Genomic DNA, 70,391 nt, shown 5'->3' with positions numbered 1-70,391 from the left:
TCTTCATTGGGGCACTTTAGGTTTAGGTACTATGTGTTCTTGCTGATATTAGAACACTACTGCGGGTTGCTTCCAGCAGGCCACTCACTGCTTGTGGAAATAGAGCTGGATTTAAAAGTCACACAACAGCAAAACAACGTGTGCGATCTTACAGCGGATCATTGCAACGTCTGCTTCGGGCTTCTCCGTGAGCCGAAATCTCCTCGAGGGGAACGAGCGGCGGTGGAGAAGCCGGGCCGTGCTCCCTGTCGCTGTGCACCAGTGGATCTGCAGTGGCCACTACAGGCTGTGGACAGATTAAACACAACAGGACAGTAGAAAGTAGGCCAGGCCCCGGAAAAGATAGCACAAAGAGGCCCTAGACCCCAGCACACACACACACGTGTACATTTATGGGGTAGGTGTTGTGTATCCTAGTGCCAAAATGATTGCACAAAAGTTAAACTTACACAAGTTACCCTTCATGCATGCACACACACACACACGCACCAAAGTATTCAAACCTGCTTTTCCTCCCTTTTGTGCCCCGTACATGGAAGCCATTAGTCCATTACCCTTTTGGCTACTGAAGATTGGGGGCCATTTTATTCTCCCTGCGCTAATCAGGATGTCAGCTGGGAGTGTCACATGTAATTTATCCACAAAACCACAGCAACTCCACAGCAACTGGTGAGCACAGTCATAATGACATAATATTGCACTGGTGGAGAGTTTCGAAGGGGGGGGCGGTGACAGATGATGTTGATTTTCCTCCCCCCCTTTTACCTCCCCCCCTATTTCCCTCCAGACCGTTCTGAAAGGAGACCTGTTGCGACTTTCACCTCTACACCATGGGCCCCATTGGCTGAGGTTGGGTGTGTGTGTGTGTGTGTGTGTGTGTGTGTGTGTGTGTGTGTGTGTGTGTGTGTGTGTGTGTGTGTGTTTTTTTTTACCACCAGAGTCTGGCTCGTGATTGCGAAGCAGTTCGAGAAGCTTCATCACAGGATTTTGTCAGAATTTTGACAACGAGCAATTCTTCAATTCGGACTCCTCGGAGCGTCTCTCTGGTTTTTAGGTGCGCGCCCCCCCCCCCGGGGGCCAAAGCGATATTCCAGATAACGCTGAGCTGCGCCCACTTGAAATTTTTTTCTTTTCCAAGCGTTATATATTTCCTCGGTTTTTTTTTTTTTTTTTTTTGGCCTCCGCTGTCGCCAAGGCAATTTAGCGAGAGTAAAACTGCAGCCTCAGCAAAGTTGTTCCACTCGGAGGCCGAGTCAGGGGTGGAGGAGGGAGGGGAGGGGGGGGGGGGGGGGGATGTTGAAAGGCCTCGCCTGCTTTCAGACTATCAAAATACTGTAACTCCCTTCCCTCGCCTCACCTCCACTTCATCACCCTCTTGCGGTTGATCTTCGCTGAGATGAATTACGCCGGCTGCTTTTGGAGGCAACAACAAACAGAAAGTAGAATAAATACACCATGTGCATTTGATACGTCGTTGCCTCCATTTTTTCTTTCTGCCCGTTGTTGACTTGCTGTGGTGATCTGCGTGTGTAATTGAGCGCTCCGTTAAGGTTTGTGTATCCAGTGTTCAATTTGTTTGCGGTAAAGTGGCCCAAAAAACTTAAAGCCACCTTATCAGAGCACATCAGTAAAAAAAAAAAAAAAAAGAAACCCGTAGATATTGTGTTTTTTTTTTTTTTTTTGCGAAATACTTTGAACAGCCGTTCATGTGGTATTGTAATATTCTGTAAACTACCCCCCCCCCCCCCCCCCCCCCGCCCAACCGTAATTACCTGCCTGGGTTTTAACGAATCGAAAGCACTCGCACACAGAGTGCAGTGAGTGCACAGCTCGGCCACGATCCTCCCTCCACGGGCTGCAGGAGTTGGGTTACTTATGAGCCCATAAACATGTGCTGGCGGCGCTCCAAGGCCCTGCACTGTAATTACCCGCGCTAGAAACAATATATAAAGGACCCTTCCCCGAGAAAGGCCGTATCCCGGGCTGCAATTAGCGTCCTTGTACAGAATTATCACCCTTCAGCAGCAGCAGCAGCAGTAGCAGCCGCCGCCACGCTGGGGGGGGGGGGGGCTGGAGAGGGGGGGGGGGGGAGGCCTTTAATTGGCAGTGTCCTCTTCGCTCTGCCAGAGGACGACCCCTCGCGTCTCTGCGCTTCGTTTCTCGCAGTGTTTTCAATAACGAAAACTGAACCCCCCCCCCCACGCCGCCGCCGTTTTCCCCCCCCCATCGTCGGCGCTGGCGGGCGAGGGCAAGGCCGCGGTGTGTGTGTGTGTTGGGTAAGCGCGCGGCAGCGAGAGGGTGCCGGGGTGGGGGGGGGGGGGGGGGCGGGGCGTGTTACACGTTTCCACTAATGAGTTTCCCCGGCCAGGCGATGCCGCGGGGCGAGAGCTCATCAGCACACACGGGGGGGGGGGGGGGGCTCCCTCCGTTCTCTGCTTCATTGTTTTCGCCTCCTCCTGCCGCTCTTTGTAACGCTGAACATGGTCTCTCTCCCTTCCACGGTGTCCGTCTCCCTCCCTCTTATCTCGCTCCCTCCCTCCCCCAGGCAGGCGGCGAGACAATTTGGCCCACAGGTGAAATCAGACGGGCCGGCGATCGCAGCGGCACTGTAAGTACTTTAATCCACTTTGAATCCAATATGTCAATATGTCATTACGTATTGTAATGCCGCTGTAATGTCTTGGGTTTTATTTTATGAGATGCATAAATTTAATTTGTTATATACGTGACACGAGCCGCTCCCTCCCAATCTTTTCTCCCTCTTCCTAAGACTTAATATAATGTGAGCTTGCATTGGCTTAAATCATAATGCCTGTTATTGTGCCGTCATCCCATTTGAAGTGGCCCCAATGGCTTGTCAGCGGATTGGATTAAAAAAAAAAAAAGAATCCCTAACAAAAGCAAAGCTAATCTTCAGTGCACAGAAATCACTCGGGGTGGAGTCTTAATTGTCCACTAGGCGCCGGGGCCTGGATCTGTTAGAAAATGGCTTCCAGCTCTCAGCTCCCCGCCGCCATTTTGTGTTGTTCTGCCAATGTAGTCATGTAGCGGGATGTGAGAGGCAAGTGTGTGTGTGTGAGTGTGGAGGGGGGAAATGAGGGGGGGGTTGGGGGGGGGGGGGGGGGGGGGCAACTGGACGCTTAGTGGATGAACAAGTAAAATAATCAGAGCGGAGGGGTAGGAATTGGAGAAAAGTGGTGCTCCAATGTACAACGATAGAGCGCTCACGATGTCTTCCTGCGATGGAGGATTCTACTTTTCATTTTTTTTTTATTGACGACTGGCCCCCCCCTCCGTTCCTCTTCTCAAATATGTGACCTTATGCGTACGCCATAAATGCTTCTTCCCTATTGATGCGAATGTGCTGGCAGGGCCCCACATCTGTGTGATCAGCCTCTCCTCTCCTCCACAACACCCAGGTCCTCAGCCCCCCCCCCCCCCCCACACTTTCAGCAGCGTCGAGTGCTTTAGCAGAGGTCAGTCCGGCCCGGGCCTCTTTGGACGCGTCACAGACACACGGACGGACAGTCAGCGGCTTCGCTAACATCTCAGAATGTCCTCTGTCCCCCTTTGACTCCCCAGTCCTTAATCCGCCCATGCGTTTGCATATGGGACAGCGTGGCCTCCATATTGTGTTTGTGGAATGAATTATGAATGCTATTGCGTAACCGCGGTCTGTTTCTAGGGCATATTTCTACAGCATCTACCCAGAGACCAAAGCATGAATAGATGTACTCGGCCTACGCCTCTTGGAAGACGATACTGCAAAGCTGGCCCTGTCTGCGTTTGTTTATGGTCATACAGAGCAGATGGCCACGCAGCATGCTCACGCATTGCACACCGGCTGCCGCGCTGGCACTGCCGCATGCATCGTATGCAGAAATGTAAGCATCACGCATCTTCATCGTAAGCGCGCTCGCCGTGTGTGTTCTCCCTCATTTTTTGGGGGGGGAGCTGTCCTTGAACTAAAGGCACCGGCTGCCAAATCAAGCATTTCGATGCTAGCTGTGGTTTACAGCCTCAGCTTTTAGCTACAACTTCTGACCACTGCAGTGAGGCGGACTGCCGCCAGCTGTAGCGCGGGGGTAACGAGTTCTTCAAGGTTACTGCCCACTGTCTGTCAGCTGAAGTTCATATCCAGGGAGAAAGGTATTTGTCCCACCCTCTAAATATAGCCGGCGACAGATGCAGCGCAGTGGGGCACTACCCAACTGAGAGGGGCCCTGCAGGCAGGCCGGAGCAGGGCCGGGGTATGCAGACGTGTCAGGACTTCAGACCTCTCCTAATACACGAGGGGGGGTGGGTGAGTTGGGGGGGCCCCGACGGGCAGCCGCGCGCGGCCAATGCACGTCTCACCAGCCTCCATTAGCGCGGAGACACAAAGGCCGAAGCCTGCTTTGTGTGAAAGTACAACAATCTGGGTGCTGTTTGCACACGAGGCTGCAGGCGTGTGTGTGTGTGTGTGTGTGTGTGTGTGTGTGTTTACGCACATGCGACTGTATACCGCGTGTGAGCGATGAGAAGCAGCTGGCGAGGTTGGAATCAGCGACCCCCCGCTGCGTGCCTTGTCATTACAATGATCATGGGTTGGGCTTTCTTTTCTTCTTCTTTTTTACCTCTAAGGACCCGGTGAGGGGGGGGGGGACCATTTGGTCTCACATCCGGACATGCAAACCGTGCACGTAGGCGTGAGAACATACACACTCACATTTCACACGAGTGTACATGTTGATCCGCACACACACACACACACACACCAACGCATACATTATTCATGCACCGATGCTTGTAGCTCCGCACACACACACACACACACACACACACACACACCCATGGGCACGTACACTCAGACATCTTCACAAACCCCTTCGTTCCTCCTCACTCCGTATCGGCCTCATGCAGAGGTGACAGGGAGGTCAGCCTGTCTGACTTTGAGCTGAATGCCCCCCCCCCCCATGGCATGTGTAACAGGACCTGCCCATGCGACCTCTCGTCTCCTCCCGCGGCATCCACCCCCTCCGGCCCTAGTATAAATAGATGGGTCATGCCTGCTGTGCAAACCAGAGGGGGCTGCAGGGCAAAGAGTGTGGAGGGGGGGGGGGGGGGGGGGGGGGGGCAGAAGTCATGCTTCTCCTTTTTTATAAATGATCCATCTTGCCTATCTGGATTCCTCCCAGCTGCTCCCTGACTCCATCACAAGAGAGAAATACATTCCCACCAGCGTCTCTAAGCGTCTCCGAGCACCTCCCCGACAGAAAGGAAGCCACACATTTAAAAACACGCAGAGATCACTTCGACTCAACCATACCAGCACTCGTGGCATCATGTGGTGCTAAACGGCCTCCACCAAGGCCTGAGCAGGGCGCGGGGGGGGGGTCAATGTGAGCAAGAGCCTAATGAAGAGGGCTGTTTAGTTGTGCTTGAATAAAGATGCAGAGGGAGCTATAGTGAGGAGAGCACCAGATGTCAATATAAAACCCTGGGTTTTGTTACTTGTAACTTCGAGTACCTTCGGGAATATTACACAAAGCGGCCCAATGATAATACATCTAATAACGTTATTCAGTTTATCCTTTCTGTCACCAGCACTATCTTCTGGTCTGTTGTGGTATAAATGTTGTTCACTCCATTAAAGGTCAAGAGTCTAAAACATGGGACTGGGAGTACACAAATTCAATATCAAAGGTGGATGAGTTGAAATTGATATAAAGAAGGGAAGATTTAAGATGCATATTGTCTCCAACTTCATTTTCTAAATCACTCGCCGCACTGACTAACCACAAAAACCGCCAGAGCCCCAAAAGATCAGTTTACAAGCCTCCACCTCTCCATCTTCCTCGAAACTCGGCTTCGGTATTGATCGCTGGCCCCTGTAGCACTTAGACCCAAGTGGGATTGAATTAAAGTGGCTTTCCCACCAGTGTGTGCCTGTTGCTCCGAGCGCTGTGTGAAAATGTGCTAAATGAATATCATGTTTGGCCCAAAGGGAATTTTGCCATGTTTGTGTGTGTGTGTGTGTGTGCGCGCGCGTTCCCCCCGGCGCCGGTACGTGCGTTAGGAGGCGCGTCGAGGTGCAGAAGGCTCGACTTTGAACCGCGGGCCGATGGCGGCGTCACCGAGTTTGCACACAGCTCAGTTTTCAGCTCGTCTTGAAAGGACTCGTTTTTAGATTGTATGCATTCGTAGACAAGCTCACACAAGAATGTGTGTGTGTGTGTGTGTGTGTGTGTGTGCGTGCATACTTGCATCGTGTATTGGTCCCCTAGGGTGCGCGGCGGGCGTGTGTGTGTGTGTGTGTGTGTGTGCAGGTGTAAATATCTCCCTGTCACTGGATGATGGCGACTGGCTCCACTTGAAAGGCAGCAGACGTGCGCTCTGTTGGTCGGCTTCCCGGAGCCGTCTACTCGCCGTGAGATTGAAGTACGTCCAGTCAGCAGACCGCGCGCCTTGACCCTTACCTTATGAAGCGCGGGCCTTTCTGCAGAGCGGCACAATTGCAACGGACTGTGAGAGGAGCATTGAGCCACAGGGCCACAGTTCGGTTTCAAGCACTTGAAACCTAAACATCGCTCGGTTGGAATATGAATGTAAAAGTAGCTGAAAGTAGCTTTAAATGAAACACCTGTTGCATGCTCACCATTTGGCTCCTTTATTTGCTTTTTGAGGTACGTGCGTGTGCGCATGTGTCTGCACACATCCTGTATTTCTCCTCGCCGGGAGGGCGTGTGCTTGCACATACTTACAGTCCACCCATCCACTGCTGTGATGTAAGTACAGCGGCGTTAAATAATGCAAAGAGCCTCCGACTCGCCCCCCCCCCCCCTCCCCATGAGCCGACACAATGGAGCCTCTCCGCTCAAGACCTTCTGTAATACGCTTGGCTCTACTATTTGTGCCATCGCAGTGAGAACGGCAACCGCTTTGTGCTTCTGCGGCTCGTTTGGGAACTAGTTTTCTACACAGGTCTCTGTCATCTCAGTTATTGTGTTGACGCGCTTTCTCCCTTTCACAGATTTCACAGGCTACGGCGACCTGACGCAGGGAGCCGCGTGTTTCAGAGGAGGTGAGCACATGTGAGGAGGATGTTTTCCCCTACTGGTGACTACTGTTAAACACCCTTCTCTCCAGCGCCCAACAATCTGCACATATTATGTTTTTGCTTTGTTTTGCATGCGGTGGGTGTCTGCCGATGAGGCTGCTAAAACGCCGGGTTGACGAAGCCGGTGAATCGGAGATCGGGCGGAGGTGGCCGGGGTGGAGGGATGCGAAGCGGCAGAAGGTTGAGAGAGAAGCGATGCCACCATTTGGTCTGGCTGAGTCATTTCAATGATTTCCTGATTTTTTTTTAAAAAAACAGCCAAGGTTAGAGAGAAGAATGTCGTCTTAAAATAGATTCTCCCTCACTAATCGGTACTTGACCTCTTTTGACAAGCGATGCTGGAGAGTGTTAACAGGAATTAGTCACCATCTTTTTGTTTGTATTGGAAGCCTATTGACTCCCGACCAGAAAACAGGACCTTTACAGGGAGTTTAATGAACGCAATATTTAAATATATGAAACAAAAATAGAAATAAAAAACATACTGCGGGCACATTTGAATATGGAAATATTGTTGGATCCTTTGAACCCTTCCTCTCCCCCCCCCCCCCCCCGGGAGGTAAAGGCATGAACCCGCTGACCCGATCGCCGTGTTGTGTTGTGCACACAGACACCGGTCCACACCGGTTAGCTGTCCCCCAGGAGAGGGGTGTGTCCCTGTGTGTGTGCGTGTGTGTGTTTTGTGTTTCAGTGAATAGCCGGCTGTTCTTTATGCATCGGGGGTTCGTCCCAGCGGATCAGCGCCCTGGAATCCCTCTGTTTTGTGGAGGAGAAACACTGTCCTTTGGGGTGAGGTAGTAGGTTGTATAGTTTTAGGGTCACACCCTTCCTGTCAGATAACTATACAACTTACTGTCTTTCCTGAAGTGGCTGTAATATCGTCGGACGGGTCGACACTGGGGACGTGTTCTCAGGACATAACTCATTTACAGCTTGTTTTGGATTGTAAGTTGCATAACGTTGTTTTTTCAGAACTGTCAAGGTTGCACTTTAAGTAAAATGCTTTTTTTATGCTTTAAATGCAGGTGTTATGTTTCCTACAACTTTTACTTTCACAAAACTGTCTTTTTTTTAAATTCCCATTTATGTTTTTTTAATCACAGCTCAACTCAGTCACTTACGTCATTTTCCGTATGCTCTGATTCTTAAAAATATGAATGTGTGTTTATTTTAGAAGTGTAAAAGTTCAGCCAGCCCGTACGACCGGTCCAGAACCGTGATGTTCGAACAGGGTGAGGTAGTAGGTTGTGTGGTTTCAGGGTAGTGATTTTGCCCGCTCAGAAGATAACTATACAACATACTGCCTTCCCTGAAGGGCAGCAATACTTCACCGTACAGACCACAGGGGACACCCCCCCAAAACCTAGAACTCCCTACCTGGAAATGACCACGGCCAATCACAGCCTCAGAAGTGACCAGCAGGTAAACCCGGTTCACTGTCATTTGTTTATTCTCCTCCAAATATGAAATAAAAAATAAGATCAAGAATCAGTTTGTCCTTGGCATTTTTTTTTTATATACAGTATGTTCTGTCCTTTTTAAGTGTCCATTTAGATGTTTTAGACTATTTGCAGTTGTATGACAGCGTTGGTGTACAAATGTTTCCAAAGCATTCCGATCCCCTTTCTACATGCACAATACAGTTAAGTATCGCAAGCTCTCTTCTAAAAAAATGTTCAACTAATCCCAACCAGTTCACCAGCAATTATCAAACTTAAGTCGCCACCCGTTGAAACGTTTGGGAACGTCTCTGATAAAAGGCCAAAGAACGACTTGACCACCATGGTCCTTCCTGGGATCGGCCCTAAGTAGAGCAGATGGCAGGAAGAGCCGCGTCCCAATCTCACCTCCCGCACTGCAGCATGATTCATATGGCAACAGATGATGGTTACAGTACCTCTCTGGCCCACACACACACACACACAAACACACACACACTGATGACGAGGTGAATGCCAGCTCGGGCCTCAGACGAGCCTCACTGTCTGCGGCTGCTGCTCCGTATCTCGTATCAAGGTCACCCACAGGGAGACCCCCCCCCCCCCCCATCCCTCCCTACCGGTAACCAACTGTGTGTCGCAGGGAACGTCTTATCATGCATTTGACATCAAAATAAACATTAACTACGTTTCCACTGTGTGCGGCTTGCCTCTCACACATTTCAGTCACACCAGACACGCTGAACCGGTGATTGTATCACAGAACATCAGTGGAGCAGCTGATCGTTGCAGTGTGGGCGGGTACCCACACACACACACACACACCTCTGCCAGCCACCATACTGAACTTGGTTTGAGCCTTGGCCCTGGTGGTAGAGCTGAATACCCAAGGCGGGTGGCCTCTGGGTGCATCCTGTCTCTCTGGGGGGGGGGGGGTTTGCACCTCCGCAGCCCGAGCACCAGCCTTCCATCTCCCGACCACCATCTGCCACATTCTTCTGCCGTGAGGAAAGGAACTGATGAAAAGATCTCGAGTGTCCACCTGAGACATCGCGGTCCAGAATTGAACAAGATTCTATCGTTGTGTCCGTAGGTTCAGTACTCACAGCGTTGATACGCGTCGTATCATGGCTGTATGAAAGGGAAAGTGTTATCGATCAAATGTAAGTGGAGAGGGTGGAAGGCTGTGAGTGGGCGGGACCCCTCGAATAAACCACTCAGCTGAGTGCATTTGCTGAAATGAAGAAAAGCTATTGCTGGGTCTAAATAGAATGAGGCAGCTTAATCCGTGCAATGGTGATTAAAACAGAGGTATTATTCAGGCTGAAATGTAGGGCATGGAAAGGAAATGATGTGTCTCATTTGCAATGTTTTTTCAATTTTTTTATATTGAAATGTTCTGCACAAACTATTTTGATATAGTTGATAGAGAAGTTACTGGGTCCTACGCCACAGTAGATGTGGCGAAAGTGCCACCTAGTGGATGCTCATTCAACAGAATATTTGCACCTAATTTACTAAAATGTATTAAAACTCTCCTTTTTCCATACTGTCATTTTAACGTGTTATTGCTGCCTGATCCTAAAGCTGAAAATAACGTATGTTTTTACAGATTGCATTTTTGATTAGTCGTTTCAACAAAACATCAGAGAACATTGAAACAACCTCAAAACCAAGGTGATGTCATCAAATGTTGTTTTGAAACGTCCAAATTCCAGAAATATAAATACTTCAGGAAAAATATGAAGATTCTTAACCTCAATTTTTTTCTAGTTCTGGCTAAAAATACAATAATTCAAAATGATTAATTTTCTGTCCTCACCAATTGTATATATTGACTCAATGACTGGTTATTGTAGCTCTACACGGGACATCTGTTCATCTTTCTGTAGGAGGAGCCCTTCTAAGTTGAGCAACTTCCCCCCCCCCATCGATGGAGTCAGCGCACAGAGATTGTTAAGAAGCCACTTGTGTGTTTTGACGGATAAAGCAGAGTGGCCTTGGCAGCAGAAATGTTCCAACCAGTGTGTATTAAAACCGGAACAAGGCGTTATCGGCTCCATTGGCTGTTCCCAGACAGCAGGGGGCAGCAGAGATCTGGCCTCCACGTTGACCCACTTCCTGAATGTTAGTGGGTCATCATGCCAACCAAAGTACATCATGTGTTCAGGTACCCCCTCCTCCTCCCTACAGGAAAAAAAGAAATGTATTATGTATAGAGGAACCACTATGTATGGGCTGTTGCTGCTCAAACTTAATGAATTGACCCAGTTTGAAACCATCACTTCAAAAAAGAATCCAACAAAAGAAGGCAAGCCCATCTCCTGAAGGTGAAGCCGCGTGGTCCCCCACCAGAACTCTAATTCCTGGGGACACGTCCCATTTCACCGCCGCCAGTGACCTCATCGACGTCCTGCTTCTGCCCGCAGTCTGTTTCATCTCGTCCACGTCCTGTGGAGAGACAGACGCGTCGTAGGTCTTTCGCCGCTGAGTCCACTCTGGATGTGGAAAGCCCGTCCGTTGGGGAAACCAGCCGCCGTCCAGACAGAAACGCCTCCACCATGCGGGCCCGTTCACCCGGGTTCCTCTCCCCATCTCTCTTGAGTCGTGTTGCAACGCGCTGCGCCTTGTGGGTCCAGCGTTTCTCCATGTCCTCCTCGCATGGAGAAATCACCAGCTGCCATGGACGACCTCCAAGCGCTCTGCGGCTGATATCTGTGTGTGTGTGTGTGTGTGTGTGTGTGTGTCTTGTCTACAAGAAGATGGCTTATATACTTAGTGTAGAAATGTGTTGCAGTCACAAGTACTGCATGTGGAAAGATTCACTCAAGTGTCATCGTGAAGTCCGGTTCTGAAGGTACTTTTACGATTTACACTCCAGTACATTAAAATAATAGGCTGCAGATTCAAATTTCAAATACGAAACACTCAGTGTGCAGCATGTGGTTATAGATTTTATTACTTGACAGTGTATCAAGTAAGTGAGTCAACAGATCCGTCTCCATGACAACCGAGCAAATCTCCATCTGAAGAAATCCTGTGATGTGTTTTAAAAAAAACGTTTCCAAAATCAGGAACAGAACCATTAACCCGAAATACAAAGGGGTGTCTTTTCTACACAGTATCGTATGCTTTAATAATACTCCGATTTGTTGATGTGCAACGGAATCTGAATACGTCCATTACTACTCTATATTTTTCTGTCTTGAATTTTTTTCCTCGTGTTTCTTGTCATGGTTTCAGATCCGGGATCGATGGAGCTGGATGAAGAAACAAGAGAGGATTGCACACTCAGCGCGTGTCCCGGCTGGACAGAACCCAACCCGCTTTGCAACAGTTCGACTGGCTGGCCTGCAGGACGCAATGTTCCCCCCCCCCCCCCCCCCCCCCCCCCCCCAGCCGGGCTCCCATGTGACCCTCCTCGCGAGTGCAGAGGTTTTCAGGGGGCCAAACGAAGGGGGCCCAGCCACTGGTCAACATCCAAGAAACGTCCCCGTGCTGCCAAGGCATCTGGAAAGTTGCAAACGGCCATCTGCTCAGAATTGTACAGTAAGCGAAGACCTTGTCAGAATCCCCGCAGTCGGATATTTAACCTTCAGTTGCGGCGTTTTATTTATCAGCCAAAGTTCCCCCACACGGTTTAAATCTAAGTTTAGGATGCGTTTGTGCAAGTGAGGCTTTGTGACATCGCCCTGCACCTCATGGCACTTCATACGCTGCGCAGCCACATATCCACAGATTCTTTATTCATCAAAGAGAGGGAAGCAGTACGTGTGCTGATTGTTTGAGGAGAACCGACTCGTTATTATTCAAAGTAAAATCTTTTGATAGCTTAAAATGTGTGTGGAGGAGATCTTTAATATCAAAAACATATTGATGGTTTTACATCAGCAGCGATGAGACAGATGTCAAATTCCAGACCAAATATGACAAAACTTAAACATATCTGCAAATTCCCTCTCAGACTAAATGGATGCAACACTGACAGAGGCTTCTTCTTCTTCTTCTTCTTCTACTTCTGATATTAAGCACGTTTTGCTAAGCAACATGTAATTCCCAGAGGTGGGATCAAGTCACTGTTAGGCAAGTCACAAGCAAGTCTCAAGTCATTGTCCTCGAGTCCCGAGTCAAGTCGAGTCAAAGACGAAGCAAGTCCCAAGTCGAGTCACAAGTCACCGCCAACAAGTCTCAAGCCGAGTCACAAGTCGTACCATTTCAGTTTCGAGTCATTTCGAGTCATTTTATTATAGTGGGGACGGGGAACCCTGGGTGATGGTGCGCTGCCTCACAGACCTAGACTACGAAGGGAAGGGTAATGGTGGATCGACTGTGACTGTGTTATAGTACTGTAACGCTCACCCCAATGCTGCAGCGTAAATAAGGAGGCGATGACTGGCTTGCAACTCCGCTGCATTTATTTATATAAAACAACTCAACTTCGGTCACTGTTGGCCGTCACCACGCCGAACGAACACTTCCGCATACACGGCCCCCAAAACTCGGGTTGTCTCGCGTAACTACAGCTGGTAACAGAGCATAACGTGAACACATGCAACATCTGCATAACTGATTAACTAATAACTTTAACTCAGCTCATTACACTACTTTAAAACGGACGTTGACATAATGTTGGCGAGGATTTCCATCGGAGTCTGAATCCGGGTTCAAAAATCCCGATTTTTGTAACCATGAACGAGCTGTCTCGTTGATACGGTCAAATGGACTGCAGTGATTGGATGTCGTGCAGGCAGCGCGCGCTCTCTGCATACAGGTGGAGCACATTTTTTGACAGATGCAGATAAACAGAGCGGCGCGGTGGTGTGAAAATGTTTCCCCCAGTTTTCATGGGAAGTAGCAAGTCTTCTCGAGTCAAAAGGCTCGAGTCCAAGTCAAGTCACGAGTCATCGGTGTTCAAGTCCAAGTCGAGTTGCAAGTCTTTGTACGTTTTGTCGAGTCGAGTCTCAAGTCATCAAATTCATGACTCGAGTCTGACTCGAGTCCAAGTCACATGACTCGAGTCCACACCTCTGGTAATTCCTATGTCTGAGACTTTTGAGTATTTTTACATTTACCTCAGTATATTATATAAAAAACGTCTTCCTCCTCTCCAGCAACTCTGACATCAAGAATGTGTTGAACTTTGTTGTCTCTGCATCGCGGTTGGTCTGTTTATCTAATAGTCGTGGTTCGTCTGCTCTAACTGTTACTAAAGAAGATCTCTGAGGACTTTATTTTTTTTAATAGTTTGGAGTATCACCATCATCACCTTTTAAACTATGGTTTTATAATAATTCATTAATAAACATTTTAAAAGTAGTGAATTCTTCAGATGTTGTTGTGTTTTTTTGACTTTTTTAAATGTTCAAATCACCTACAGGGAGCTTTTGAACCTGCTTCATACGGTTCTGAGTTTATTTTCATTATTTCTATATTCTGATATTTGCGTCTTGTCTTTAACCTTGAGAAACAAAAAAATATAAGTTGAATAAAAAAAAACCCACATTGTATAATTTTTAAGCGAATGCTTTGGACACGATTGGTGTGGTCAGCACGTTACGTGCAGAATAGAACTGAATGGACCGAATGGAGACAGAGTCCCCGGAGACGGTCAAATGAGGACAGTGTCCTCCCCGGGTGACGCACGTGTTTCCAGCCTGCATCCACCATCGTGGTATTTGACTATGATCGATAACCACTCCTTATACTACGTGCTATTTTCCCAATCGGGGCCTCGTCTCTGGTTTGATGGGGCACGGCACGCGGAGGAGGTGGGAGGGGGGGGGGGGGGAGGCGCGTGGCACGTTCCTCCCGCTGTCCCCGTGGTGAAGGGGGCGTCCGTCTCTGAGGAATCCACTGCGCTCCTTCCATTCGCTGAAACTATAGGTGTGTCAGGGGGGTGTGCGCCTCTCTCGCTCCTCCGGCTGTCAGTCATGACGTCACTTCCCGCGGGTGTGAACTCATGGCTCCGCTTTGTATGGACATGGAGGGGGATTTATGACAGCGGCAGCGCTGCTGGGAGACAAACAAGAACGAGTTTTTTTTTTTTTTTTCGGGGTCGGGCACTATTTTCTTTTCCCTCTCTCCCTCCGCGCTGCGCTCCCGATCCCGCACCGACAGCTTCTCCAACCAAACCCGATTCCGGAGGACATGGAGGCTTCGGATGGGGCTTTCCCTCGTAAGGTAGATGTCTTCATTTGCCACTTTCCCGCCCCCCCCTCCTGCAGCAGCTGAGAGACCATCCTGTCAGGGGATGTTGTTCCGTGCGCTGCAGCTTTGGAAACGGCGCACGCTCAATTTTAGCGCGTGTCCAGTTTGAGACCCCAACAAACCCGCACGTGACTATTTTTTTTGCAGCCCGAACCAACGTCTTCTTCCACGACCACAGGACCAGTGTAATTGTGGCGAGGCGGGCTGATCTGACTGCGGTTTGCACGCCTGCGCGGCTAAAAGTGGCGCATCGATGGGCAAAAACCTCTGCGCACCCGCAACCGATGTGCATTGGCTTTGCATCGCATGATGCTCGTCACAGGGGGCCTCCGGTCAGCGTGGTGACCGTGACAATAATGTCCAAAGGTCGACGCAGTGGGATTTCTGTTTGTGTCTGAAGACACCGGGCTCCAATGGAAGCACCTGCAGAACAACTCAGTGTAAATATTGTTCCCGAGGAGTTTGGAGCGTGTCATCTGGTTTGGAAAGTTAGATTTGAGGCATATTTACATGTCATTTTTTTTTGCCTTCAATCACATAGTAAATACACAGTCATTGACGGGGTATTGGGGGGAGGACAGGCAGTGAATGTCATGCAGCAACTTCAAGGGCAGGTTTAAAAATCATTGGATTCCCTGCTCTCTTATCACCAGTGGGCCCGTGCTTTAGTCAGTATCACATGGTCGATTAGGCAGTTAATGTGTAGCTGCAGGTGCTGTCACTCCTGACACTCCTGAAGCATCTCTCTCTCTCTCTGTCACTCCATCGCTCCTTGGGAAATAAACCCATCCTCGCACTCAGAATACTCAGTTCGAGGGATTGCGACGTTCTGCAGCTCAACGGCTACATGCGAGTTTTGAGGACCTCGCCGGGCGTATTTCTTAACACTTTTGTTCTGTTAAAGAGAAACATGAGCCAAATCCTGCTGTACCTGTCTTGTTCCCCTTAAGCAATGCTGGAATGTAGCCTCCCAACCGCGCCAACCATGGTGAGCAACGGGGTCGTATGAGCAAATTCTCCTCAGGTTGAACACTTAAAAAAAAAAAAAAAAAAAATGTTTATTTGTTTCAGGTTGAATGTCCAAAGCGATTCCAAAGTAAAACAACAACAAACCAGCATCTGACTTTGCCTTCTGTCATTGCTTTGATTGTAAGATGCCTTTGGGACAGCGTGGCTGACACATTGACTCCTGATGCATGAAGTGGTTAAAGATACGGATGATGTTGCTGTTGCTTGTCATTGTATTTAACACTTGAGTGCTCTCTCGTCAGAGAGAGATCCTGTTTGGAGGTAAATGGTCACCTTGATATTATTCCGTAGTGTGTGAGATGTGATAGGATCTTATTTTCAGCTCTGGTAGGGTGTGGTGGTTTGAGATCAGAAATGGAGACGTCTCTGAGGGTTTTCCTCCATGTGTGGGTTGCAAACCGACCTCCCCCGTAGTCCTCGCTTTGATCAAAGCATAAAGGAATGTTCCACGCAGTCGGCATCCAGCTTATTGGTACCTCACTGGTATTGGATTGGCACTCGTATCGGGAGATGCCCAAAGAGCCGGTTGTATCGGGACGGAAAAGGTTTGATCAGCGCCTCCCCGGCTTGTTTATTGTTTTCGAAATGCACGTGGTTAAAAGAGACTTGTGGTAATCTAGCTCTTTGCTGAGCTGAGACCTTGAAGGTGGCCTGAAGACCGATTCCTCTGTCCCCCCCCCCCCCTGTCTGCTAACCCTCAATGCCAGCCTCCACTTTGTCGTTCAATCGACGGTCAAAGGTCTTCACTCCGTCACTCCGCACCACCTTTATCATTCCGCTGAGTGGGACTGGAAATCCATTAATAACCACGTAGTGTTTGACGAAGCGTTAAAGTGACGTGTTTATCTGTGTTGTCCCAGTAAAGCATATTGAAAAACATGAAGTTGAGTATATTTTATGTGATAATAAATCACTTCATGGGCAAAACATGTTGCAAGAGATGAAATCAAAATCTGCATTACGAAACCCCCGATCAAACAATAGTACCAAGTTACTTTTTTAAAATACCAGGCAGTTGGAGTGCCCACATCCGGGCAAATAAATGATGTCATTTGTTTAAGTACACTTAATACCCTTTGACATGCTTTCCCGGACATATTGATAATACATTCTCTCTGTGGCAACGTTTTAGATCTCACTTACTCAGTGTTTATTACACTCAAATGTATAGGTACGTGTTTTCTTTCTCTTTTCCGAAGGTGTGGCGCTTCTTTCATTGCTTGTGATTTATCTTCAACCTTCCCTATGTAATCAGAGGGACACAATGCCGTTCAGATACCCTTATCTCTCAAGCACAGTGCATGCATGTCTTCAGAACCAAACTGTTCTCAAACAAGTGGTATTTTCCTAAGGCAGCCCAATGGGAAGTTTTCTCTTCTTCACTCATGTTGAAGTCTGGCAAAGTCCGACAAACCGTGTCGCCAGAACTGTTCCAGACACTAAACAGACATCAGAGAAGCATTTAGTTAAAAGCATCTTCGCTGCATCCAGAGTGACAAACGCCCTCACAAAACGCCACTCCTTCATTCGGGACTCGATTGGCGTCCTTGGTTTGGCTCCTGCAGGAGTTAAACTTGGCTAAACGTGTATCCTGCAGAGCTTTCTATCAACGACATGCAAACAGGCGTTTTTTCTGTTGCAATATCCCCTAGCTGACCAGTGTTTTGGTGCCTGATAAGCCTTCAGACTCATCCATGTTATATTTAACCTGCACTTGCCTGGAGCAAATTCCCCCCTTTTTTGTCGGCATCTGCAGCAACACACCCACACAGAGGCATTTTTTTTTTTACACCGCGCTATTTTCAGTATGGCTGTTTGTCGACACGCCTTTTTGGTCTGTTTGTCTTGCAACCTTTGTCCTCCAACGGCCAGGTTTGTCCTTCATCTGAGCAGGTCTTCTCTCCTTCTCGGCCTATCCTTGAGGTAAAGTCCCTCTGGGTTGATTAGGATTGAGCCCCCCCCCATCCAGATTTAGAGTAAGCAGCTCTGCCGGGGAGATTGACCATTGACCACTGAATTTGCATGTCGAACCACGGGGGGAGTGGACGAAAGGAATGGACGAAATGTTTTTCACACCACAACTTGTTTGAGCCCCCCCTTCCTCTGGTCTTGTGTCGCCTACCATGCTTGTTCTCTAAGACCCACCCACCAATAGTTGGAAGATTAACTTAAGTTGAGGCAATGTGGTCTGATCCTTATCCCGATCCTCATCAGCGACTGCCTGTAGAAATCCCCACCAATGACCTCCGCCTCGTCTTATCTAGTCTCCCACTCTAATTCCATTACGGAGGAAGCCCACTCTGTCAGCTCCACTCACGTCTCGGACGGAAACACTGTGCATTTCTGCCCAATTTCACTCACAGCCTTTTCTGAGCTTGCCTGATTTGTTTGCTTTAGCCGAGCAGAGGTCTTTGACAGCCTCGTGGAAATCGACAGACACTTGTTAACGTGTCAGGGCAAAGACTGTTTTGGAGGAGCATAATAACCATAATATGTATGCTTTAAACTTACATGGGCGAATTTGGCTAAGTTATTGGTTGTGTATCAGAGCTGCTTGTGTATGTGTGAATTGGAGGAATAGCCCCTTGGGTAAACCGACGGCGTTTGCGATACGTGCTGATTGCGGCTTCTGGTCACTTGCTGCAAGTAGGAAGCCAGAAGAACGTTCTGTTTTTGTGTGTGTGATCTCTCTGATCTCGCTACGGTAGCAAATTTGGTTTTGTTCTACCACCAGGCCTGTGGCCTTCTTGCCTCCCCGCAGATGCGTAGGCTGGTTTGGCAGCCAGAAAGAGGGGAACTCAGGACCGCAGTGTCATCCTGGAAAATGGAATCGGATACATCCAGCTGTCAGAGCAGCTTCCAGCTCCATGTTGTTCACATCTCAGATTCAGTGATTTCTGCACTCTGGCACTCCTCATCATTTTGTATCTCACTGATAGCAGGTAACTCCCTTAGCATATTTCTTTTGGAAAGATTGTTGTGGGCAAAGATGAAGACGGCATAGGAGAAGTTTGAAGAGTAGTCGGGGACCTTATAAAAAGTGATTATTTCCTTTTGATCAATCTATGCAATATTGTTATGATCAGCTGTTTACTTAAGAAAATTGATGAGAAATAATGCCCACCACAAATTGCCAGATTGGAATTTTTTTTATGTTTTTAAAATATATTAACCGTACTACAGTATTAATGTGTGGTCAGCAAAACGCAATTGACTCATCATTTCAGCCTCTAACTGCAGGGTAATGTTACTCCCAGAGTTATTCTTGTACATCGTTTAGCATCATGATCAGATTTTCAAAAGCCCTTGTAATGTTGAATCACATGCACTGTCCTCTTGGATCGAGCCACAGCATGCACCGTGTTCTGTATTTCTTGGCAGCACTGCGCTCAAGGTGATCAGTGAACGTTTGCAGAGCTATGTAGACCTTTGTTTGCTGTCCTGGTCCACTGATGTGCTGATCAAAATACTTTCAAAAATAAAAGTCTGTATGACAATGTGTAGATCACAATTACATAATATTCCAACTGGTTTGTCTTTATGTTCAAGCCCAGAAACATTGAAATAAATTCTACTCTAAATTTGCATTGTTAGGCCTTGCATGTTAGTTCTGGATATAGAAATGTATTCATTTATAACATGAATGGAAAATGCTAAATTCTACACAGAAACGAGCCGGTCAGTCAGGATCAGGAGGTGAGTACAGGATGGGAGGAAATAACCTTTTAATTACGCTGATTAACCCAGTTTCACAATGCAATCTATTGTAAAAACAAGAACCGTTAGGGCGACGTTAGTGCAGCCCTTCGTGGTGTTGTTGGCCCGGTTTGATTTACAAACGCGCCGCTGGCTGGCCTGCTCGATCCTTGAGACCGATGTTGGAATCAAGCACACAAAAGTTATTGCCCTCAGAGCGGAGGTGTTGCTTAAGGACAGTGTTGTAAGCAATGGGTGATTATTGGCTGCTGGCAACACTGGCGTTTGTTCAGCTGAAAATACATCAGACACGCCGGGGAAGCACGTTAAGCTGTAGCTACACTGCAGGTCAAGGTCTCACAGCAGCTGTGTCATTTCTCAATATGATCTCACTTTTTGCTTACACTTCAGCCTTAGTCAAAATGAGAAAACACACAGCAGTATGCCATGAGCAGCGATCCTATCACTTTGCCAGACGAAGATTTACTGCCAATCCTAAATGGATCGCTCAATGCTCCACAAATCAACCTTAAGGCTGTTTAGTGTGTAACTGGCTATTGGAACCTATTAACTATCTACTACTGATGGTATACAAATGCTTAATCTGTTCATATAAAGAAGGTCAACATGTGGTGTTTCAGGGTCAGATTGTATGGGCTCCCTCTTGTCAGCGTTTGCACATATTTAATTACTCTTTTTGACAGTGAACACGCTGTCAATGCAGAGGTCAGAGTCCACTGGGACTTATGCAACCTACTGTTTATTTCTCAACCTGATGCAGCAGCGGGAGATCAATACGGTCAAAGCCAAATAAATAAGCTCATCTTGAGTAACACTTGTCTCCTAAAAATCACAAGTCCTGTTCATTTAGAAACAGAATAGTTGAGAAACGTGCAAATATCCTCCATGAATAGAACAGATCAGAATAGCCAATGTTGATGGATTTAGTAGATCGATAGTAGATAGTAGATTGATACCATTGATATTCATAATGTACACAAATGAGCGGAAAGCAATGGATGTTTTTTTAATTTGCGTGTCACAAGTATTTTTAACTTATATTTGCAAACAATAGTCTGAACCCGACCCCAAGTCTAAAAATGGCAGACGAAATTGGCTTTGTGCTGTCACTGACCCTTGAAATGGTGAGGTAAATGACCTGAAAGCGTACGGACTGAACTGCTAGCCGTCCCGCGGCTCATCTGGCACAGCTAAAGTCCAACGTCAATCACTTCCCCCGTACTTTGGTCAATCCCCAGAATGATAAGAGGGCGCCGGCCAGTGTATCGCCCCCCCCCCCCCCCCCCCCTCCCCTGGGTGATAAGAGTCGATTTGGTTGTTTTTTTTGTGTTTACACTGCGGGCACGGCGCGGACTGAGCTCATCGAGTGAACGGACAGGCGGAGCCAGCGCGTCGGCCCCATCAGCCCATTGCTCCTGCTCTGAGACCGCGGCCATGCGCCCTAGAGCCCTTCGTCTGACGGGGGCCCGCAAGCACTCGCACCACAGGATGGGTCCATTAAACATTAACATGCCTATCTCTCTCTCTCTCTCTCTCTCTCGCACTCTGAACGCTCAAACACAAACTCTTGGAACGGGCTGGACGTTCTATTGTCAGGTTGCATGGAAGACTTCAAGTCGTTGGATAGGGATACGTTTCATGGAAGACTTCAGGTCGTTGGATAGGGATACGTTGCATAGAAGACTTCAAGTCGTTCGATAGGGATACGTTGCATGGAAGACTTCAAGTCGTTGGATAGGGATACGTTGCATAGAAGACTTCAAGTCGTTGGATAGGGATACGTTGCATGGAAGACTTCAAGTTGCTGGATAGGGATACGTTGCATGGAAGACTTCAAGTTGCTGGATAGGGATACGTTGCAATGAAGACTTCAAGTTGTTGGATAGGCATACGTTGCATGGAAGACTTCAAGTTGCTGGATAGGGATACGTTGCATGGAAGACTTCAAGTTGTTGGATAGGGATACGTTGCATGGAAGACTTCAAGTCGTTGGATAGGGATACGTTCTTATTTGGTTTCCAAATTTCGTACACGTACCGGCAGTGTTTGAAACAACACGTTTCATAGACACGAAGGCGGTACTGCAGACAGATGGCATGTGAAGAACTTATCTCTACGCTCTTTGCCGAGGTATGTTCCCGTGTCGTTGGAAGGACTGTGATGTTTTCATTTGTCATGCTTTTTTTTCCCTTTTCTTTTGTCTCTGTGGCTTGGCGAGACAAGCCCATGCACACCTCCTTCATGTGCTGGTCCGCTGCCAGCTTTGCTGTTGCTGTTGTCCTCCTCACCGCGTGGAGCTTCACTGGATACCCCCGGGAGACAGCCGTTAGTCATGCAGGCCGCGGGGTCGTGCCTTTCTGCTGCGCAAGATGCGGCTGGATCGGATGTCACCACCGACACTCGACGCAAGTGATTTATACCTCGCTGCGGCGAGGAGCTCGGAAACCCGTTGACTGACTTGATTGCGGTTCGGCGTGTTTTCCTGTTGGAGAAAGTGAGACGCGTCCATTCGCTTGTTTATGCGCCTCAGCCGGAGCTCACCAGCTGCTTCACGGCCTTGTCTCTCTATAATTTGGGTCTTCGCTGCGGTGGATGAGCGTAACACAGAGGGAGGGGAGTGGGGGGAGTGGGGGGGGGGGGTGAAAGTGCTAAGCAACTGCAGAAATCCGTCTCCTCATGTGTCCCTCCCTGTCATTGCTGGTACAGACCTGGTAGCGTATGAGTCTCTGATGGGATTTATTGATTTTGATGTTGAGAGATTATATTCCAGTGCTATTCTTCACATGGCTGCCTCTGTGCCTGTGATTTCAATGTCTGTGCGTCAGCATTGCTACGGCATCGCCATGGTGACCCCGGTGTCCTTCGGTTAGTGGTCTTTTGTCGCGCCTCCCCCCACCGCACCGTCCTTCCTCTGCTTTTGGACCCTAACTGCTACCCCTAACCCACACAAACACATGTGGCCTTGCTCATCTCCCTCAGTGTGTTCAGTCTTGGTCGAGTGAGCGCAAGAGAGGTCTCGACCCAAAAGACAAAGGCTCGTTGTTGTCCGTAGGAACCAATGTTCTCTCTCTCTCTCTCTCTCTCTCTTGCACGTCCCTGATAAAGACGCTGTAATGTAGCGTAACTGACATTCCTCTCCACCCCACCATGTCTCTCTCTCTCTCTCTCTCTCCCTCTGTCTCAATCCTCAAGACCTTTGCAGTCTGCAACTAAGCAGCTCCATGTGTCTACTGTACATTGGCAGGTGTTGATGGCGACGCAAGGTTAGCTTGCTCCAAATTAAAGTCATGTATTTCATTTGAGTAGAAAGTCATGCACACAAAAGGATTAAATGTATTTAATCCTACTACTTTCTCCAGGTCGACGGGGTGTAACCTAAACAGAGAGCGTGGAGGTTAGTCGAGAAGCCTGAAAGCTTCTCTTATATATTTTTTCCCCCTCTCGAAGCGGTGCTATGATGAGACAACGCTGAGTGAAGTGAGTGTATAAAACAGGATGTCCTCTAAAAGGAAGACCTGAGGGTCATGAGCTAGAGGCTGAATGCTAAAGAGGTTTGCTTTATCCTAGCAGAGCTCACACTGCCTCCATTCAGAGCTCCAAGTGCATTGAAGAGTGAGGAGCTCAGTGGAGCGGCCCGCTCACGTGGTTTCCTTTCTGTTGAGTGGGAATCCTCAGCTCTTAAACTGTTGGATTCACTTTAGTTCCTGTGCGCTGTGGTTCTTGATATCAACTATTCATTACATTGTTTGAAATCTCCAACCTCCTCTTACGTTACCATGAGGTTCCCTTTTGGTCTTTTTTGGTTGCTTTTCCACATATCAGAGTTGTGGTCTAAAGATATTTTGGTGGTTATTTGTCACTGATCTGCTCTACCCATGGCCTGGAAATACTAGGGGACCTTCCCATAAGAAGGGCTAATAAGAGTTTATAAGAGATTTGGAGCACTGTGACAGCTGGGAGTTGAAACAGCGCTACAAGCTAAGGCATCAACGCTCCAACACTGGATAATGTTTACCCGAGTGGTAATCTAGGCTCACGTGAGGGGGGGGGTGGGGGACCATTCTATGCTCAGACAGACGTCACTACGCTGCACATAGAATCAGGTTTACTTTGTCTAGTTGTTTGGCTCCCTGCACTCAGGTCCACACATTTCCGTTGCTCGTTTAATGGAATACCTGTCATGATTGCCTTTTAGATCTTTGAAAATAGACTCCCTGGGGGGGGCAGAAGCATTCAGGTACGGTGATGGGGGCAAGATGATAATGGTGAACTACAAGCAGCAGCAGCACCTGCTGTGTTGTGTTGCAGCCATAGAGCCACCGATGTTTTCAGTGGGGCTTACTGAAGATCACGTTTTTATACGTAACGTGAGGTCCGGATCTTACCCGTCTACTCTTCGAGCCGCTGTCTGTCGCGTCTGTTTCAGTTAACCCCAGACCTGTCACGGCAGAGCCTGAACCAGTATGGTGACCTACATTCCTCCCGCATGTCCCCCTCCCGTGGATCACTTTCTCTCCCGTGTCTTTGTCTCTCTGCGGCGCTATGAGCTTTACAAGGACATGCTGGCGGTATTTGCAGTGCGTGGCTCATGAGCGGAGGGGCCTGTGTTTTGTCATGAGATCCTCCAAGTCCTTCATTCCTTTCCTGACCCCTTTTTTAGCAACATGCTGCCTCTGTAAGTGTGCATGGCCGCGCGTTTGCATCAGCGCCTCATGTTGAGGGTATTATAAATAATCATTAGGTTCACTGGGGAAAAAGTGCAACGTGTCCCTGTGGTAGTAATAGTGGTTATTATGTCTTTAGCCATGATACGGGCTGGCTTTGTGGATGGAAATCCTCCATCCACCATTAAATTTTTGGGGGGGGGGATTGAAGAGGATGGATCTTGACGGCTGGTGATCCTCTAACTTTCCTTCAAGAGTCCTTAGATCACACTCTACTGTTTCTTTACCGCCATAAGGAGGTTGTCATTTGTTGCATGACACTTCAGTGCAGACGTTGTAATCCCCTGACTTTGCACCGTCATTATTTGTCCAATAATTGCCGACAAACTTTGGGTTGTGAGCACTTTCCAAATCGAGGGCCCTGAATTCCTGGCCCGCGCCCGAACCAAACTTGTGCTGGATATCAGCGCTGAAATCGCTACACGCGCGCTAACAAGCCGTGCCTGTGCTCCCGTATCACCTCTTTGACCTCCTGTCTTCACTTTCCTCCTCCACCCTCCCCCCCGTCCTCTCTCTCTCTCTCTCTCTCTCTCTCTCTCTCTCTCCAGTCTGATGAGTGAAGGTGCCCTCCGCCCGCTACCGGCTCCGCGATGGTCGACATGGAGAGCCACTACCAACCCCCCTCCCCCCTGGAGGACTCGGTGCTGGGCAGCCCACTGTGCGGTGAGGACGAATTCATGGGCGAAATGGGGGAGCTGCAGGACATCTCGCAGTCCATCGGCGGCGGCCGCGGCGCCAGGCGCTTCGACGGCCCCAGATACCAGTCCTCCAGCAACGGCTCGGAAGGCTCCACTGCTCTAGGTGAAGTCTCTCCGGCGCTGGTTTAAATGATCTACCTCAGTGTGATCGGCTGGTTCCTCAGTTTGACCTCGCCTTCGTGTTCAGAGGTCATGCGCCTTGTCCAATTCAACCTCTCGCCGTGAAGCACTGCAAAGCTGCTGCACAATCCCCTCACAGACCTCTGTTTAATTCCTGGGGTATAATAGATTTGTCCTTGCCTCTGAATCTACGGGGCCTCTAAGCCTCCTTTGCCGATTTGCCATTTCCTCTCTCTGTCATCAACATTTCCTTCGACCACTTTCTCGCACTGAGGGGAATGCACCCATTCCTTAGTCACCTCTCAGGAAGCCTCCTCTCTGCCGTCTGTTAGTTTTCACCTGAACAAAAGTCACACGGGCATCTGGTGAATGTTTGCTCGCACTTTATTATACAAGAAGCCGTTAATAGTCCAGAGAGGGAAACGTTGAATGGAGGAGCAGAGGTTTTTATGTGTCTTCAGGAGCCTCTGCCGGTCCCCTGCCGAATGTCACCCATCCCCGTTCTGGCGTCTAAGTGCCACCGTTTTGTCCCCTGGTTGTCTTTGCTATTTGTGTGGCCCAACCATGTGGCGTTCACACGGTGGAAAAACAAAACAGTTCGGACCCTTGTGAGCGGTCATCACTGAGAGGGATGAGAGATAATGCTCCACCAGTGTTAGGCTTTGGGGGGGGGGGGGGGCAGGCTCGAGGTCAAGGTCAATCCGTACTTTAAGTTCCACTAATTGTTTTCCCGAGTCGGCTGAGGCCTCTTTCGCAGCCATTCAGGCAAATTTACATTTTTCTTAGCCAGGGCAAAATGACTAAACTTGCCTGATTGGTGGGGGCTAGGTCCCATCGAGGGATGCCCACAGGCCTCACGGAATCAGGAATCCAGTTATCTTCCACGTCACTGTACAGAAACCGGTCAGCGGCAAAAATACGCTAAACATTACCTTTCAAGAGACCGAATCAGTATTTTCGGAACACAAAGGCCGTTTTCCACGAAACAGTTGACTTAACGAGAACGTGCGTCTTTGTCCTCTTTAGAAAATACAACTCAAACGAGCGTGATCGTGGTCTTAAGATGCGTTTGTCTAATCTCCCCCCCCCCCCCCCTCCCACGTGTGCCCGTGTTGTTGCAGACGCCCTGACGCCGGCGTCCAGCCCGTCGTCGGTCGTTTACGGGATGGCGCCGGGCCAGGAGGACTTCTCCTCGGCGTCCTCTCCGCTCAATCTGGAGTGCCGGGTGTGTGCGGACCGCGCCTCGGGCTACCACTACGGGGTCCACGCCTGCGAGGGCTGCAAGGTGAGACGCCCGTCACACACACACACACACACACACACACACAAACACACACGCGGTCCTATCTCATGCCACTCTGGTAAGGACCTGACCAGCGTACGGAGTGGGGCCTCTGTAATGGACAGTTGTTGGAGGACATTGTCGTCTGGTTGGAATCGGAGGTCATCACACACATTTTTAAATAACGGGTTAGAATCGAGTTATCTCGTGATAACTGGTACGCTCTGCCTTTTGATGTGGTCGCTCAATATTCCTTCAGTTAATTTTTTACCAGTCAGGTTGAAGAGCAACCCAAGGAGGGACCGAAGGTCAAAGGGGGCCTGACTTGAAGTGTGTGTGTGTGTGTGTGTGTGTATTAAACCCTTTGTTAGTGTGTCGTTAATCTGCATTCCTTTTGTATTTTTGTTCTTTTCTATCAGTCGCTCATGGTTTAAAAAAAAAAAAAGAAAAACCCCAACAAACACGTTTCTTACACCCCTGCACCGTGGATCCACTCAGGGCAGCTAAATAAAGAGCAGTATGGATGTCAGGAAGCGATGCATAAACTGAAGCAGCTCCATCACGTCAACGTGCTGTGACACAGGCATTCACATCGCAGCAGGAGCTGACCACGGTGTGAGTCTGTGCAGTGGTGGAATGGCGGTCTGCTCACAGGGCGCCGCTCTGCATGTGACCTACGGGGGCTGAAACCCAACAGGTTATCACAAAAGTCAAAGTACATTTGTTTAGCTTCTCCTTCCTTTTATGAGGGAGTCATTAAATGTGCTTCCATCAGAAGCCACCTATAGAGTGCGGGGGGGGGGGGGGGGACCCACTTATTGCAACATCAGCGGGATCAATGAAGTCGGTACATGTGTCCCAAGCTATTCTTGCATACTCACACCCATGGATGTGACCCCTTTGCTTTGTGCGTCGGCCTTTTATTCGACCATGGAACAGTAATTGGAGGAGCAGTGTCAGTATGAAGCTCACTTGGCGTGAACACTGTGTCACCCTTGTATTATGTGTTAGTGTGTGTGTGTGTGTGTTTGTGCGCATGTGAGTGGAGGTCAGTGGGTGATAATCAGAGTTACTTATGGTGCTAGCTGTGTCCTGATGTGTGTTCAGACTATTTTTGTGACTTTTATTTATTACATTTCGGGTCTGATGTCTTACTTATTTTCTGATCTCGTCCACTGTGTTTGATTCATACATCACCATCAAGTATCAAAGGCCACGGCCTTTTGGTTGAGCGGAGGTCACATTTTTAAAATGTTCTCCCGTCGTTCCTCCAGGGCTTCTTTCGGCGGACGATCCGTCTGAAGCTGGAGTACGACAAGTGCGAGCGTCGCTGCAAGATCCAAAAGAAGAACCGCAACAAGTGCCAATACTGCCGCTTCCAGAAGTGCCTGTCGGTGGGAATGTCCCACAACGGTGAGTCTTACAGGTCTCACACACACACACACACACACACACACACACAAATGCATGTTTGTATTTCCTGTAAACGCACTCTACGTAACAGAGTAACACAGTTGTGCAGATGCAGAAGTACTGCACACTATGGGTTTGAATGGGAAATGGAACACCGCAGTTGGGTGTTAAGTTGCAGGTCACAGGGCGAGTCTCTGAGGACTAATCCAGGCTATTGGACAACTTCCAAATCATTTTTTATTCAGAAAACTCATTCATGTGCAGTACATGGCACATTTGTTTGTGTATAATGCAGCCTTTACAGCGCTGGCTCGTATTGAGTTGCAGAAGGAGAACCGACTGAACCCTTTTGTTTGATGATGTGTGAACAAGATGGGAAATAACCAAGTGAGTCAATGCTCATGATTATAACACCGAATAGTCAACTCTGTTGCACAGATTGATCTGAAGTGGGGGGAAAAAAAAGACACATTTTGAGGGACCAAAATGTTACAAAGTATTACGAATGATGCTGATGAATCATGTGAGTGGAAAAGAAATCATTATTATTTTAAGAATCTGTTATATTTCATTAGAAGGCATACTTTTGAAACCGAATAAAAATGCACTTAAAAATAAACTTTCACAAAACTTTTTTTTTTTTTTTTGGAAACTTAATCCAATTGAACTGATTGCAATCCCATAATATTACAGCATTGAGAGCTGTAACCCCAATACCCCTAATACAAGTACTAGAAAAACCGGGACGTGCTTCTTCTACAGTTTGCGCTTCACTCCCGACTGAAAACCCCTAAAAACATCAGAATGTCACCTGCTCCTCTTTGTTTGGAATACAGGAACGTTGAGGTCAACGTGTGTGTGTGTGTGTGTGAACGCTGTGGACGTGCAGCGCGGCACGTCGACCTTTGGTCAAGGTCAATGTCCCGATTGGGAAAGAAACGCTGTGACCGTCAGGGTATTTTTAGACGAAGGATCACAAAGGTCACTGCGATCGGTGGGTTTAGGTATCGACCCGCAGGTATTCCACACCGCCGAGGATGCAGGGGGCCGGACTTGGCGACTTCATTCTGCCCCCACGGGGTCATTGGCGATATCAATGGGGATGCGTGAACAAGTATTTGTGTCAGCTCCCCTTCCTTTGACGGCGTCGTCGTATGGATTTTGTTGAGCCTGAAGGGGAGGAAGGAAATTTGAGACCGATGCCACCGGATCTTCTGGGTCTGTGGTCTGAAGAGAAAACAAAAACCCAGCTTTGCTACTTTGTTTGTATTGATGTTCTCCTAGTGTGGATTTCTTCAACTATATATCAGGTTCAAATATCATTAGAAAGTGGAAATTTAATTATTTATAAATGAACCCATTACCCATTAAAAGACTGACAGACTGTCCAACTCCCACTTTTCCAGCCCCCCCCCCCCTTCCCCGCCTCGATTGGTGGACTCATCCCTTCACAGGGGATTTAAGGAAATGGACTTATTCTCAGCTTAACATCACTCACTTCCTCTCATCTTAATTGGACCCGGCTCCTTGCTGTTGGCCTTCACCCGTTTGAGATGATCCCTCCGCTTTGTGAGCAGTAATCTGCCGCCCGTCAGCGAGAAAAAAAACCTCTTTAAATCTCACTCAGTGCTTTTATTGTCTCGTAAATGCAGTTATTAGGTGCAGCTGGATGTTGGGATCTCAGAGAAGCGTGTGTGTGTGTGTGTGTGTGCGTGTGCATCAGCCTGTGCCCATTTAAATGGGCGAGGAAGAGGTTGAGGACCGTTCACTTCTAATCTCATTTGTCAAACGGGATCAGGCCGTCTGAGTCCTCTCGTAGAAAAATATCTCTTGTGTACTGTTAACACATATAATGTTTACAAAGAACGTTTCATCAACCGTTTGTGTTTGTAATGTTCTATTGCTGTAATTGTTGTTTTCTCTTTTTCTTGTTCAATAGACACCGGCATGTATATTGCATGGCAAGTTAAATTTAAGCATCCAGACAAATATTCTTTGGGGCTTTTAACTTTTTTCAGATTTCTGAATACTTCACCAATATGCATTCGACTCAATGAAAAGGAAATATTTAATCTGAAGATATATATATATATATATATTTTTGTTTTATAGAGAAAGCTCATAAAGACCTTCAATTGCAAGCATGGCTGTGTTTTACTGACTTTGAAGCCATTTAGACTCATTACAACATCATGGTTGTCAAGGAGACAGTGTACTGTTCTGAGATCCGTTTGTTGGGTTTGAATAAGACGAAGAAGACACTGAGATGGCTTTTTTTTTGATTTTGTAACCAACTTATACTTGCACAAATTCTGTCACCTCTGTCTGAATTTCACTCTGCTTCGCTTACAGCCATCCGCTTTGGCCGGATGCCCCAGTCGGAGAAGCTGAAGCTGAAGGCGGAGATGGTGACGGGGGACAGGGAGGTGGGAGACCCGCGGGTCGCCGACCAGAAGACGCTGGCCCGGCAGATTTACGAGGCCTACCTCAAGAACTTCAACATGAACAAGGCCAAGGCTCGAACCGTCCTCACCGGCAAGACCGCCACACCTGTACGTCGACCGGGTCACGGTCATGCTGTTTTTGCAACTTTTAGCCTTTCTTTCCCCCCCAAGTGATGTCTCAATATGACCTGGCAGCGGCGTGCGCCTCAGAGATTACCCGCGGCCAGCCGAAGACGGAAATAACTTGCTCAATCGTGGTTGTAGCTCGCCCGCTCCCTCCACTGCAGCCACCCCCCCCCCAAATCTTGTTGAAAACATTCCTGCGCAGCCTCGTTTCTCTCATTTTTCCTTTTCCTTCAGAAAAGAAGGGGAGGCTGGTAGGAGGGGAAACTGGGGGGTGGTGTGGGAGCTGCGGCCCACCAGGGTTGTTGTGAATTCCATGGATGGAGGGATGTGTTTGTGTGTGTGTGGATGTGTGTAGGTGTGAACAAGGTCAAGAGGGTGCACATCCATGTTCAAACACAGCCCCCCCCCCCGCCCCCCCGCCCTGCTTCTCGAGTTCAAAGCTTCTAGATGTGTCCATTTGGGGTGCACAAGGTGTCGGGTTTTGGTGTTGGAAATGCACATTTTATTGGATCCACCCCGTGATCGGGCAACAACGACCATTTGTGCCGTTTGAGTCATTTCATATAGAGTTATATTTTGACAGCCATAACAAGTCATATCAAGATATTGTAATACACAATTATATCACCTAAGTTGATAATAATAAGCACAAAGTGAATAACAATGGATCCGATGGGTTTTATTTAATTCCCACAGGACCGTAGAAATAAAACACGTGACCTCAAAGCCTGCTGTCGAGATGTGAAAATGAACCACAGTGTATCGGGATCAAAGTTTCTCGCCATATCGCCATGTCTCTTTAACATTTCATTTTGGGATTGTTTGTCAAAACAGAAATTTACATGAAAAAAAGAACTTTCTAATATTTTACCAAATCCCATGATTTGTAGTCTGCGAAGTGAACAGACAAACACCTCAGGAAGAGATCTCAGCAAGACGACGGTTGACATAGGAAACATTTAAACTCATTGTGTTGAGTGTCTTCAATCCGTCATCAACTAATTTTGGATACGAGTCATCTTCCTTCCCCGCCTCTGGCAGCAACTCCGAGCCGTCAAAGTGGCTTTGACCCGGGAGCTGTGATTGTCTGTTTTATTGCCTGACACAACTGCTTTCGCTGAGTCATTGTTCATACTGACTGTACGTATTTGTTGTTTTGAGCGACAGAAGTGTCAAGCTGCTGCTCGGGGGCTACAGTGTGTTCTCTGTATGATCCCAGTGAATTGAATGGATTAAACTTTGGTTTATCACCAAATAACTAAACAAAACTTAAAAGACATTTCCAACGGCTGCACAGTACTTAGCTAATGCTAGTACTTAGCTAATGCTAGCCTGCTAACATGCTACACAAACGTATGGGGACATTGACAGTGTCTTGTCAATTCTTTGGGCTTCATGCTGTGTTTGAAGACACTTGACGCAGCGGGGACTCTCTTCTTGGCCGAGCATAGCGCCCACAGACGGCCATGCCTCGTTGTATTTGGCTTTTTTTGTGGGGGGGGGGGGTTCTGGTATTGTGGCGGTCGCTTCGCCTGTTAAAACAAGTGCAACCACGTGACACAGTGCTCTATCATCACAATCTGTTTACAATTGTATTTGTTGTTTTACCTGTGCGTGCGTGCGTGCGTGCGTGTGTGTGTGTGTGTGTGTGTGTGTGTGTGTCGTTGAGGATGGGGGGGGGGTGTAATTTGATGAAGTTGCACCCTCCCCAGTAGCCCCAATGTGCCCAGATTGTTCCATTTAAAAAAAAGAATGCACATTGCTGTAACTATTCCAACTTGGATGGAGTGTTGTTGTGTCGACGGGCCACGTGCCTCATACCAGATGCTGCTGCTCAGATGTCCTTATTTAGCACACAACCCTGAGTCAGAGCTCTGATGTGATGTGAAGAAGCAGGTGTAGCTGCATCATCGGTTGGTGCAACTTTTCCACTTTGGGAACAGTGACGCAGCTGAAAAAACACTGTACATCGAGGGCGTCGCTGCTTGCGCTGCATGAGCTTACAGAGCGGCTTTAAAGACGCCATCAGGGCGGCGTACACATATTTCTGGAGGGGAGGATTGTTCATGGGTGGTAGTTTCTAATTAATCCTCTTATCTTTTACATTTGGAGTTTGCCGTGGTTTGCTTTTAAATCTCATCCACAAGAGGGAGTCCTGGCCAGGCCATAAAATATCGTGCATGAGCTGCTGAATCTTAACATGGTCAAAGAAGATCGACCTGGAAAAATGTATTTATGGAGACTGGTTCCATAAGGTCATTGTTTACAATATCACAATAGAATGTGTGATACCTTATCAGGTGTCTTCGTTACCATTTGAGAAGAAGTACATGTCAGTACAGTGAGTATCAACTTGGTCTCAAACCTCTTGTTTGCTTTAAATGAACCATAACCATCTAGTTGGAGGAGTAGAACAGTTATGGCCTCTCCTCTCATTACGGATTCTGGCTTAGCGCCACATACCCTACGGATGTTCATGTATTTAACGTGGAATACCCCCGTTTTGGCCACACCTCCCGGCGTACGGCTCAACAAAAGGTCTGTTCTTGACTCCACAGCCTTTCGTCATCCATGACATGGAGACCCTCAAGCTGGCGGAGCAGACGCTGGTGGCCAAGATGGTGGGCGCAGTGGGAACGCTGAAGGACCGGGAGGCGGAGGTCCGGATTTTCCACTGCTGCCAGTGCACGTCGGTGGAGACCGTCACGGAGCTCACGGAGTTCGCCAAGTCCGTCCCCGGTTTCTCCAGCCTGGACCTCAACGACCAGGTGACTCTCTTGAAATACGGCGTGCACGAGGCCCTCTTCGCCATGCTCGCCTCCAGTATGAACAAGGACGGGCTCCTCGTGGCGTACGGCTCGGGCTTCATCACCCGGGAGTTCCTCAAGAGCCTGCGGCGGCCGTTCAGTGACATGATGGAGCCAAAGTTCCAGTTCGCCATGAAGTTCAACGCCATGGAACTGGACGACAGTGACTTGGCTCTGTTTGTGGCCGCCATCATCTGCTGCGGAGGTGAGGAGCACATCAGGAAAACTGCTGTTTGCTGTATTATATCTTCTTTTTCCCTTTTGCACCTTGAGGACCATCTCAAAAGCAGGAGACTGTGGCTTAAGTGCTCCCGACTCCAGCTTACTTTTCCCTTTCCCCTCCCGATCAGACCGCCCGGGCCTGGTGAACGTGGCGCACATCGAGCGGATGCAGGAGAGCATCGTGCGCGTGCTGCAGGTCCACCTGCTGGCCAATCACCCCGACAACGCTTTCCTCTTCCCCAAGCTGCTGCAGAAACTGGCCGACCTGCGGCAGCTGGTCACCGAGCACGCCCAGCTGGTGCAGGAGATCAAAAAGACCGAGGACACGTCGCTGCACCCGCTCCTGCAGGAGATCTACAGAGACATGTACTGAGGGGGCGTTTCGGAGGAATAACCAAGGAGAGGCACCTCTACGGATCATCTCCTCCTGCTTCGGGGACAGTAGAGGAGCAGAAGTGGACCTTCATGAGCAGAAGATTTCTGTGTGCAGGTGATGTACAGCGGATTGAGCGCCAGGCTGGAAACCAGTGCAGGCGGTCACTGGGCAGGCATCGGATGCTAATTTAGTAGTATTTTGAGGCGGTCTCCATGGTTACTCCTATCCTGACCCTTGACAAGCCCTAAAAATGAGGAAAGGTAGTTGATGGCACCACTCCAGCAGTATGCTTGAAAGGAGATTTTTTTTTTTTTTTAATACTGTTGTCAAAGAGCCATATTCATTCAAAGCCTAAATGATTTCAGTGGGCAGTGACATTAAGGTACACAATGTCTTTCGTATTCATTTCTCTTCCTAACATCCATTCTAGGTGTGGATCATCATCCCGTTCTACTCAACGTGTTTGTACACGTCAGAGCGTCAGAAAGCTAAGTCTTAGTTTGTCAGAATTGTTCTCAAGAATCTGAGGCAGATTCGAGGTGTTCACTGTGTTAATATTACATCCGGACTCCGTTTGAATGCCTTTTTTTAACAAAACACATGTGCAGACATTTGGCACTCCATCTTTATTCCCCCCCCATCCTGGTATTCAAGCCAACACCCGGATGAACAGCATTTCAACCGTTACGCAGGCGGACTTTAAGCAGATTGGCCAGAAATTCACACATCGGTTTCTTCATTTCTCCATCAAGTAAAGCCCTTCACCCACATAATACAACTTATTTCTCTTTTTTTTCTTTCTTTTCCCAATGAAAACACAACAACCTTTCTGGTGATTACACGACGGCAAGTGAAAATATAGGCAAATTATAAAGTGATACCCTTGTATTTTTGGTTCACTTTGCCATGTTCAAAAATCAAAAGACAGCGTGCAGTCATCTGAAGGAGTGAAACGAAGCCAGACTTTACTCAGGGTTCCGGTGATGGATAAAGACCACTTTCATTTTTACAAGTTGTTTTTGTCCATATGGAAACCGGTGCGTGCGAAGAGGCCAACGGTGTATTTTGTTGTCACGTTGCCTTTTTATTAAAACATTGACACGCTACACAGAAGACCAACAGTGAGGGAATGTTGATAAAGAAGAAATGGTAAAGATGTACAGATGATATATATATACACACATATACACCCCCCCCCCCCCACAAAATCTTAAAATGATCATCAATCACTGTTTAAATACTGTACATCACAGTACATCACATGGTATAAACAGCGTGCACTGAACAGCTGAAATGATGCTGGCCCCACTTTCTAACTTCAACTAACGATGATAAACTTTTGTATTTCTCCGTTTGGTAAAATAGTGTTTGGAATTTTACAGCAGATGTAGTTAAATAATGTATGTTCTTTTTTTTTTTTGCATAATTACCACATACTTTTGTTTTAATAGAGTTTGATGATATTTTTATACTAAAGTATATATATATGTATGTATGACTAAATCAATTGAAATTGAAATGGCACACCTGGACAGTGCCGTGTAAATAGAGTTAAGAGTAACGGCAACTGGAAATCGGAATCTAGATCTGAATCCCATTGGGGACATTCCTTTCGTTAATTGCTATTTTTTAGTAGAGTAGCGCCAATGCGTTCAGTTAATTTTCATCACTCTTGTCTTGTATTTGTTAAATTTAAGCGTTTGTGATTTAAAGTGAAAGCACATTTGGGCTCTGCAAGGGGCTGCACAAGCTCCCAACTTTAAGTAGTGGATTAGAAACCCTGACCTCTGTGACCCTTTTTGTCATGTTCAAAATCAAGCTACAGCCCAGCAGTATCTTTTTCTCCTCTTTTTATACTCTGTTCTCAGGTTGCATATTCCACATAAAAAGGGCAATATACGCAGAGAAATGTCATATTATCAGAAATCATCCATAGTTGCCTCCTGTTGTCAAACAAACAAATGTATATTTGTATCACACATCACTGTTGATCCAACAGAGAAACCGTATGCACTCATAATTGATCACGTCACATGCTATTTGTGAAGAAGATGCAGTAATGAAAATGCAGTATGTACCGTTTTTTATAATCCTGTCACATGTTCTGTCCGACTCTCCTCTGCTCACTCGCTGCTAATGTTGTAGTAACTCAAACATTTCTCATTGCCATGAGCAGATCACTGACCCTTGTAAGCGGCCTGCACTTACTTTATCACAACTTCTCACAGAATGTCAGTCCCACACGCAGGATTCAATCGACGCAGGTCGGTTCACGCCCCCCCGCCCCGCCCCGAAGCGAGAACCCTGGGACTTTGTATTTCCCAGGCACAACTTTGGGATTAACCATGAACAACCTGTGCCTTAGCGTGTTCCCATGCCATCAAAACACTAGAGATTCAGAAGGAAAACAAAAAAAAACACACATACACTTTGAGACGCATAAACTGTGCGTGACCTCGGCTACAATTGGCCGGTTTATGACACGCTCGGGCCACGCAGACAGGAAGTGATGTCAGACGTGCGGCGCCAACGAAGGCTTCAAAAGAAAAGGAACTAAACACAGCGGCTGAAACGAAAGAGCTCCCGAGGAGAAGTGGCGTTCGTGTGTGATGTCTCCTCATCTTTAGGAAAGTCTGCGTTGTGCTGAACTGACAGGGGGGGGGAACATTTTTTTAAAAACTTGTATCAGGGAAACCTAGTCTTCCTTTGTTGAACTAGCTCAGGACATAGAAAGAGACTTGTTTTGCTCCGTCTCTGTCTCTCTTTGGAGAAAGTGTATCGTGCTCCGCCTTACAGCACACAAATACCCTCAATAACGATTACAGGAATATTGATATGGGCCCTTGTTTGTGTTTTACAAAACTGAACGAAAAATGTTACCAGAGGGCAGCGGTCATAAGAAATAGGAATGAGTTGATGTTTTTTCTGGAGTTTGTGTTTTTGTCCATAGCGTCACGCAAAGAGACAACAGAAATATGTGTGTGTGTGTGTGTGTGTGTGTGTGTGTTGGTAATGTGTGTAATGTTGCTTGGTAACAATGCTGTAAATATTTAATGAATGTATATCTAGTGATTAAATCAATGGAACGAGCTGACATTAATATGAATTTAAAAATAAAATGATTTAAGGAATCTACAACCATCTACTTTTTGTTTGTTTGAATCTCTTTTTTAGTGTGTTTGACAAATAAAACCGACAAATATTTAAATATTTCAGGCTTCCCGGTCAGCTGAGGCACGTTCGCCATCTATCGGTGAACAGCAAACCTGCAACTACACTGAATTCTAATAAGTGCACATGGTGTCTATCGAGGGTGGACATCAATAAATAGCATATATAAAAAAGTGTGTCACGATGATGCACTGCAGCTGTGGAAATGAATGTGTATTATGAACCCCCTACATTACTATTGCAACAGATGGAACAAATAAGCAAAGTCATCGTATGCTTGAGAAGGATCCTTCGGATGAGCTGCAACTCCCACAACACGTTGCTTTAAAAACCTGCAGTGTGCACATTTCCTATTAAATGCCTTTAAAGTGTTTATTCACAATTCTTACGGCCCCGGAAAGTTCGCTCGCCGGTGCGCTGGAGGCGCTGTGCGGCGAACGAACCCTGCGTGGACCCTTAACCCCGCCCCCCCCCCCCCCCCATCCCCACCCGTGTTTCTGTCCCCCCCCACTTGGTTCCAACATGGCGGCGTCCATGGCGAGGACGTGCCGGCACGTCTCGCGGCGTGGACCCCGTGTCCTGCGCCTCACGCTCGGGTCGAAGCTCCACGGCGGACTGCTGCATTCTCTGAATAAACGCGGCGTCCTGAAGGAGTCTTTCCCGCGGGACGCGGCGCAGGACCAGCTGCCGCGGCTGCTCCGGTCCGGCGCTCAGACCGTGTACTGCGGCTTCGACCCCACGGCCGACAGCCTCCATGTGGGCAACTTGCTCGCCATCGTGGGCCTCCTGCACTTCCGCGGCGCCGGGCACCACGTCCTCGCCGTGCTCGGAGGGGCCACGGCGCAGATCGGAGACCCCAGCGGGAAAACGAGCGAGCGCGAGCGGCTGTCGCCGGAGGTCGCCGAGGCGAACACGCGCGGCGTCCGCGAGGGCATCCAGCGGGTTTTCGCCAACCACGAGCTGCACTTTCACGACGGCTCCAGGGAACCGGGCACGGTGACCGTGCTGAACAACCTGAGCTGGTACAAGAACCGGGGCGTGGTGGACTTTCTCTCCGAGGCCGGGCGGCACCTGCGCATGGGGACCATGCTCAGCCGCCACAGCGTGCAGTCCCGCCTGAGGAGCGCCGACGGCATGAGCCTCGCCGAGTTCACCTACCAGGCGTTCCAGGCGTACGACTTCCACCACCTCAACCAGATATACGGCTGCAAGATTCAGCTGGGGGGCACCGACCAGCTGGGCAATCTGATGTCGGGCCACGAGTACATCCAAAAGTAAATCGCCCGTCCTACTCCTTTCGTCGTCGTCCCGAAGCTCGTTGAGAATTGTGTGAATTTCAATAAATAAGTTGATCCTCGGTAACCGTGCACGCACCAACGCGTGTAACGCGATGACCTGTGTGATTTGTGAGGAGTCTGCATCTTTATAACATTCAGATTCTTTTTAATAGTGAAATACATTTCAACACTTTTAAGCACAAAAGCCTTTGATTTCTACACCCTCGACCCAAATGAAAATGTGTCTTTGTATCTATCATTATGTGTCCATGTATATTACAACAGGACATTGTATATAAACTGTTGATCATGCAGATCAACAAAAAAAAACATACTTTTTCTAAAACACACTTTGCTAATGCGTGGATCCCATTTCCTCCGCAGAGCGAGCGGCGAGGAGGTGTACGGTCTCACCGTCCCGCTGGTGACCAGCTCGGCCGGGGACAAGCTGGGGAAGACGGCGGGCAACGCCGTGTGGCTCAACAGGGACAAGACGTCCCCCTTCGAGTTCTACCAGTTCTTTCTCAGGCAGCCCGACGCCAGTGTGGAGAGGTCAGTGTGGAGGCTGGACCAGTGCAGGACCCGGAGGCCTTCCCCCCCCGTCCCCTGATCGATCTTAAACACTGTGCACCTTCCCAGGAGGCTTATTGCTCAGTTCCTCCCCCCCCACTCGCCCCTTTAGGTTCCTGAAGCTGTTCACCTTCCTGCCTCTGGCGGAGGTGGAGAGGCTGATGGAGCAGCAGAGGAACGACCCCGGGAAACGCCTCGCTCACAAGCGGCTGGCGGCGGAGGTGACCAAACTGGTGCACGGAAAGGAGGGCCTCGAGAGCGCAAAGAGGTCAGAACGGGCCGCACTCGGGGGGCCCTCTGAGCTGCGTGCAGGGAGGGAGGGGGGGGGGAGCGAGTGTAATCCACCTGATCAGTACCAGAAAAGGTCACTGTTGTGTATCGTTGCTGCAGGTGCACCGACGCCCTGTACCACAGCAGCGTGCAGGCCTTGGAGGAAATGAGTGACGACGAGCTTCAGGAGCTCTTCAGGGAGGCCCCCTTCCACGAGCTGCTGCTGGAGCCGGGCACCACGGTGATAGACGCCTGCCGCAGGGTCAACGCCATCCCAGAGGGACCCAGGGGGTAGGTGCTCTCGGTTTAAATGTCCAGTCCAAACGACCGAAGGAAGATGAATGTTTTTTTATAAAAGACTTTGTATATAAATCCCAAGTGGGAACACAACTCCAAGACATCTCCAACAAAGGGAGACGGCCACCATAAGCCATGTGCAAAGACCGAAGCACCACGGATCGTCACGGCAACCCCTCGGCCAGTGTCACAAAGTCAAATCAAAAACATTTGAGTCCCTAAATGTGTGACACTTGATACATTAATATATACATCAGTCTGATGTTTGTGTCTAAAGATGGCTGACGGACGTGCACGCTCACGATGTGTAATCGCGGCGGCAATGTCCTGACTCCTTCAGAACCGGTTCCGTAGAGGTCACCCCATGCATAACGTCTGTGCGCAGGTATCAGATGGTTTCCGAGGGCGCCGTGTGGATCAACCACGGGCGGACGGACAAACCGGAGCAGCTGCTGATCCCCAAGCTCCACGTCCTGTCCAATGGCCTCACCTTGCTCCGAGTGGGCAAGAGGAACTTCCACATCATCAAGTGGCTCAGTCTCTGAGGCCTCTCGCGCGGGACCGGTTTGACCCGCGATGAGCTGTCCCCGGGGGGGGGGGGGAGGTAGGCGCCAAGCAAAAGGGGTCGGTGAGGACGCTTGGGAAAGGACGAACGTTTTGCAACCTACCTGGGGCTGTTGCCATGGGGATGGCCTGTCGTCGCCATATAAATGTGTGTATATATATATATATATGCACGTTTTTATCCGATGCAATGGTGTTATTAAAAGGCGTGTGAAGCACAGATTGTCGCGTGCTGACTTCGTACTGCTACAGTTCCTGGCAGCGACCGCTAGAGGGCAGCGTTGTCCCAGTCATCCCGCCCAGCCTGCTGCTACCACTTCGGTAAATAATTGCCCACAGTAAAATTTAATTGCATCATTTCTCGCAAATAGGTTATTGTTCAATGTTTAGCACATCCTGTTTTTCATATATTTTTTATTTGATGGTAACACCAGGCCAACATCTGCGTCAGTGTGGCTGTTTTTCCGTTGTTGGTGGTGAAAGGTGTAAATTGTACCAGAAAGAAAAGTGTGACTTTTGGGGGATTTCTGAAATGAATAGATCTTGCTTGTAGATTTTTTTTTCTTCCAGTTCCATAAATTTGGTAATCCCATTTGTAGAATTTGGGTTGTTTTTAAATACCGCTATTGGTTTTCTGCCACATTTCAAAGTTCTCAAGGTGGTGAGCGTATCAGTGAATTTGGTGCCTGTACCTGTAATTGTTCTTTTCATTTTTTTCTTCTGTATTTGCAGACTTCTTGAAGGACAGTTGTGCGTAGCTTTCTTGTTTATTTTATTTTTTTTTACTCTTGGGGCTGTTGGAGATCTAGACGGGGTCTGCTGACCTTTACTTGCGCTTGTCAGCTCCAGAGAATTGGTGGAAATACTATGCCACAAGAATATTCTTTTATCCAATTTACCGATTTTGGGTTTTGGCCATTGCTTGATAGTTTGGACTTTGAGGGGGATGTACCTCCTGCATCATAGGGTCGACAAATTGAAGCATTAATGTAGATTCAATAATGTAATTTATACAAGGGTGGAACATTTTATAAACATTTTCATTTTAACATATTTATTTAAGACTGCCTCCATTACTTTTCTGTACAAATTTATATTTTAGGAAAATATATCTGTCCATTATATTTAACACAAAATATGTAATGTCTCGAACTCTTCCCTGGAAGACGTGCATAGTTTTGCCATAAGGATGGAGTTAGTTTTACAATCAATTAGTTAAAATGTTAGCAAAGATTAAATGTTTAAGTTTACAGTAACGTTTTTTTTCTAGTGAGAAGAACTTTGAAATGCAACATGTTTATTTTTAAAAACGATCGGTCGAGCAATACTCAAGGCACCGATGCCCTGAAGCAGTTTTTCCATTTGAATTTATAATATTTATAATGCCGAAGCAGTCTTCATTTTGGAAGGAAAATCTGGGATTTGGTGCAGCACGCACACGGGGCCATGTCGCAACCCTTCAGGAACTAGCTGGTCTACCTTAAGAGAAGTAGGCGGGTCTTAAGCACCTTGACCAATGAGCCGCCTTCCCCGCATTTAAATAGCTTTGTGTGTGCGTGCGTGTGTGTCAATCACACCCCCCCCCCCCCTCCCAGTCAGGCTCCACTCTCAATCCCGACTAACGCTACATCTCTCAATCGCCATATTGGGTAACTGAGGTCGGTCCGCAGTGGCTCTCGCTTTCGGGGACGAGTTCGACGTGAGCGGCTTTCGGTTCCCGGGCGCCTTCGAGCAGAATTACCCGCGGAGACTACTTCGCCTTCGGAAGAGCAGCGGCGGCCGTGACCGTTCGAGCCCGACGCACGCGCGCACGCATTTTTACGCATGGCCTGAGTCCCTTTTTACGCTCGTTTTGGAGTCGAGGAGATACCCGTCGTTCACCGAGCGCTGGCTCCTGTTGTTGTTTTTTTGTTTTTTTTTCTCGTGAAAACTGGACGTTCCCGGCTGTTTGCAAGAAAACAAAAATCCCGTATTTCTTGTTTTTTTTTTCTTCTTTCTGGTGGAGGGAGGGCGGGGCAGGGTGGGGGTTTGAAATGTCAGATGTTCGACTATCCAACGGGAGCCCGACTCTGGAGCGGACGGACTCCCGGGTGTCGGATCACCCGAAGCCGTCGGCCTGCAGGAGCCTCTTCGGCCAGGCGGATCACGAAGGGTTAAAGAAGGAATTAAAGGGACATTTGCGGGAGATGGAAGAGGCCGCTTCCGCCAAGTGGGGCTTCGACTTCGCCAACCACAGGCCGCTGGTCCACGGGAGGCTCAAGTGGGAGCTGGTGGACTGCAGAGACGTCCCGGATTTCTACAACAAGCCGCCGCGGCGCAGGGGGGAGAAGAAGGGCGTCTGCTCCGCCGGGAATAACAAGGTGGATCTAAACGGGAATCACAGTTGCGTGGTGCTGGCCTCGGGCGAGGACACCGACCGGTCCGATGGACACACGGAATGCACGGAGCAGTGCACCGGAATGAGGAAAAGACCGGCGTGCCACGGTGAGTTACCGGCTTTGCGACCAAATGGCCACCGGCAGGTAGCCGGGCCGCTTCCATCTCGTGGAGAATCATTCATTTATACTTCTTTTTTTTTTTTTTTAAACCGTGGTTACAATATTTATATGTATACATATATTTCTAGCTTTATTTTCTCGATTTCTTACCTACATTTCTTTCTTCTTCTAAACCGTAATTGTTTTCTTTTTTCTTTCTTTTTTTGCAGAACCCTCGGCCCCAAATAAGAGATCACACACCAGCCCGGATGAGGTCACTTGTCCGAACCTGAGCCACTCTGCAGAACACACTCCCAGAAAGACCAGCCCCAGGAGGCAAACGTGAGCCCCGCGGACGGTAAGAGGACCACTTTGTCCTTCATTCGGAATTACGCTTGTATGTTGGAGTCCGTGTTCTAGCTGCAGAATGCGAGTCGGAACATTTTCCTCATGTATTTGGAATATTGCCCATGCGTTTCGGGTGATGTTTTGTATCGCATCCCACTTGGCGGTGTGGTTCTCTCGTAATTATTTAAACTCGGATTCAATGAACGTTGCCGGTTTTTACGAGCTTCAAGTTGCCCACGTCGTTACGTTTTGTAGTAATCGTGGTAATGTGAGTGAGTAAATGATGCTGGCCCACTTGAACAAAGCTTTAAAAAAAAAAGTGTAAAAAAATTATAAAGGGGGAGAGAAGTGCACTTTTTTTTTTTTTTTTTACACTACAGCCCGCCTTGGGTTTCCGACTAAACTGTAAACAACAAGTGTGCGGAACAACAGCGTAGTAACACGTCAGCAGCCACTGCCCTCAGAGCAGGGACGGGAAGGGGCAGCTCTCTCTCTCTCTCTCTCTCTCTCTGTCTCTCTCTCTGTCTCTCTGTGTGTGTGTGTGTGTGTGTGTGTGTGTGTGTGTGTGTGTGTGTGTGTGTGTGTGTGTGTGTGTGTGTGTGTGTGTGCGCTGCACACTCTTTGCACGCCAACGTTAAAACACGCACGCGCCCGTCTCTGCCCGCCGGCGCAGAGCGTGCACGAGAGCCGCGCGCACCTCTTTGACACCCGAGTGCGCCGAAGCGGAGGGAGAATACAGCCACGAGATCTGCAGGCTCGTGGCAGGATGCGTGAGCTGTCCTTCACCTTTTTAATAGCTTTTTTTTTAATTTTTAAAAAAAAAAATTAAATCCATACCTGGAAGGTTTTGTTGTTGTTTTTTGCACACTGAAATATGTGATGCCAAATAAATACATATCCAATACATGTTTACTTTGCATTATGTAGCCCCCTTGTAAGACAATATTATAGATGTCTGCTAGTTTTCCACCTAATTATATGTTCTAATGGTGGAATGGGAATCAGGCGAGTGACTGTCCTGACTGTCCTCCTCCTCCTCTTTCAAAGCGCATGAGGACATAGCGTTCATGTATTCAAGAGAACACTCACAGGCACAAAGGGCTCCTTCTATTCTCACTCATTTGCAAACCTTTTTCTGTAAGCTGTGCAACCATGCCGACTCTTATTTTCAGTTTTTTTTCCTCCCCCCTTTTCATCAAATTGTCCAACAGAGCCGAAGAAGTGTTTCCCCGTTTCAAGTGGGAAACCTCAGTGTCGGTGGGTTTTGGAGGAGGAACTACGCAGCATCAGAAACATATCAACCCTCCTGAAGACGGGGGAGGACGCTGTTGAAGCACTGAATAGAAACACTAAAGTTGTGGCACTCAATTAAAAAGTTACTGCCTCTAAAAGCAGTCAATGTAGCATTGTGCAATTAGGTTTAATTTCCTTTTTTGCTCCTTTTTTTCCTTTTTTTTTTTACTACCTGTGTGTAAATAAATATGCATATTATATTTCTTTCCATATGTAGCACATAAGAAAAACATTATTTGAACACCAATCCTTTATGTAAAAAGGTGTGAGCTTTGATTTGACTTGAAGAATTTGCAGTGTAGTTTGATACATGTTTCCAAAATGCTGTTGTGTTTTTTTTTGTTTGTTTTTTCCTTCTGAAAAGCAATGTGACTTTGACACGGTCCCTAAATGCTACATTTAAAACAAAATCAAGGCTTCTTACAGTTTCTCCAGTGTATCTTCACTCCGTCGCCTTCCTAACTCGGCAGTGAAGAACGGTACAAATGAAGCTCAGCTCATCCGGTCACTTCGCTGTCACCAATCACAGGTTTTCCCCCATAAGATCCGCTGAAAAAGTCATATTTCTGCTTGGGTTTCCTCACCCAGTATTTATTTTGGATTTGGGAGCGACTCCTGGAATACGATCAACTTCCTTCTCAAGGTCTCCCGCAACACCTCGGGCCACTGTGCGGTGCCGTGTTTGATTTGGAGTCGTGAGGTACTCGGATAATTGAAGGACAAACACCATGCGGGCTGCACGGGTCGTGTTGTGAAGTCATCCGCTCCGTGACGACGCTCCGTGACGACGCTCTTTTCGCTCCGTTTTTTGTGAAAAGGGTCAAATGTCCTACGGTGCCAAATCCATGGTTGCTTCAGCGTGGTTGCCGTCTGCACTCCCTAATAGACTTGTTTTTTTTGTGAAAAACTTAAATTTTCATTTTCTGTTTGAACTTGTTTCACCAATGTGGTTGGCCTGCTGAGGATGCAAAACGTGAGCATCTTAAAAGCTTCCCTTTATTTGCCTAAAGTTTGGGTTCAATTCAAAGAAACCAGCGTACACCTGGAGAGAACTTCTCAGAAATGCAGTCACCATGCCTGTGTATTTGTGTAAAACTTTGCAATGTACCTATGTACATAATTTTGTAAAAACACTGAGAAATTATACTAACTTATTTATGTCAAGCTTTTTTTTCTTTTTTTTTACATAGAATTAAAAAAATGGGTTTTTGATTACGGTTATCCAAAGTGGCATTTACTTTATTAAATTGTTTTTTGTAAAAGCATATTTTTGGTAGTGTTTTTTTTTTTTTTTTTTTTCAATGAGGTTGCAAACTGAGCCTGGTAAAATATTTGATGTGCATTTTTGCAATGTGTGGTTATAAAATGTGTTGCAATCAATTAAAAGAGAAAATGAAGTCTGACTGTTGGCTGCTTTTTCCGGACCGTGCTCACACCTGGCTCGGTCAGGTCTATCAACTGGAGTGTTTTGCAGCAGCTGTGACTGCACTGCTGCGTCACAGAGGCGTCCTGCTGCAATGCAGGGATACTCCCAGTGGGAATCCGCCAGTGATTGACACTTCATTCATCCAATCGAAGGGAGAGCGTGCGAAGCAGACCACTTGGTGCAGCTAGTAATATTTAGTGTCTTATCTTGGGACCGGCTTTAGTGGAAAATGCATGTAAGAGCTTTGAGCTGAGAATACGATGCACTACAGTGTGGTGAAACGCTGCAGCTTGAATTGTTTTTAAAAGTTATTTAAGGCCTCTAGCATCTTTGATTGCCTGAGTGTGTGTGAATGAGACGTCTTTAAAAGTGTTTAACGTATTTTATAATATATTTTCATCTTAAATGTTCCTATTAATATGAATAACCTGATTTCGAATTTTTGATTTAATGAAGAAAACATGTTAATATAATTGATTTTGTATAGATATTATAAAAAGCCTAGAAGTCCCATTTGTTCCAATGGAGCTTCTAAAATGGTAGAAACTGTTTTATTTTACATGAGAATTGCCCTCCATGTGGTGCAAGACGCCCTTTGACCTGTAGTGACTTTACTTCACGTGACGCGTCTCGCTTTCTGCACGTCTTCTGCTGCAGGTCTTTGCTTCCTCCTTGTGCCGCCGACACAGGAAGACACCTGCAGCAACGGGTGGGGGCTCTCCGTGTGCATAGTGTGTGTGTGTGTGTGTGATGCAAGACGGGGGGGGGGGGGGGGGGTCCTGAAGTGTGCAGGTGGGTAACCTCAGCTCAGCCGTCCACCCCCACTGTGAGCCCGTCCCGATTGTCCCAGTGTGTGGGCCTTTGTGTGGAGGGCCATTGTGAGGGGGCCGGTCACTGTTGTGTCTGGAGCTTCTGTGCTCAGACAAAGGGCCGTCTAGGAACCTCCACCCTCCCCAAACAGCAGGCTGACTGACGGACGGACGGACTGACGGGCTGCTTGACTAGGTGGCTCGCTGGCTGACTGACTGATGGACGGACGGACGGACCGACCAACTGGGTGCCTGTCTGGTCGACTGATTGATCCGTTGGAGTCAATAAGTGTTTTTTTAGGGCCGGGACTTTAGCGCGTTAATTACGATTAATTAATTACAATGTGAATTAAGATTAATTAATTACACAAAAAATAACACATTAACTGCCCCAGATGACTGGTTTAAGGACCAGGGTAACTAAGTCCACGTCTGAAAAAATAACCAATGTTCTGAATGTACTTGAAAGTATTGGTCTACTTAAAAAAACCTAGTTTACAGAAGGTCTACTTACCTATAGGCTACCTGAATTTCTGAAAGTACTATATTTCTAAATATGCTATTTCTACACTTGTCTGCTGGAATGGGTTGCACAAAAATAAAAATCCATGTGAAAAAAATTAATTCTCACTGTTCTCAGGTCAAATATTTATGCAATTAAAATGCGATTAATTTTGATTAATTAATTACAAAGCCTCTAATTAATTAGATTTCATATATTATATTATATATATATTGACCTTACATATATATTTTTATAATAATTTTTTACCTATTATTTAAAAAAAATCTTTTCTTTTTTGACCCTACATATTTTGACTTTTTTCACAATATTTTTTTCCCATGACATGACTGGAATGATCTTAGATGGAGAAACCTACACGTCCCTGTCACTAATGCCAAATGCCCTAAATTTCTGTACTTTAAACCCTATCTGGGTTCAACCCTCAAGGGACATGGTGGCTCTTCCTAAATCCTTTTTTAATTTTGGGTAACTGCCATTTATAAAAAATCATAATGGGATATTGCCCTAGAGACGGATTGGTGCATCTTGGAGGATCAACCATGCTATTCATCCTTCCTGCATTGGTAAAGGCACGAGTGAGTTGAATTTGAATGTAACAGAGAATTGGAGGGTGGATGCACTAAAAAGGGTAAACAAATCTACACCCTGTGCCAGTCTGTCAGTTTAAGGTTGTCCACAGGATGCCCTGAAGTAGACAAACATGTGATTGTCTTGAAAAATGCCCTCAGAGGCTGTAATAAGTTTCATGTCAGTGTGACCACTGAATGAGACTCATCTTTACTGACTCATCCGGCCTTCTCTCCCGTCAAAAAGGTGGAAGCCTATAGGCTACGTAGCATGGCTAATAAGTGCTAAAAGCAAAGCAATTAACATCAAAACATCAAATTTAGTTACTTCAAAAGATTCTTCATCATTCTTGACAATGCCATCATAACCAAGTGAACGCGCCTTGTGTTTCTACATAACCCCCAGGGTTCACTTCTCTGAAACAACCAGTGGGGACAATGCCCCCACAACTACCTCCGCGGTAGTGCGCTCAAGACTTGGCAGGAGCGGGATTTGAACCCACTGGCGGCGCTTACAGAGGCTTTCGGCTCCTTCTTGCACCCCTACACTACCAGTCCTGGTCACATTTTGGCAACTTTGATTCTCCTATTTAACCTTGAGCATGTGAGCTAAACCTCAAAACTCCTTTCAAATGCTATTTCCACATCTGGGCTTGAACCCACAACCTTCAAGTGCAGTGCAGGGGCTTATGTCAGCAGCTCTTCCGCTGCGCTACTTCACCACACACTAAGCAGCTATTTTTTTGTTGTATTTAACCTTGAGATTGCTACTCAAACCTGAAGTAAAGCCAAAGGCTCAAACCCAAGACTGGGCTTGAACCCAAAACCTTCAAATGCAGTGCAGGCTTGTGGCAGCAGCTCTTCCGCTGTGCTAAATCACCACACACTAACCAATCCTTTGTTTGTTGTATTTAACCTTGAGATTGCTACTCAAACCTGAAGTAAAGCCAAAGGCTCAAACCCACAACCTACAGGGTAAGGACAGTAGCTCCTCAGCGCTTGTGCTCACCATGCACAAATTACATTTTTGTTTCTCGTATTTAACTTTGAGACTGCTACTCAAACCTCAAAACTCTTTCAAAGCAGAAGTGATGTCTGCATGAAGGGGCATGAACCCACAACCTCAGACAGCAGGTTGGAGCATGCAGCCCTTCAGTTGTTCCCTTGTGCTATTCAAGCACATGTCTCATTGTGTCCGTTTCTCATATTAGACCTTGGGATTGTTAACTAAACCTCAAAACTGTTTTAAAGTTTACAGTTTGAAGACCTGACTGCAACCAAACCCTCCTTCTGAGAGAGCAGGTTTGAACTGAGGATCCTCCACACTTCAGTCTTCCTGCTATCTCCCAGCACTGTTCCACCACACACCTGTTGATGCTTTTGAATCCAACCTCAATTCTCATAGATTCTCAGGCTGGAATCCACAACCGTTCCAAACCGTTATAATAGAATTGCAGGTCAAGTAAAGTCATATAATGGCATTTCTAATAAAGCCCTAGTTGATTTCACTACTTTTATGCTGTGATCGTTATTTCACTTTTTTCGACATGTGTGCTGATGCCCGCGTGTGAATTGAGAGGATCCATACCGACTCTCCTATGGAGCTAAACCAGTCTGAGGGTCCTCCTCAGCTGAGTGGAGAATAAATCCCGGAAGAAATAAACACGTTTGACACATGGCACCTTGAGGAGAGAGAATCAAATCCCAAATGTGGATCAGGAAGGTCAGCTTTGATTCCACTAGAGACACCAGAACTCACGATGATTCACAGTGTCACTGTTTGTTTAATTTAAAATTAGGGCCGGGACTTTAGCGCGTCAATTACAATTAATTAATTACAATGTGAATTAAGATTAATTAATTACACAAAAAATAACACATTAAACATTTTTTACGCATTTTTACCTTATTTTTTGCACCGCAGAACGTTTCTCACTGGATGAGTTTCGGAGGATCGATTATACTGGAGCACCAACTAGCGTTCATGACTTCAGACAACAACAAACCACAGTGAACATGAACGAAGAAGCTGACGAGACCGTGTCGGTTGGCCCCGTGAATGGGACATTTTATTATAAAAAACGCGTCGATAAGAGCATGGTTGTGTGCAAGCTATGCAACAAGGAATTCGCCTAGTTTACAGAAGGTCTACTTACCTATAAGCTACCTGAATTTCTGAAAGTACTATATTTCTAAATATGCTATTTCTATACTTGTTTGCTGGAATGGGTTGAACAAAAATAAAAATCCATGTGAAAAAAATTAATTCTCACTGTTGTCAGGTCAAATATTTATGCAATTAAAATGCGATTAATTTCGATTAATTAATTACAAAGCTTCTAATTAATTAGATTAATATTTTTAATCGAGTCTCTGCCCTAGTTTTTTTTTCTGCCAGTCAGCATGCTGCAGTGTCGACATTTTTTGAATGTGAATAATTAACCTTCGATGCAAAACCCTTTTTCTCCAATGACGCACCTTTGCTTTTAATTGTGCTACTTTTTTAGTTGTTGCACCAATTATTACGATTTTGTTTGAGAATCCCGCAGCTGCAGAAAGCATTCCTAAGCTAGAGCACATTAACAAAGCATCATTTCTTAATCAACACCGTGAGCACATGTCTGCGGCTTCAACCACCTTATTACATTTATCACATCTTCACGTCTCGCAACTCATCATGTGAGCCCTTCCGCGATAAGGCCTTATCTCTCCGTTTTATTTCTCTTCAAGTGGCTCATCAGCACGTGAGTCATTAAGTCTGCTTAAAGCAAGCTGTTTATTGCGAGCACCGTATCTCAGCAGGGCCAGTCGCTCAACAGGGCATCGATAAGGCCGCTATGACGCAACATTGCCTGTCCTTGCATAAGAACCCCCCTCCCCACTCCCCCCCTCTCCCCCCTCCTCCCCTTGCTGAAGCAGGAATGCCCCTGAAAGCATTCTTGTAACACTCCAACACTCCATCACAGCAGCCCCCGAACGCAACCTGCAGGAAGCTGGAGGAAAAACCACTGAGCCGGTCAATCACTTCCCTGCTGCAGCAACAGTAACGGTATCAGTATCTTTTCCTGTTAACTGGGACGCCATTTCATATAGTCACAAGTCCCCCCCCCCCCCCCCCACCTCCCATCCCCCCACAGCCCCACCGCCCCGCCGTGTTTCCTGCCTGGGCCCGAAACCCACGTCATCAACTTATTCCCTTGGCACCCTATGAATAAGGGAAAAAAGCATGGCCCCACAAACAAACACTTAACATCCCTCTCCTTTCTCCTCCTCCTCCTCCTCCCTCTTTCTCTTCATTCATTCTTCTTTTTTTTTGGACAGCTCAATAGGATTCCTTAAGCCAGTCATTCTGTAACAATGCAAGGTAAAAACAATTGAATTGAATAATGTTTTCTGCAGTGTGTGACGTGCGCAGCGTGCTAGAGTCCGGGGATGAGTGACAGGCAGGTGGGGGGGTGTGTATGCTGCAAAGTATCAAATGACATGCAGATGTGCGTCCGTGCAGGGAGGAAGAAGAAGAAGGGGGGGGGGTGTAAGGCTCATTAAAGCAGCGCACCTGCAGCTTATCAAAGAGCCTTCATCTTTTTTTTTTTCTTCTTTTTTTATCAGACCCGCTCAAGCAGGCATGCACCAGACGTGAAAAGAAGCAGGCCGTCCCGCGTGTGTCTCTGCTGAGCCGGGGCGATGGTACCTGGCCCGGTAATCTCGCCAGGAATGCTCGATGGAGGCGTTAAGGACGAGAGAGATGGAGGCAGAGCTCCCAGATGAAACATCTGTTGTATCCGTGGTCACGCTGGGCATCGGTTTGAGGCTCTGCAACTAGAAGTGCTCTGATGATGTAAACGTTGGGCTATTAGGTGACGGGATGTTACTATATCGCATCTTCAAACAGAAACTGGAAAAACTTGTCCCAAAATTTTAAATTTGTGCATGCTTATATATATATTCTAGATTGAAAGAGATTTCAATGAGAATACTTAGTTTAAAATATTAGAATAATAAATCAGAAGACTGCGAAAATATTTTTTTATTAATTAAAGTAAAGATGAATTTTTCTTTAATCAACTAAGCATTTACTCAACAAAACATAAGAATAAAGTTAAGAATAGCCCATTTTAATTTTCCAAAGAGAAAGCTGCCAGTTTACACTTTACACAATTGTTAAATTTGCTCTTATCTTAATTCTTTTGTTACAGATGTATTTGTTGGGTTTAGCCGAATACATAATGTAAAGTAACTACAGCAGAATTCTTTACACACAAATAATGATGACGTGTGTGTGTTTCGGGTGTGTTTCGGATGTGACGCGAGGCTGAAGCTCAACATTTTCCACGTGATGCAACTATATATATATATTTTTTTCCAGGAGTGTGTGTCGCAATAATTCCAGTCAGTCAAAATACGTTTTGCAACACTGACCACAGTTTACATGAAATTACATCCCATCCGCCCAGCCCGCCCTGCCATGATGCCTAAACCAATGACAAGGGACCACTGATGGCTTAATACGACACCAAATGGAAAATTGTCTCTTTTTTTTTTTTTTTTTGGATCAGTCCCCGAAAAGCATCGACTTTCCACTTTTCACCAGCAATAAAGCAGTCCACATTTCATACCAATACACCCTCACTTCTCCCTAGCGTGTCTTTTTCCTTTTTTTTTTCTTTTCTTCTTTTCGATCCGTCTTGCTTCTGCTGCCCTCATCAGGAGGCATCGAGAGGCCTCCTCCGCTCTCCGCCGGCTCTTCAGCTCCGACCCCAACGAGTGAACATGTTCTCCAAACGCACGACTTGATGACTTCACCATGTGAAAACCTCCCTCTGCTGTCGGGGGGGGGGGGGGGGGGGGGGGGCGTGGATGTGCTCCATTAGCTTCCCAATATTCCATTTTTCACTTTGTTTTCAATTTTCACTCCCTGCACCCGAGTATAACTGCAGTGTTGCTGTTGGAGGGGGAGGAGGAGGGGGAGGAGGGGAGGGGGAGGACTTTTAGCTGCCCGGGTGTCCAGCTGTGAATATTAGTCTCCTCAGAATAATCAGAATAATCAGAATAATGCTAATGTTAGATGGTCGGAGAGAGAAATCTGTGTCCACCGCATGTCTTGGCTGGGAAACCTCGTTCTTCATTCGCTTCTGAGAATCTGCGTCCGAAGGAGCGTGAAAGAGCGAAACCCTGCGCACAAACGTCACCGTGAGGTTTTTCTAGGGATCCTCTCGCCTCATGTTCTCTTTTCTACTTCCCCTTTCTAGTTAAAAATATTTCTACAAATCTATACATGCCACCAGACTTGACGGTCAAAGCCTGTGCTGTCTGTATGTGACTTCTGCGTTGTTTTGACCCCCCCCTCCCCCTTCCTCCTTCTCTCTCCCTGCCTTACTCCGTGCAGCAGCTGTCCACCATGCCTGACATTCTGCCTCGGCTGGCCAAAACCCCCGGTGCACCACCACTGAAGTCCTTCCAGTTTCGGCGAAGGAATCTTCTGCCTGTCTGGGTTCGGGTTGGTTGGGGGGGGGGGTAACCCCCGGCTCCGAATGTGCAGCTCTTGGATGGCTCTCCTCTGGTCACAGGGAGGGACGAGGCGTGGTGGAGCCACGCAGACATGTGGCTGAAGAGAAAACCACGTAGAGGCCGAAAAGGTCACCGGGGGTCAATCTGACCCGCCTGGCCTCCTGGTTGATTTATAATCCCGAAGGAGCTGATGTCGCCTCTCGTCGGACCGAACAGTCGAGGGGTCAAAGGTCGTACTGTATCTGTTGCTGTGAGAGGTTGCATAAAACCTCTTTTTTTGTCTCTTGGTTGGGGATGAGTGGAACCAGAGGGGCCCTGAGGTTAAAGCCTCAAGTAGCGGTCCAATTCAGATGAGGAACCTCTCCCACCGCTGCTCTTTTAACAATCCAACAGTCTAATATAATCTAAATCTTAAGTAACAAGATGTGCTGTTAGGCTCAACGTGAATCGCTGTTTCTCAACTGGAGCAGTAATTCTACGACACAAACACAAACCAAGCCACTCCCAGTTAGTTCTTGTATCAGCTTTTATTAGCTTGGTAGCACATCACTGCTTAAACCCCGGGCAGGTTGTCAGTGTGCTTATTGCATATTTTACGGTGGCGTCGGTACGGTCCGTCGGGGACGAACCGGAACCGTACACTTTGTGGTTGAAGATCCGAGAGGCGAAGGTCAAACGTTCTACGGTATGGAGGTGCAAGGCAGGGCAGAGAGTTGCACCAACTGTCCTCCAGACAACTGCTGGCCTCAGCTATTTAGGGACAACTCCTGACGGAGTGGCTGGCATCAGCTGCTGCTGACATTGTTTGTCCCAATCCCGGTTGATGTGATACACACACACACACACACACACACACACACACACACGGTCACCCACAGTCACACCTGTTGACCCATATCTGCTTTCATATAGCACCGCTATGCCTGGGCCCCTATGGACAGGTGGCCTCCAAGCACCCTAACAGGGAGCAGGCACCCTAACAGCCTGACAACTACCACCCGCTCGACCCGCCTCGGCCGCCCAGCTGAGCCTGTTTGGCAGCTTTTTGGTCTGTTTTTATTTTTTTAGGGGGGGGCTCGGAGCAACAATAATCATTGGTGTCCTGTATGTGTTACGTATTTTCAGCCTAACATGGCTTTGTTCATTTAGTTGACAAGATGCCTTTTTATGGATTGATGTATAAAATGTTGACTTTCAAAATGAGGCATCATCAGTAAATAAAAACCAATTTTTTCATTCCATAAAAAATACATTAGTTAAATACCTAGAAATGTATTATATCATAACAATGTTTAGTTGTCTGTAAGCAATCTAGAGGATCTGCAAAATAAAAAGCTCCTTTTCGACTGTTGACCAGTATTCTTCTCTTTTGTTATATTAGTTACTTGGACTATTTTGGAAAAGCATGATGTGAGGATGTTTTTAACATTTTAGGTAAATACTATGGGATTTCCAACACCCTTTTAGATGTGCCATTTAAAGGTTTTATTAAGTTTTTTAACCTTTTTTAGATATATTCTAAAACTTTACAGACTGCAGCAAATCATGTGTCACAAAACTGCTGCAGAGGTTCAGATTAATTTGTCCAAAGATAGATTTGGATTTTTAAACTACACATATAAATTACAACCTGCAGCCACAGCACTATATGACCTTAAATTGTACCGACAAGGAGCAACTTTAGCATTCATGTGGACTTAAGTCCAATATTCTCTCTACTTTTTGATTTGTTTTGTTCTCCACCAACTCCCGAGGGAAAGAAACATCAGGCTTTTCAGCGGCCAGATGCTCCATTGTCGTTTACCTGTGTGTGTGTGTGTGCGGTCTGGTGTTGGTCAGTTTGTGTGGAGGCAGCGACAGCCACCCAAAACAAAGAACAAAATATTATTTATAGAATAAGGACGCCACAGTAGTTGTCAGTTCTCTGATTTGAGCTGTCGTTTTTGGTATGATTGGTGTCTGTAATGCGAAACTCCTTCAATTCTTTCTGGAACTTGAAGTGGGCACCATTGGCCTGCACACTGATGGTTCTACACCACCTGCCCAGCAATAAAAGAGCAGACGGTTGAAGCGCTCAAATGAGTGATAGACAGTGAAGATTCGATGGGAACAACGCTAAAGCTCTTCTGATGAGATGTCGGCTCTGTGTCATCTGGCTATTTTCATGATCTGATGTGTAAAGCAGTTCTGATCTGACTTTTTGACCTTTTTGACCTTTTTGCTCAGGTGGCAGAATCAAGGCCGTGTGAGCCAAGCGACTCCTAACCTGGTGTCCTCCAGCCCCCGCGTTTGGACTTTGTGATTCACAGACTAACACTGTCCGGGCGTCTGTAACAGTGTTCCCCCCCCTCCCTTTCTGTTCTCCCTTCAAAAAGGCCTCCTCGCGAGCTCTTTCAGCTCCTGTGTACTTCTGAGATCAAACTGTCTTTTGAAGCGGTCGTCTCTCTCTCTCTCTCTCTTCTCGCCGTCTGGTCCGGAGATGAAAGGGCAGCGCGGGGTGACACAGACTCGGGCCCTCTGCAGACGGAGGTGGGCGCGGGGGGGGGGGGGTCCTCTGTTCCTCTCTCCTCTCCCTCCCATCTTTCTGCCCAAAAATCCCCCAGCGGTGATAGAAGCCAGAAGGAGGACAAAAAGGCGGCGGAGCACCGCGCGGACCCATGTAGTCTCTCTCTGGCTAATTGAAAATGGCTCTCGTTGCTCCTGCTGTCCTCCTCCTGCCCCGGGGCGACCCCCCCCCCCTCCCTCCCCACTCTCTCTCTCTCTCTGCATTGGACCGCGCTGATCTTGGGACATCCTTTGGCCTTTGAAGGCGGATATAATTGAGTGGTAATAAGAGTCGTGTTCTCTTTCTCCCCCCCCCCTCTGCATGCCTCCCTATTAGGGCTGTGGAATATTGAGGTTCAAAGGAGGCACGCGGGAATGTGTTTCTTTTCTTCACTCTTCCCCCATTTCCGTGTGAGAGAAATTGCAGTGAAATGAGGAGGGTTTTATTTGGATGGAAACTCTTGTCCGTGGCTGACCCAAACTCGGAAGAAACGCGGCCCTGAAATCTATAAGACAGGTTTCCCCCCCCCCCCTCTCTCAAGTCAAGAGAGCAGACGGGAGCGTAATGAAATGGAGTTTTTTAAATTATTTGCAGAAGAGCTACAGTGCAGACGGTGTGTGTCCAGATCCTTTGCCTGTAAATTCCATCCCGTCTCATTGCTCCAACAAGCAGGTTGATATTTCCATGTGGTAATAAATACAGCATACAATAAGGCAATGTTTCTATTTACAACTCGTATAAAACTGTACAGAACAATAGACGGTCACATAACTACGGTACCCTTAAAATAAAACCCCTTTATTCAATGTGAGATTATTAATAACGCCTATGGAAAAAGTATGAAAATATATACTAGTGCTAAGAGAACGCAACAGTGTTCTTCTTTCCCCCTTTTCTTTGCTCACCGCTATTCAGTGTGAGTATCTGTCTCTTTGGTGAAGAGGGGGCGGGGGGGGGGGGGGGGGGGCACACAGTAGCTAATAGTAGTGAAGCTATATTTTCTATTTCCTACTTCCTACATGCGTCAGAGACACGAGTAGAGGAACAAATGAAAGGATTGTCTTTTAATTTCTGACGTGTGCTCCCAGTGGTGTCCTGATACTCCCGAACCTTTCACACAGAATTAGTGTGCCCCCCCCCCCCCCCCTTAAAGCCCACTGTTTAAATTCTGCACATTTTCCAGTCTTTCTTTTCTTTGAGTAATCTCCCCTTACCGGGAATTCAGCACTAAATTAGCTCTGCGTAGAGAGAAATAATCAGAGGTTTAATGGGGCCAATTTATTTCCAATTGCACACAGCAGCGTGAGGTAATAGAGGATATTAAGCCGGGTGGAGCGAGTGGTGGTGCTGCTGCTGCTGCTGCTGCTGCTCAAAGGGGTTCTGACATTGAGACACACGCCCGAGAGAAACCATCAGGGAAAAAAAGCCCGAAGCGGACACAGAAGGCCGCGCCTCACCCCTGCCACGGCAGTTTGGTTATTTTCATAAGCTTCCACGTAGCTGTAAATCAGCACCACGTTAGCCACTCGGGCCCCCCCCGGACACATGTCTTTGGTTCCACTCCTTCCCCCCCGCGCGCGTCCCAAAAGCACAAAAAAGCAGGGCAAACCACAACGGACAGCCGGCACCGTCCCTCCTTGTGTCATCGGATCGCTGCAAACAAACACCCCCCCCCCCCCCCCCCCTCCCCCCCACCGCAGCCTGAGCACAGTTAGCCCCGATGGATATGTGGCTGCTGTGTGCTGGGTGCGGACCAAGATAACCAGAAGGATGTGAGGAATGCCTCTGCCATGGCTGGACTTGGGGGGGGGGGGGGGGGGGGGGGGGGTGCTCTGATAGCACCACCACTTCGTTACTGGGGTAGGTGAGCTTTGGAGTCTTATTGGGAGTAGAGGAATGCAGCTCGCGATGACCGGGCCGAAGCAGGGTAACGAATCCATGTGGTCTGTTGCTGCTTTAATGACGAGGGGCTCGCGTAGTAGTCACTCATTACGTGGGTGGTGGGGGGTGGGGGGGGGAAACGTAAACCCCACACCCGGCGGCGTCTCGGCCTTCTGTCTTAAGCGCGCCGCGGCGCCGAAAGGGACCAAAAATGAAAGTCCTTCGCTTTTCTCGCTCTTTGGAAAGTCAACGAGAAAAAAACCTTGGGCTCCAATGGAAAAAGAGGCTTTGGATCGCTGGCGCCTCTAGCGCTCGTCGTCCACGCTGGCGCCCATGCGCTTCTGGATGGTCACCCTGCGCATGGAGGGCTTGTACGTCAGCTCCGGCTTCGGAGGGAACTGCTCCAGCAGGATCCGCAGGATGGAGTTCATGTTCTGGTCCATTTTGTGGACCTGGATGAAACACAGGGGGACAAAAAGTACAAACAGGTCAAGTCAGCTGCGGGGTAAACTCGTTAAGTGCAGTTCAGAGACGCCGCGCGGAAATAAACAAACAAACGCTTTTTGTTTCGTACGCAGCTGCCTCTGGTCCCAATGACAGAGGCCGTAAAAAGTAGGCCCCCGCCGACCTGGAGTCATGTGACTTCAAAGAGGCACACACAAAAAAAACCAAAAGAATATACAGTATATACTCCCATTGTTCCAAGTGGATTGGAGAAACCAGCAGAAGTGATTAACAAAGATGGCGCTTCGTAAATCAAAGGCCAGACAGCCGAGCACATCAAAGAGCCGCAACGAAACAGATTCCCGCTCGCAGCGGAACAACGGCGGCCAAACCGCGGCATTTTCCGGCTAACTAACTATCTGGAGGACAGTTGACATCGCTGGCGTTTTCACAGGCTTAAGGGTGGGGGCCCCCCCTTTTTTTTTCTCCCCGTCTTTCACTGGCTGCGCTGTGACGGACCGGACACTTTTACGGCAGAGCGAGACATTCAGCAGCCATTGTTGCCACTATGGCGAGTTTACATCATCCACATCACAGTGTGTCTCAGTGAAAGGATGAATTCACATCCCAGCGAGCCAAAGGGTCACGACTCAGTAAACAAGGGATCTAGATTTTATTAGCAAAAAAAAAAAGTGATGTTTTCTAGAGTCGTATGTAATAACGCAGGCCGCGAACTTAAGGTCAAGTGTAAGGTCAAGTGCGCTGGCGTGCCCGAAAGACTGCTGCCACTACTTTGAATGTAAACTCAGAGACGTACAGAGCGACGGAGCAATAAAACGCAGCTCACGGTTTCCTGCTATTTCCCCCAAACACAGTGCTTTTTTTCCCCCCCCCCTCTCTGTGATCGTACCATGACCTACATAGTTGTGCTAAGTAGACGAAGCACGCGCTGGGCCCGGATAAAGCTTAAGAGAATAATGGGCTATCATAAACATGTTGGCCAGTAATCTACAGACTTATCAGCATTCTCGTTGGAGCTTAGAATGGATCAGGAATTCCTCCTTTCTGTGTGTGCATGAGGGGCGAGGAACGCAGTGCACGTTTTCGTACTGCCGCCGATTAGGTCTTTTTCTATTTATTTTTTTATGGGATGGCTGTGGGTCGAAGGGGTGCGAACGTGGCGCCTGTTACGGATGCGCCGAGCCCGGGGGAAAAAAAAAAAAAGAAAAGAACATTTGAGATTAGATTAGTTTTTACGGCTGTCTATTATGCAAATGTGATGGAGACTTTTCCTCTGCCGCGTTACGCCGTTTTAAAGTCAAACGACGGGTGCCGAGGGAAAAGTTTTCCACCTGCAAATGTCTGGAAAAAAGCACATGTAGCATATTTAGTGTTAAATGAAACACGGCCTGCTCGCGTATCCACTGAAGGGGGGGGATATAATGGAGACGTTTTTTTTGTTTTTTTTTGCTTTGTTATCCTGTTCAGCCGGCATGTAAATGCCGGATTTGTGTGTCACCGCTGCTGTGTCATATAAACGCATGTGATCCGGTGACAGGTGATGCTCCAGCTGTCCCCAACGCTCCCTCTGACCACACACTACACATGGGACGGTCAACGAAGGGTGGGGGGGGGGGGACTGTCTTACAACTTTTTAAACTAGATTGGAAGAATACATTACATAAAAGGGCTGCTATGTGATTCATTGTTTTTCATTTAAACCCCATGTACGATTATTCATTCGTTCACTAATCTTTAAATTGTTCTTGGTGAAAAATGTCCCTAAAGTTGCAGGCAGCATTGCTCCTTTTTTCCAATATTCCAAAACCCAAAGATATTCGATGTACGTTACAAAAGAGAGAAAGGTGGACAATCGCTGCATTTGAAGGGCGGCTGTGAAATGTGGAATTCTTCTCTAAAAAGCTTTCAAATACAAACGAATCCCCCCCGAGGACCGGCTTTGACATCTGGTCTTTGAACTGTGCTTCACGCACACCTCCAACCGCCGCCAGCGACTCCTTTTGTACGAGCGGCGAGAGACGGCGGCACTCGGGAGGGGGACGCGGCGCCCGTTCACACAGGGACGCCCTTCCTGACCCACCTTCCTGGCCTCCACCTGCGGCTGTTTGTCGGGGGGGGGGCGACCTGCGGCGCACGGCGCCAAAGGCAGACGCACACAAGCAGAGGGACAGCGCGTGCGCAGTTGTTCGCGGTGGTCGGGCCTGTCACCCAGCAAAAAAAAAAAAAAAAAAAAAAGCAAATAAACAAGGGAGGGTAATGAGGGAACACATACTTGTCATTAGCTGAGGCCAGAGAGAGAGAGCTATAGGGGAGGTTTTAGTAATGGAAAACCAATAAAGAGCTGAAGCCAGTAAACATCTCCGTGACACCACTGAGTCTTTTTTTTTAGCCAAAATGTGACACATCTGAAACGGGACAGTTAGTCCTGCCGAGGCGAAAGAACGTGTGACAGCTGGTGCGGTGCTCAGAGTACAGCACGTCCAGTTACAGTAAACATACTCATTCCCTGTACATACTCACCCCCCCCCCCCCCCCCCCAAAAAAAAAACAAACAAACACATTTTCTCTTGTGGCTTTTAGAGAAGAACAACAAGGGAAGGTGAGAATAGAGAACTAAGAGGGTATAGAAGTGAGGAACAGAGGCGAGGACATTTGCTGTACTACAAAGGGCACGGCGGTCCGGTGGCTCGATTAACACTGCCACCTGTTGGCGAGGGATGAGGCCCCCCCCCCCCCCCGAGTGCGACGGAGCCGCCATCGAATAACCGCTGACGAATGGAGCCGTGACATGCAGGAGAGGAATGAGATACGGGGGGTGAGGCGGAGGGAGCTTTGTGGTACCCTTGACATGTAATGAATGGAAGTTATTGTGAAGTGGTGTGGCTTGTTCACCGGGGGGGGAGGGGGGGGGGGGGGGGGGGCTCAAGGCCTGCTACGTTCAATGAATGGTCAATCTGGCTGCGGATTTGCTTCTTTTGAGGATACAGGGGCAAAACAAAAACACAGCGGGACACGCGAGCGCGTTTCCCGCCACTGCGCGACCTCACAAGGCCCCGAGTTTACGCAAGACATGTTGACACCGTCGTTCCTTCTCTGTTGTGGTTCACGGGGCACCAGCGTCACTCATGATTTGTGAGGGAGCGGTTTGATCCGTCTGTTGCCTTCTGGGTAAAAGCAAGGTATTAAGTAAAGAAAATGGCCCTTATTTCCTGTATTTATTTCACTGAATGCTGTCAGTTTGCTTCGTTCCTCAGTATTTATCTAATCTGTTTATATTGTTTTTATTTTTTGCTTGTATATTTTATCTTATTTTCTTCTTACCTCCATGTGTCACGTATGTGGCAATAAACGGCTTCTGATTGTGATTCTGATCAGTCTGAGCAGGCGTCTTCTTCCTCTTATTTACCACATTTCCAGAGAACCAACAGTAAAACAATGACTCAGCGCAGAACGTTTGGTCTCTTTAAATCTTTTGTACCGAGGATCATCCAAACTAAATAGGTGCTTCCACAGAGTCACTTTTACTTGGACCTAAACTTAGGCCCTAAAGATATAATTCAAGAGATAAAATACCATAAGTTACAAATTAGTGATAGGGGCATATAATAAAAGGCTAACGTAGATCAAAAGATAAGTCACTTTGCCCTTTGCTGCCATGTCCCACCTTTATTCTTTATTAACTGGTTTCTAGCCACAGCTGGCCTCTGTTTCCCGTGTAAATCCTTTCATCACCGCAGACTTCGACATTTTTACACTAACAAACACAACAAAAGGTATTTTTCATTTAATCTCAGCTGCTGGACGGCTCCATTTCCTGTTTGTCAGCTGCTGTGCGTAACCGCCCACAGGTCAAAGGTGCTTTTTGTGGTATTTCATCTGGCAGCGAGCAGGAAATGTGTGAGAGCAATTATTGCAAAAATAATGCCGTTATTTTTGCCCCTGCGTTTCCTATAAAAAAATTATAGCGACCGAAACAGCATTGGGTCACATCAGGTGAATCTCTCTCTCTCTCTCTCTCTCCCCCTCTGCTCGCTCTTTGTGTTTCAACACACACACACACACACACACGCGATCCGGCGTGTCGCTCGCAACACAATGGTCGATGCAGGAGAAGCAGCAGAGGGTGTACACGCCGGCCTCGCTGGTGGGCCAATAACAAGCTAGTATTACACAGAGGTCATCATTATCATCACAGGGACAGGCCTGGCATGAATGGACAATGGAGAGATCAGGGATAAGGGGAGGAGGGGAGAAAGGGAGGAAGAGAGGAAGAGAGAGCCCAGAAGGAGAGAGTAAAGGAAGAGGCAAATTACTTTTTTTAAAATTTTTTAAACCAGAACAAAAGGAAAATCAATTTGAAAAAAAAATGAAAAGGACACTGCTGGCTTTTGTTAACACACACACACACACACACACACACACACACACACACACACGCACCACGCCAGGAAAGTCAGAAGGCCACTTGATGTGCTGATGTTGTGAAAAGGATAAATCAAGGCTTTTTCAAAACACTACTCAGGCAGCCATAGCTCCAACTCATTAAAGCTAATAAATTCAGCACAGCTGCAGCCGGGTTTATTTTCAGAACTTCAGAAAAAGAGCAGCAAAGCTTACAAGTGAGATTCGGCCGAAAATGTTTTTCATTCATAGCCGGCTGGACAGGAGTTTGTTTTGGTCGGGCATCAGTCGTGGCAGGCCGTCTCTCCCTCACTGACACACATTCCCACGCCTCATCGGAGGAATCTATCACCCTGCTCTTCTTTACTTTTCACTTTTTAAATAGAAAATAAATGGGAGCTGCGCTAGAAAGAGTTTTGAATTTCTCCCAAACTGTCAGAAGGTACATGATAGATCTGAGGAAAAGGAAAGGGGAATGCAGCTGCACAGCCATGAGGTTGGTGAGTGAGTCACGCCATTTTTCAGGGAGCTTTTTAGAAAAAAAAAGAGATCTTCGTGAGGAACGGCATCTGTGACTCTGGATATTAACCAACAGGACACCACCGCCGGCGATGAGGTGAATGCATAAGACACAAACTGAACCCCAATTCCATTCCTCACAGGTGACCAAAGTTCTGTCAAACTTTTCGAAAAAATGATATTTTGTGAAAGAGAGAAACACAAAGAGAAGTTCAAGGGCGCAACAATCGCGTGAGGACAAGTATGTGTCAGTGGTTAAGAGAGGCCAGGACAGGAGATGGATGGATGGATGGATGGAGGAGGGAAGACATTGAGACAACCCACAAAAGCCTCTTCAATAGTCGGGTTATTGCGGCCTTGCGAGTCTGCAGGGTCATCTTCTGGGCCCAAACCATGGTTAGGAAATGTAATAGCATCTCATCAATGTGTTTGGGGTTATGTGTGAGAGCGGATGAACAGGAAGGTATTATTAGCTGTGAGTTTGCAGAGTTCAACGTTGTGCAGTGTGCCCGCGTGGCTCTCTGTGCTTTTTAGTCGAGGCTTCCCGCTGTGGCCCTGAAGTCAAATTCCTTCACTTTTCCAAGACAACTAAATAAGAGCACTACCATGACCTTAAAATGTTCTTCCTCCTTTTTAAAGGGCTAAACACTCCGGCTTCCAAGAGCAGCAGAAAGAAACTCCGGGCTAATGCCATGAATGTGTAAAAATGTCAGCCTGGTGCATTCATGTGGCCGCTTTGCAAAACCTTCCCAGAGAATTTACTGACATCCTAGAATTCTCTTTTCTTGAGTGCACCTCTAAGAAGTTTGTTACCTTTTCAGAACCCCCCCCCCCCCCCCCCTGCTCGGGCAAACAAAGCCGCAAACCAGCATCCTCAAAGTGTACAATCGTGTGAGGTCAACAGGGGTCACGTCCCAGCCAGAGCGAGAAAGAGGCTTGAGGCTGACCGGCGCGTCAGCTGAACCCACCGCCCCCCCCACCCCACCCCCCTCCCCCCAAGAGCAACGGGGCCGATCCACCGGGCCGCCTCGGTGCCAGCTGGAAAACGGAGCCGCCCCTCGGCTCGGATTCGCCACGGGCCGGGGCCGCTGCCGAGGAGAGTGGATCCACTCTAACGCTGGCGGGTACAATATGTCCTTTGTGTTCGTGAAAGCACGAGAGCAGAGATGGAGAGAGAGAGAGAGGGGGGGGGGGGGGGATAAAAAGGTAAGGCTGGATGGAATTGGGCCCCCGGCAGGAGGAGGAGGAGGAGGAGGAGTGAAGGAGGGAAATGGTGGTTATGTTTTAAAGAACAGGAAACCTAGCGACAGCACCTGATGCACGTGATAAGCATCAAGGGCGGCGCCACGTGCCGCTTAGCTGCAGCCAAAGCTCTTTTCAGCAGGGGGGGCGACGGCGGCGGCGGCCCTGGCGGCGGCGGCGGTTGCGGCGGCGTGTCGACGGGTGTGTGTGCGCGGCGCAACCGGCTAATCTCTCGTCTTAGCGGGCGCAAACTCAAAGCTGCTTTTGTTTTTCTGAAGGCTACTTTGACGAGGACGTCCACTCCTCCTCCTCCTCCTCCTCCACTTCTCTTTCTCTCTGCTCCTTTTTTTTTTTTTATCTCTGCGTTGTTCAGAGCACGCTCCTTCTCTCCCAAACACTGTGGGTGTTTTATTTGATTTACCGATCATTCTGTTTGGACATGGCTGTGAGAGAGTGTGTGTGTGTGCATCCCCATGTGGTAATGCATGCCCTTATGTGTCCATGTGCATACGTGCACATTGGGAAACAGTGATGCTCTTTCATGTTCCGAGGAGGTAAAAAAAAAAAAAAAAAGAAGCCATAAATCGCAACAGCCAAGAGCGGCTTTGATGTTGGGTTTGGAGGCGCATTCGACTTTATGATGATGTAAGAAATGTGAGGGGTGGCGAAATGTTGCCGCAGACAAAATAAACGTAGGGCATAAACAAGCCGACAGAGATGAATCAGGAGAGGACGAAGCTGCTGTCAGGCTACGGGGGGAGCGGGGGGGGGGCGAGGGGCCGAGGGGCCGAGGGGGAACGATTTTAGGTTCCACTCCCCTCCACAAACATGTTTGTGTGTGTGAGTGTGTGAACCCCGGGGAAACACGCTGGCCGTTACATTCAAAAAACATGATGGAAATATCACGTCTAACGTATATAACCTAAGTGTCAAACACGGAGCATTCATATCGCCCGGCACGGGGGGGCCTGAGGGGGCACTTGTTATTTGTTGAAAAACAGAAGCGGGGGAGAGACAGGGTGGAGTGCTGAGCGGGGAGGGCGGAGGGAATGAGCAGTTGCCCCCCGATGGACCATTTGTCCTCACGGACAGCTGGACGTGATCTGCTCCTGACTGGTCCCCCCCCAGTGCGGTGGCCCTCATGAGGACGGAAAAACACCCACGCCGCGAACATTGGACGCCTTTTGGGTGAGAGCAGAAGAAGATCCGTAAAGAACCACAGACATGAATACGTAACTATGATGCTCGCTGGTTAAGGGCTCTCCTCCTGTGGGAACTATTTCTAATGAAGCCAAACGTTGGTGTTCCTTCACCCTGGGCTCTGAAATGGGAGGACGTCACGTGACAGTCAACGATCAGGACAGACGGATTTGTGGCAGCCAGCGTGGCAGCCAGCGTGGCAGCGAGCGTGGCAGCCAGCGTGGCAGGTCACCGGGGGAGGTGCCGTGTTTCCGCCACCGCTGCAGGTCGGCCACAATGGGCCTGTTAGCCTGATATTATAAATGACGAGGGGGGGGGGGGGGGGAGAATTAGCATTCTCAGTCATATTATGACTTTGTTATTGAGACAAACTGAACTAAAATAACAATGTTATCAATCATTTTAATGGACAAAACAGGTCCCCCTTAGGTCTTTAAAAAAAGAAAGAGTATTTAGAGTATCTGGGTGTGTGTGTCAGTCAGAGACAGTATCCACAATGCCCCCCCCCCCCCCCCACCAGCTGTCTGCCTTGCCCAGCCCTGTGCCTGGTGTCGCGCCCCCCCCCCCCCCGACGCAGTGCCAGCTGATCCCGGGGCGCAGGAGTCAGCGTGACCCCGTCCAGCTCCCTCCATCGTCTTCAGATAGAGAGCTCATTATACTGTACGGCCACAGCTGGCCTCACAGGGGAGGCGGCGGGCGGGTGAAGCAGCGAGAGAGCGACAGACCCAGAACAACAAGAGACGTCTCGTCGCCCACTCGTCTGTTCCCAAAAATAGCATCTCCACCCCCGCCCACCCCCCCCCGTCCCACTCAGCCTCTTGTTTATGTTTTAGTTTCCTCCTCATCGAAGGCGGGGACACGAAGAGCCTCGCTCCGTACGCACGCGTGTTTGGCTTTTTTTGGGGGGGGGGGATGGCCTTCTGCAAACGTCCGAGGGAGACGACGATTGGTCCGGGAGAGAAGCTGCGGGGACGTCAGCGCCCAGGAATGGGCTCGGCTCGAAAGTCTGAATGAAACGGCTTCCTCGTGGCATTACCGAACGCAGCTGCAACGAGTGACCTCGACTGACTGTTTCCCTTTCAACGGTGGGCAGGGATGTCTGGTCTCTCATCGAGACTCCGTCAGCTCTGCTCGGTGACCCGACAGTCTGGGCCGGGCCCGGGCTAGAGCAACCGACTTGAAACCGATAAGGCCAGATGAAACTATTCCACTCATTTGGCCGGTTTCGCTGCAGCCTGTTTGACATCTTCTGGTCGCAACCTCTGCTTTAAAGCTGCCAACCTAAATCCGGTGTGTGTGTGTGTGTGTGTGTGTGGGTGTACGGAAATGGTGTTTTTGTCAGGATTGAGTTAAATTAAAAAAAAGAATTGACAGTTAACAGCTCCATAGTCCCTAGAGCAGTGGTTCTGCACTGGTCTGGCTCCGGGACCCACCATCACCCCTTAATGACAAGTCGCGACCCAAATCGCGACCCAAAACATTCTCAACATCTCAAATGTATTCAAAATCAAGTTCATAAGCTGAATTTTATATTCAGGATGTTTAATTATCCTAAAAACCCAATGTCTCCCCCTTATCAGAATGGTTAGACCCGACCTGGCACACGCTGCTGAAAACATGGACGGACGAGCCAAAAAAACGACACTCCGCTGCATAAAAAAAGTCCCTTCAAAATAAAATCACATGAATTTTTTTCCCCATGCAAAGGCCCGCGACCCATTAAAAACGGGTCAACCCACCAGTTGAGAATCACTGCCCTAGAGGACAAAAGAAACATTTTAATGTAATCCCAATGCTGGCGGGGGTGGAACTTTCCGACCATACAACTATTGTACGAACGACAACAAAACATTTTGGCTCATGTTGCAACTTATTAACTTCCGCTCGCTTCCGGTGTGTTTTCAGCATCTCAGGTATGCCGACAATGACCCGGGGAAGTGTGTCGGCCGCCAGCCTCACCGTGTTTTCAGCCCTCGCATTCCGTACGCTTGTGACTCTTATCTGATCCACCGCGCACAAAGAGCCAGGAATTTAATCACAGAATCAGCAACTACTTGCATTTTAAGCTTAATGGAGGGGGGGGGGGGACTGCAGAGAGAGAGAGAGAGAGAGAGAGAGAGAGAGAGAGATGCACAGCTGCCAGGGTACAATTGCCCTCACAGTACCTAGTCACTGTCATCTGAGAAGGCCAATTGCCTCTTGTCATCAGGGTAAAAGCGAGTAGTGGGGAAAGACACACGAGTTAGCCCCCCCCCCCCCTACACACACACACACGCACGCATGCATGCATGCGTTTAAATAAAGGCGCAGCGAGCGGCTGCCGCGATGCGGCCGATGCGGCGCTCATTCCGTCAGCTTTAACAACAGAGTCATTAATTTGGATTCAGAGCAGCGCCTCAGTTTGGGATTTAAACAGATCGGAGAGCATGAACAAGACAACTCAGGGACTCAGGGTGGGTTTCCCCAGCAGAGACAACGGCGGCCTCTACGCCACGCTTTCTTTTTCCTCTTTTTTTTTTTTTACAAAGGGGTCTGGTGTGTAAAGCTTGTGTACATGTATGAAAGTGTGCACACACACACACACACAGAAATATGTACAGTACAAACACTGAGCCACATGCCTTCTCGTCCACCTGTTGTTCCCCCGGCGGGGGTGTGGCACCCCCTCCCCCCCCCCCCCCCCCTCAGCCTTCAAGTCTACGGCTGTTGGGGTTTGGGGCGACACATGTATACAGCTCCCCCCCCTCGCCCACGCCGCACGCCATCAGGATGGGCGGTATTTTTAGCCTGTACCCCCCCCCCCCCTCTCTCTGCGTCCATCTCCTCCGTGACTTTTCTTCCCCCATCGAAGGGAAGTCAGGAAAAGGATCGTGCTTCACAATTAGGTGACCGCTCAACTAGAAGCGGGGAGGAAGTGTGGCACCCCCCCCCCCCCGCTCCCCCCCGGTTCAGGAAATGTCGGCAGGTAAATATTCAGGACTGCATCGCTGAATTAACTCCCTCTATTTTTTGACACCCACACACTGAGAGAGAGAGCGAGAGACACGGTGCCTGTTTGCCTCTGATTCTATTTGGGGTTCAGTCAGTAAGGGGGAAAAAAAAGGGTTTGTGAGTAAATGCATGGAAAAGTGTAAGAGGCAAATTTAAACTTCCATCTATTACCGAGTCAGAGTGGAAGAAAAAAAAAAAAAAAAAAAAAAAGGTAGTGTTGTTGGTGTTGTGCAATTTTCCCTCCGGGTGCGCACGTGCAACAAGGAGGGAGGGGAAACCACCCACGTTGGGCAATGGTGGCTGGATGCCCCTCCTCTTTGCAGATTGTGGTTTGTAATAGAGGGAATAGCTCGGTGTCATACATCACGCCACTTGAGGTCACATTATCATGCCGCCCCCGAGGCTACATGACTCAGACTGACTGGGATCTTTTCTACATCAGAAGCACGTCTTACATTAAATACACGCTGCTCATTGGATGACACAGAGAATTTTTTTTTTTTTTGGAGTTGAGAATGTAAGAATGCAAAAGATCACCTTGGTATAACAAAAGGGCCGATAGTCACAAAAGGGGAAGCAAGTGAATTTGGTGGAGTCACAAGTGTGACTTGTGTTACTACCAAACTCACCGGGGGCCCACTGGCCCCTACTTCCTCAAAATAAAACTGGAGTCAGGAGGTGGCTAATGAGACTCATCGCCCTCAAATGGGTACGTGTGCGTGGGTGGACTCATGTGACTGAATACGAAGATGTGTGTGTTTGTGTGCGTGTGTGTTCCTGAAGGCCCTACAGTATCTGCCCTCCTGACAGACACGCACACAAGGCCTTGTGTGGTGACACAGCACTAATGGCAGCGAGGGAGTATTGTGAAAACACCGAGCCGCATGCTTTGCTGGTTCCGAACAAGGCCTCTGGGTCCAGGGCTCTGATCCTGATCGACCCCCCCCCACCCCACCCCACTGCAGCATCCTTACCCCCTAACATCCGGACCCGTCAATGACTGAACACCTGGGCTGATGGGCTACAAGGTCGCCGATGGTGTGGTGGAGGTGCAGCTTTCAGTCAATGTTCAAATCAACGAAAGCGTGGGTCAGAATGGAAAAAAACTGCTGGATCATCATGTGCCCCCCTTCCAAACGCTCTATGATCAGGGGCGGGGGGGGGGGGGGGGGGGGGGGGGGGGGGGATGGAGTCTAGAGGGGAACTAGAACGCGGCCTGGCAGTTTTACTCCCGGCGGTTTGGGTGCACCAGGAGCCCAACTGCAACGGGCAGCTGAATGAGGCCCGGGATGAGTCATTCTAATTAGTGGGATGTAATCTCCAGCGTCTCAATCTATTGCTTCTAGTTTAATTGCATTTTAGGGAATTACAGCAGGTCTTATCCGCGGGAACTACAAGGATCAGCAAAACTCCTCAAGAGCCTGGATAATAGGGCACCTCATTGCAGACGGAGCAGCGGGGATTTACTGCCAGTCTCTGTTGTCATTTGGTAGCTGCCAGTCAGACATGACGCACTGCAATGACTTGGGTATCGAGAAATTTGGAAATGTGTAAACGTTTTAAAAGAGAAGACGATTGAAAAGGAAAATGATTAACAAATTAAACAAGGAAAAGGTTGTTTTCTCAAGTAAAAAAAAAGATCTTAAATCGAAACTCACCTGACAGAAAAGTATTAAAATAGACTAGTGTGTTTGTGTTTACGCCTCTTCGTCCCATTGAGGTTAGACACAAGTTATAAGCAGAAAGAAACCAATGACCCAGAGCTTCCTTTCAGCTAATTGGTTGACCCCCGATGGCAGGAAGGATGTCTCTACGGCTGCGCGGCTACACGTATATTTATAGATACAAGCCACAAACCAGCATTGTCCAAACGAATTTGGTTTAGCTTCTTTTGAAAATAAAATAGAAACGATTCAAACAAACACTGTAAACAGCCGAGGTGCCGTTGGGAACCCAAGTGCAAATAAACCCCCCCCGGGGAAGGAAGACGGAGTGACGGCTTTTCCGGAACAAATCCTTGTCCAAACAGAAACTCAGACAAGGGGCGTGTTTGTCCGTCTGGCCTCTCGACCCCCGGACGGGGAGTGGGGGGGGGCGGGCCTCGTATGTGCTTCAGCCCCGCTGCGTGGTTACTCATTAGGACGAGTCCCCTTCCTTCCCCGAAGCGCCCGCGTCCAACGGAAAAAAAAACAAACAAACGTGAGAGGTCACCCGGGGTCAGCGATAAGAGGACGACCGGCTAACTCGAGGCACGCGGTTTATTCGGGCTCGACAAACAACACTTCTGAGGCTCGATCGCTCTCGTCGGGGTCGTGACCTCACGAGAAGAATCTCTTCGTTGT

At 48.0% G+C, this 70,391-nt stretch overlaps 4 protein-coding genes and 1 long non-coding RNA gene across 10 annotated transcripts in view; 4 read left to right on the top strand and 1 right to left on the bottom strand.

Moving 5' to 3' along the window:
* The first annotated feature begins 2,552 nt into the window (after nt 1-2,552).
* Nucleotides 2,553-8,587, top strand: LOC119196174 (uncharacterized). Its single transcript, XR_009956674.1, has 2 exons — nt 2,553-2,608; nt 7,013-8,587. It is a non-coding gene; the product is annotated as an uncharacterized LOC119196174 (long non-coding RNA).
* Nucleotides 8,588-11,949: 3,362 nt separating this feature from the next.
* Nucleotides 11,950-34,902, top strand: pparab (peroxisome proliferator-activated receptor alpha b). Of its 6 annotated transcripts, XM_037450597.2 has the most exons (8): nt 22,119-22,754; nt 22,851-22,885; nt 24,764-25,016; nt 26,155-26,318; nt 27,590-27,728; nt 30,081-30,280; nt 32,857-33,310; nt 33,456-34,902. In XM_037450597.2, exons 3-8 carry the CDS (start codon nt 24,806-24,808, stop codon nt 33,698-33,700), a joined length of 1,413 nt encoding a protein of 470 aa, XP_037306494.2. In that variant the 5' UTR covers nt 22,119-22,754; nt 22,851-22,885; nt 24,764-24,805; the 3' UTR covers nt 33,701-34,902. The 6 variants fall into 6 exon arrangements, with proteins under 6 accessions (XP_037306497.2, XP_037306495.2, XP_037306491.2 ...); XM_037450600.2 differs by lacking the exons at nt 22,119-22,754; nt 22,851-22,885 and adding an exon at nt 11,950-12,087; XM_037450598.2 differs by lacking the exons at nt 22,119-22,754; nt 22,851-22,885 and adding an exon at nt 14,479-14,718.
* A 2,488-nt stretch (nt 34,903-37,390) lies between these two features.
* Nucleotides 37,391-41,437, top strand: yars2 (tyrosyl-tRNA synthetase 2, mitochondrial). The gene is made up of 5 exons (XM_037451916.2): nt 37,391-38,148; nt 38,536-38,703; nt 38,834-38,989; nt 39,112-39,282; nt 39,674-41,437. The coding sequence occupies exons 1-5, from the start codon at nt 37,397-37,399 to the stop codon at nt 39,831-39,833; spliced, it is 1,407 nt and encodes a 468-aa protein (XP_037307813.1). The 5' UTR covers nt 37,391-37,396; the 3' UTR covers nt 39,834-41,437.
* An 8-nt stretch (nt 41,438-41,445) lies between these two features.
* cdkn1bb (cyclin dependent kinase inhibitor 1Bb) lies at nt 41,446-44,321 on the top strand. Its single transcript, XM_037451918.2, has 3 exons — nt 41,446-42,336; nt 42,560-42,687; nt 43,889-44,321. Exons 1-2 carry the CDS (start codon nt 41,886-41,888, stop codon nt 42,673-42,675), a joined length of 567 nt encoding a protein of 188 aa, XP_037307815.1. The 5' UTR covers nt 41,446-41,885; the 3' UTR covers nt 42,676-42,687; nt 43,889-44,321.
* A 13,215-nt stretch (nt 44,322-57,536) lies between these two features.
* The window catches only part of kcnq1.2 (potassium voltage-gated channel, KQT-like subfamily, member 1.2), a 104,504-nt gene continuing 91,649 nt past the window's right edge, over nt 57,537-70,391 (bottom strand). Inside the window, exon 14 of the mRNA XM_062562997.1 lies at nt 57,537-57,683. Within this exon, the coding sequence (XP_062418981.1) occupies nt 57,537-57,683 (147 nt within the window). The remainder of the gene's footprint in view (nt 57,684-70,391) is intronic.

Source organism: Pungitius pungitius, chromosome 6, assembly GCF_949316345.1.
Source record: "Pungitius pungitius chromosome 6, fPunPun2.1, whole genome shotgun sequence".
Lineage (NCBI taxonomy): Eukaryota > Metazoa > Chordata > Actinopteri > Perciformes > Gasterosteidae > Pungitius > Pungitius pungitius.
The sequence above is the reverse complement of the archived record's forward strand: the minus strand, read 5'-3'. Positions and strand labels throughout refer to the sequence as shown.

Bases quoted from the DNA above. Each gene is read 5' to 3' on its own strand.
- pparab (XM_037450600.2), top strand. From the start codon at position 24,806: ATGGTCGACATGGAGAGCCACTACCAACCCCCCTCCCCCCTGGAGGAC. The intron at 25,017-26,154 runs GTGAAGTCTCTC...GTGTTGTTGCAG, and splicing joins GGAAGGCTCCACTGCTCTAG to ACGCCCTGACGCCGGCGTCC. The intron at 30,281-32,856 runs GTACGTCGACCG...TTGACTCCACAG, and splicing joins CCGGCAAGACCGCCACACCT to CCTTTCGTCATCCATGACAT.
- yars2 (XM_037451916.2), top strand. From the start codon at position 37,397: ATGGCGGCGTCCATGGCGAGGACGTGCCGGCACGTCTCGCGGCGTGGA. The intron at 38,990-39,111 runs GTCAGAACGGGC...TCGTTGCTGCAG, and splicing joins GGCCTCGAGAGCGCAAAGAG to GTGCACCGACGCCCTGTACC. The intron at 39,283-39,673 runs GTAGGTGCTCTC...GTCTGTGCGCAG, and splicing joins ATCCCAGAGGGACCCAGGGG to GTATCAGATGGTTTCCGAGG.
- cdkn1bb (XM_037451918.2), top strand. From the start codon at position 41,886: ATGTCAGATGTTCGACTATCCAACGGGAGCCCGACTCTGGAGCGGACG. The intron at 42,337-42,559 runs GTGAGTTACCGG...CTTTTTTTGCAG, and splicing joins GAAAAGACCGGCGTGCCACG to AACCCTCGGCCCCAAATAAG.